The sequence below is a fragment of the Hyla sarda genome, chromosome 2, assembly GCF_029499605.1.
Source record: "Hyla sarda isolate aHylSar1 chromosome 2, aHylSar1.hap1, whole genome shotgun sequence".
NCBI lineage: Eukaryota > Metazoa > Chordata > Amphibia > Anura > Hylidae > Hyla > Hyla sarda.
The window spans coordinates 83400150-83472238 of NC_079190.1; the positions used below are offsets into that span (position 1 = coordinate 83400150).

General features: G+C 45.4%; 1 protein-coding gene across 6 annotated transcripts; it reads right to left on the reverse strand.

Annotated features, from left to right (window-relative positions):
- Nucleotides 1-26259: 26259 nt before the first annotated feature.
- Nucleotides 26260-49172, reverse strand: SUOX (sulfite oxidase). Of its 6 annotated transcripts, none has more exons than XM_056562338.1 (5): nt 48966-49172; nt 45556-45708; nt 38545-38611; nt 36337-36514; nt 26260-29736 (listed from the first exon to the last, which is right to left on the reverse strand). In XM_056562338.1, exons 3-5 carry the CDS (start codon nt 38601-38603, stop codon nt 28273-28275), a joined length of 1701 nt encoding a protein of 566 aa, XP_056418313.1. In that variant the 5' UTR covers nt 38604-38611; nt 45556-45708; nt 48966-49172; the 3' UTR covers nt 26260-28272. The 6 variants fall into 6 exon arrangements, with proteins under 6 accessions (XP_056418313.1, XP_056418314.1, XP_056418311.1 ...); XM_056562339.1 differs by lacking the exon at nt 48966-49172 and adding an exon at nt 48749-48949; XM_056562336.1 differs by lacking the exon at nt 45556-45708 and having other exon boundaries at nt 48966-49171.
- Nucleotides 49173-72089: the final 22917 nt, after the last annotated feature.

The window sequence follows — 72089 nt, forward strand, 5'->3', positions numbered from 1 at the left end:
GCCACAGAGGACGAGGAAGACCCCAGCTTCCTTATTTCTTCCGCGTCCTCCTTATCTTCTGATGATGAGCCACCAAGGTGGTGGAGATGCCATCATGCGAGGCCGCAAACCTCTTCTGCTCCTGACCCTCTGTCCCATGCTGGTATGAGTCCCCCTGGTGCTCATACTAGTCAAGTTTACTGGTGCCTGGTATCAGTGAACTTGTCTGGATTGAGCCAGCGGACCACGAGCCCATGATTCTTGAGTTCGTTGGCGACTCAGGAATCAAGATTTACATCGTCTGGTTCACTGAAATGGACTATTTTTTTTTCAGTGAGAACTTGGTCAATCTGATGGATGACCAGACAAACCTGTACGCCCAACAGTTAGTCACCGCAAACCCGGGCTCTTTTTTAGCTAGGCCCGGTGGCTGGTTCCCAGTCAGTGCAGCCAAAATGGGGACCTTTTGGGGCCTCATGCTGCATATGGGCCTAGTTAAAAAAACAAACGTCAGGCAGTACTGGAGTGGGATGTCCTCTACCAGACCCCGCTCTACAGTATGGCCTGTCCCGGTTCAAGGCCATTCGGAAATGTTTGCATTATGCTGATAATGCGGCATGTCCCCCCCCGAACTGATCCTGCATATGACTGCCTATATAAAATCAGGCTGGTCATCAATCACTTCAGGGCCAAATTTTGGGAGGCCTATGTCCCTGGAAGGGAGGTCGCTATTGATGACTCTCTCATCAGTTTTAAGGGGAGACTCAGCTTCCAGAAATACAGCCCAACCAAGCGAGCACGATATGGAGTGAAGATGTATAAACTTTGCGAGAGTACCTTAGGATGCACTCGCAAGTTTATAGTGTATGAGGGACAAGATTCCTGTTTTGAACCCCCAGAATGTCCCCCCACTCTGGATGTTAGCGGGAAAATTGTTTGGGGCCTTTTGCACCCATTTCTAGATAAAGGTTACCACATTTACATGGATAACTTTTACACTAGTATCCCTCTCTTCACATCCCTCGCCACCAGATCCACGGTCTCTTTTGGGACAGTCCGGAAGAATCTAAAGAGGCCTTCCTTCCTGTCCTCTGCAGACTCCTATCCCCCGGGGTGAGTCCCATGCTTTTTCCCATGAAAACCGGTTGCTGGTCCGGTATAAGGACAAGAGGGATGTCCTTATGCTGTCCACAATTCATGGGAACGGCAGCACCCCTGTCTCTGTGCTAGGTACCGTGGGACCGGTCCTCAAGCCCGCTTGTATTCTGGACTACAATCAGTAACATAGTAACATAGTTCATAAGGTGGAAAAAAGACCACAGTCCATCAAGTTCAACCTATAACCCTAATGAGTCCCTACTGAGTTGATATAGATCTAGAATCCATAACCTGTAATGTTATTGTTCTCCAAAAATGCATCCAGACCCCTTTTAAATTCTTTTACAGAGTTCACCAGAGTTCTGGCAGAGAATTCCACAGTCTCACTGCTCTTACAGTAAAGAACCCCCGTCTGTGCTGGTGTAGAAACCTTCTTTCCTCTAGACCTAGAGGATGCCCCTTGTTATAGATACAGTCCTGGGTATAAATAGATCATGGGAGAGATCTCTGTACGGTCCCCTGATATATTTAAACATAGTTATTAGGCCCCTAAGCCTTCTTTTTTCTTAACTAAATAAATCTAATTGTGATAATCTTTCTGGGTACTGTAGTCCTCTCATTCCCTGTATTACTCTGGTTGCCCGTCTTTGAACCCTCTCCAGCTCCACTATATCTTTCTTGTACACTTGTGCCCAGTACTGTACACAGTATTCTATGTGTGTTCTGACTAGTGATTTGTACAGTGGTAGAATTATTTCCTTGTCGTGGGCATCTATGCCCCTATTGATGCACCTCATGATTTTATTTGCCTTGGCAGCAGCTGGCCGACACTGGTCACTACAGCTAAATTTACTGTTAACTAAGACCCCCAAGTCCTTTTCATGTCAGCTGTCCCAAGTGGACTTTTAATACATAATCCCAGCCTGGATTTTTCTTCCCCATGTGCATTATCTTACATTTACCAGTGTTGAACCTCATCTGCCACTTCCCAGCCCAAACCTCCAACCTATCCAGATCAATTTGTAACAGTGCACTGTCCTCTATAGTGTTTACCGCTTTACAGAGTTTAGTATTGTCTGCAAAGATTGCTTCTTTACTATTCAACCCCTCTACAAGGTCATTAATGAGTAGGAAGCCTTTAGGCTAAATTTGTGCGAGGGGGCGTGAATTCCCCCGCCCCCCCCGCACCTACAGGCGGGGTCATGCAGGAGGCACCGCTATAAAATGCCCCCGCAAAATACAGACGGGGCGTACGTGGTTTTCAGGTCGGAAGGAGTGCAACAGCGCGAGATCCCATGTCTACAGGAACTTTTATTAGGATCTGGTAACCCGGGTTCCTTGCCCACCCCCCTTACATAGCACTTTTATCACTGTCACCTCATTCCCAGGGTCACCTCATTCCCACCGACCCCGGGACCCGCTTCGGCTCCCCTCCGCCGGCTGCCCGTGGCTCCGGCGGTGTGCCCGGCGTGCTGGGTTGCCGGGGCAACACTGCCGAGCTACGCAGTGGGCGGAGAGCTGGAATCTCTGCCGCAGCTGGCTCCCTGGCAACCACCACGCAGCCAAGCCATGGCAGCGGCACCCTGGGACCCCGGGGCTCACGCCGAGGCGGGTGTCACCCCACGCGGCCAATGCTGGGTGAGGCACATGCAAGTCAATATAAGTAACCTGCTAAGGAAACAGTGCTGTCACCAGGCACCAAGGCTATAAAAACACAGTAGTTTGAATCCCTATCCTCCACATCATCCATGACAGCCCATGCAGTCACTATAACTTTGTACCGCAGTCACCAGCACTCATAGCTTCCATACTGTGCAGTCACTCATAGCTTTCACACCGTACAGTCACTCATAGCTGTCATGCCGTGCAGTCACTCATAGCTTTCACTCAGTACAGTCACTCATAGCGATCACTCCGTGCAGTCACTCATAGCTTCCATACTGTGCAGTCACTCATAGCTTTCACACTGTACAGTCACTCATAGCTTTCATATCGTGCAGTCACTCATAGCTTTCATACCGTGCAGTCACTCATAGCTTTCACTCCGTGCAGTCACTCATAGCTTTCACACCGTGCAGTCGCTCATAGCATCCATACCGTGCAGTCACTCATAGCTTTCATACCGTGCAGTCACTCATAGCGTTCATACTGCGCAGTCACTCACAGCGTTTCATTCTTACAGTCACTAGTAGCGTTCGTGCCGTACAGTCACTCATCAATGTTTCATACTGTGCAGCCACTCTTAGCTTCATACCGCACAGTCACTCTTGACATTTATACCGTCACAGTCACCCACAGCATTCATACCGTGCAGTCACTCATAGCATTCATACCATGCAGCCGCTCATAGCATCATACCGGGCAGTTGCTCATAGTATCATACAGTCAACTCACTCATAGCGTCATACTGCGCAGTCACTCATATCATTTATATTGTGCAGTCGCTCGGCACCCATACCGTGCAGTCACCCATACCACTATACTGTGCAGTCACCCATACCATTTATACTGTGCAGTCTCCTAGCGTTTATACCATGCAGCTACTTTCAGCACTCATACCATGCAGTCCCTCATAGAATGTTTTCCACACGTAGCTTCACACAATACATAAGCTCATGGCTTTCATACCGCACGCAACACGTATACGGTACATACACTCACAACTTTTACTGTTCTTACGTTATATCAGTACTATACCGCTCACCGCTTTATACTGCACATACGCTTAAGCAGTTACACCGCGTATAAACATTCATAATATTTATCCTGCATAACAGGCGCTCTTAGTGGCACATGCAGGGCATACAGTTACAGTGTTGTATAGAGCACACACGTCATAGTGTTTCATGCGGTGGGTACAGCACGTTGTTTACAGCACACACGTTCAGGGTCACATGCAGCAAGTACAGTCATGTCATTGTATAGATACACGCTCACAGTGTCGCGTACAGTGGGTACAGCTGTGGTATCGTGTACGGTACGTGCGCTCTTGGTGTCACTTACAGTGGGTACAGTTTGCTGTTGCATTCAATACACACGCTCAGTTGCACACAGTGGGTACAGTTATAGTATCGCACACAGCACACATGCTCATACTGTTACATACAGGGAGTACAGTCACATTGTAGTATACAGCACACACGCTCACAATGTTATATGCAGTGAGTACAGCTATAGTATTGTTACAGTTCATATGGTAATAGTTTCCATGCAGTGGGTACAGGTCCATTATTGCACACAGTACATACGCGTATCACGCCACATACTGTGAGTACAGTCATAGTGCCGAACGCTCATACCACCTAGCACCGCATTGTGCCCGTCATGGTCATACCGCACTCACGTGTGCCGCTTCATCCATACGTGTGCGCATACGGGTTGCACTGAACGTACTCTCACAATGTCGTCGTATCTAGCTCCTCACTGTGTTACCGCACACTTGCTCACAGCTAGTACTGTTCATACGCATAACCTTACTCGGCATACTATACACACGCTCATAGCTTCTTACTGTACAGATATTCTCAGGTTGTACGGTACAATCACAAAAAGTTACCCTGCACACACGTTGGTACCGGCCATTTATCCCTGTAGATGACATACCACACTCACATTACCATAGTTACTGCTCAGTCACAGATTAAGCATCCGTATCTTGTCATACGCTCACCAGTTATCTAACTTGTTCTACAGCATGTACTAAATTGTTGTCGCTGACACGTCATTCTTCACATTCATACCACGACACAAGTGGTGTACACCCACTTCACCTGCCACTTTCTTCAGGGAGACACGCTACTTATTTGTTGTTGCTGACATGTCTTCTGAATAAGCGTCACGACACATGGGTGGTTGTTTTCCCATCATACCTGCCACGTCTGCAGGGGGCAGCACTGCGTAACTGCTGTTACCGACGCTTCTTCAGAGCTACGACATCACAAAACACAGATGGTTGGCGTAACCCTCATGCCATGCCCACAGGGGGTTACACCGAGTAACTGTGGTTATAGATTCCTTCAGATCTTACACATAAAAAAAGAAAGAAAAAAAAAAATATATATATATATATATATATATATATATGAAGGAAAACACGTACACTCTTAAGTATGTACTCCACAACACATACCCACTGATCCATGTTACTTTCACCACTCTTGTTTGCCCACCACAGTTACTCGCTTCACACACCGATGCTGCTACTGACACGTCTTCAGAGCCTCGTGCGTCCTCTCACCCACCAAGCTCCTCAGGTCTGACTCGCTTCAGTCGGGGTCCTGGTGAAGTCTGTTGTTCCTGACTCTGCTTCAGTGGAATATGACTCAAAAACTAACGAAAATACCCCCTGGGGGATCTCTGGGCTACTAGAGCAATATTAACAACCTTGGGGATGTGAGTCCCCTCAGGGAAACCCTGAATAAACAGGGATTGAGCTAAAATCTATTATCCTCTGACTCAACATTTCGCCAGTAGGAACTGGCTTTTTTAAGCGTGAGAGGATAATAGATTTTAGCTCAATCCCTGTTTTTGAATATGAATGGACCACGGAGATGTGTGATGCTAAGTCTGTAGACGGCATCAGAGCAGAGGACTGCAAACACATCTCCGCGGTCATTTACACCCATGCATAGGATGCCATAGAACTGAAATATAACGAATAAGGGATTGTAATTTTAATCACACACTGCCGCCTGGTGGCAATTGAGCACCCTTAATTATTAGTTGTAAAAAGAATAAAAGTTAAGTTTTATATCGGAGGGTCTTTATTCAGGGTTTCCCTGAGGGGACTCACATCCCCAAGGTTGTCAATATGACTCGATACACATAGGCAGTGCATCAACAGTCTGGCTGACACGTCTTCAGTGGGGGCCCCTGCGTATGCTGTTCTGACTCTTCTCAGCGCTACAGCATACACTTAGTCTCATCTCACTACACCATGCATACATCATGTCAGGCACTCAGCTGCCATTCACTCCCGCATTACCGGAAAGAGAAAAATAAATAAATAAATAAAAAGACAAACCCAGGGGTTGCATACCATCTCCACCTGCCACGCCTGCAGGGAGATTCACGGCTTAGTCAATGCTTCCCTAACACAGGTCATAGAGTTACAATTTCACGACTCATAGGTGGTTATTTCACGCATTAATCTGTCTTGTCCACTCATGTCAGCGTCACGCTAACAGCATCACTTCCACAGACACAAGGGTTACTCAAAGACCTGTCACGCCTACAGGTACGAGGTTCGAGTCAGACTGCCATTCCAGGCACAGCGGTTACGCAAAGACCTGTCACATCTACAGGCACTTGGGTATGTGAGACCTGTCAGTCTACAGGTACGATAGTCACACAGAGGCCTTCCACATCCACAGGCACGAGGGCACGCAAGGCCTGTCAAAATCTACAGGTACGATAGTCACAGAGAGGTCGGCGGACACAGTGGTTCTGTTGATGCCTGTCTGCAGGCATGATTGTCCTTAGGCTTAATTGTTACTGAGCTCTGTCGAGTCTGCAGGCATGGTCAGGTGGAGGAGGCCTGTCGTTCGCGGCAGGTCATTAATCCTTAGACCATATTCATGACTGTATGCTGGCAGGTTAGGTTATGACTCACGGCACAGTCCAGTCAACTCTTCATAGCACTTAACTAACAATGGAGATTTTGCCACTTATCAGCAGGGACAGGAGGACATGTTATGCCCGACAAGCTTTATCGGTTTCCCCTTTCTGCAATTACCACAGTGAGTATGTCAATATAAACGAATCAGCTAGCGCGTAGTCAGGTCCTGTTCCAGTGCCGGGCCGGACGCAGTAGGCGTCACCACCGTATCTTCTCAGTGTCAGGTACTGCCTCATGTGGGCGCTAGCCGGCACGCACAACTCCCTTGGTTTCTTGTGTCTAGCACGAACAGTTTAGGGGAAGATAGATATGACTAGCTGTGGTGTTGGTTATTATGGTCAGGAATGTTATTAATTCTACTTCTTGAATTTTTGTCCTCTTATAGGCGTGCCCTCATACACTGTTATGGGCACAACTCAACCGCTTCGTCAGTCATTCTTTTATATAGGTGCATAGGTTTGTATGTAAGGTGCAATCTCAAGTACGGAACAACTCAAACCGCTTGGTACGTCAATGTATGGTTTTGCATAGTTGTGTATTCAGAGCTTGCCACCACGAGCCCGAATGTAAGCCCTGAGCACAAATATATTAAATAGAACAGGACCCAAGACTGGCCCCTGTGGTACCCCAATAGTAACAGTCACCCAATCAGAATAAGTACCATTAATTACCACCCTCTGTTTCCTATCACTGAGCCAGTTACCCACTTGCACACATTCTCCCCCAGCCCAATCCTTCTCATTTTATGCACCAAGCTTTTATGTGGCACCGTATCAAATGCTTTGAAAGAATCCATATATACGACATCCAGCGATTGGCCCTGGTCCAGTCTGGAGCTCACCTCCTTATAAAAGCTGATCAGTATATGGTGGGAGTTGATCTTTCTGATCAAGTCCTCAAGCCATATAATGCCATGGGCAAAACACGGGCATGGTACAAAAAAGGTTGCCATGTATAACTCTTTTGTACTGTCCCAGCATGCTCGCAATAAAGGAGACATTCCTGGAGTTCCAAGAGGAAGTTCTAAAGGCCCTCATCTTTGGTGACCACCAAGGAGTGGGTCAGAGCACCTCTGGAACTTCGGTTCCCCTGATCGTCCCCAGCCAACACTTTCCAGGTGAGGTCCCCCACACTGGAAAGAAGGGACGATCCCAGAAAAAATGCAGTGTGTGTAGCATGAGGGCAATTCGGAAGGACACCACCACTCAATGTGACACTTGCCTCTGCATTAAGGATTGCTTCAGGGGAGTATCATACTTCTATGGAACACTAAATTTTAATCCTTTTACCCGATTTTAATTCCCCAGAATTCGACTCCAATATACCAGTCCAGAGTGCAATGTCTTCCAAATTTTAAAACCAACCCCCCCCCCCCCAAAAAAAAATTACAAAAAAACACCAAAAACCTATTTCCCAATACCCCTGATATCTCCCCCCCCACCCCCAAGAAAAATTTTAAAAAATGGGGGGAAATATGGGTCATGGGACACAGAATCAACAGCAATAGGGGTTTGTAGTTGCCTAAAATGCGCTGCGCCCTCAAATTTCCATTTCAGCCCTATACACCTTTCCCAGGGGGTGTACTGTTTGTAATAGGCTCACATGTGGGTGTTCCTTTCTTGTATTTTTCTCTGAATGTATGTAACTGTTAGGTCTGTAAGAAACATCGGCCTCAAATGAGAAGAGTTCTCCCTCATGAGCTCTTTCGTATTTCCAGGCGACAATTCGGAGTCACAGGTTAGTTGTTCACAGAATGATGAAGCAGAGCATAGGTTGAAAATTAAAAACTACCCTTCATCCATTCCTGGAAAATAAATTTAGGAAACACTCGTGTGTTAAAAATATCTTCTTTACCCCTATACCCATTCCTCAGGGTGGGTACTTTCTGTAATGGTGTCACATGATGGTGTTTCATTTTTGTATTTTCCTCTGAATGTATGTAATAGTCTGCATTTGAGGCCTATGGCATATCAGTAGCTAACAGACCTCTATGACTTCTGAGCCTTGTTGGGTGCCCGCCCAGCACCCCAATTTCTCCCATTACCCCTTGTGAAAATGTTAAATTGGGTAACCCCATCATTATAATGTAAAAAAAAATCTAATTTTTCAATTTACAGCCCACTGTTCAAAAAACCTGTGAGGTGTAAGTACTCACTGTACCCCTTGTTACCTACCTTGAAGGGTGTAGTTTCCAAATTGTGGTCACTTGCAGTTTTTTTTATTTTTTTATTTTATGTAAGAACCTCACCTCAACCATTGCAGTGCAAAGCACCACTTTAGGCCTCAAATCTCACTGGTGCTGTCTCACTCCTAAGCCCTGTTTTGCACCCCCATTGTGCTTTTCCACCTTGTATTGGGTATTTCCTTATTCTGTAGAAATTGGGCTACAAATTTTGTAGAGCACTTTTTCTCTTACTACTTGTGAAACGAAAAAATTTTTTGGTTAATACCAGCAATTCAGTGTTAAAAATCAGTTCTTTCACAGCCCACTGTTCAAAAAACATGTGAGGTGTAAGTACTCACTATAACCCTTGTTATGTTCCTTTAGGGGTGTAGTTTCTAAAATTGTATCATGTGTGGGGTTACTACTGTTATTGCCCAATGGGTGCTTTGTAAACGCACATGGCCCCCGACTTCAATTCCAACAAACTTTTCACTCCAAAAGCACAATGGCGCACCTTCTATTCTGAGCATTGCAGTGCGCCCGCAGAGCACTTTACATCCACCTATGGGGTATTTTCTTTCTCAGGCTAAATTGCACTACAAATTATGGGGGCCTTTTGTCCTATTAGCCCATGTGTAAATTAAACATTTGGGGTAACACTATTAAAGAGGTTATCCAGGAAAAAACTTTTTTTTTTGTATATATATATATATATATATATATCAACTTGCTCCAGAAAGTTAAACAGATTTGTAAATAACTTCTATTAAAAAATCTTAATCCTTTCAGTACTTATGAGCTTCTGAAGTTAAGGTTGTTCTTTTCTGTCTAAGTGCTCTCTGATGACACTTGTCTCGGGAACCTCCCAGTGTAGAAGAGGTTTGCTATGGTGATTTGCTTCTAAACTGGGCGTTTCCTGAGACACGTCATCAGAGAGGTCTTAGACAGAAAAGAACAACCTTAAAAGGAAATCTGTCATCAGAATCACCCGCACTAAACCTGTTACACAGGCTTGTAGTGCGGGTGATCCGGATTAAAACGCTCCTTACCTGGTTAAAAATGGTTCAGCGCTTCTTAAGATATCTTTATTTTTAGTTTTGTGTTATTCCCTGGCTTGGGACTCAGTGGGAGGTCTTATCATCTGGGACTCGGCCACACGTCATTCTAGCTGGGCGGAGCTGCCGCCCGGCTCATGAATATTCATGAACTTATCCTCGTAGTCTAACTCCTTTTTCTAGGTCTGGTGGGGAGGGCCGCGAGGATAAGTTCATGAATATTCATGAGCCGGGCGGCAGCTCCGCCCAGCTATAATGACGTGTGGCCGAGTCCCAGATGATAACACCTCCCACTGAGTCCCAAGCCAGGGAATAACAGAAAACTAAAAATATAGATATCTGAAGAAGCGCTGAACCATTTTTAACCAGGTAAGGAGCGTTTTAATCAGGATCACCCGCACTACAAGCCTGTGTAACAGGTTTAGTGCGGGTGATTCTGATGACAGATTTCCTTTAAGGTTGTTCTTTTCTGTCTAAGACCTCTCTGATGACACATGTCTCAGGAAACGCCCAGTTTAGAAGCAAATCACCATAGCAAACCTCTTCTACACTGGGAGGTTCCCGAGACACGTGTCATCAGAGAGCACTTAGACAGAAAAGAACAACCTTAACTTCAGAAACTCATAAGTACTGAAAGGATTAAGATTTTTTAATAGAAGTAATTTACATATCTGTTTAACTTTCTGGAGCCAGTTGATATATAAAAAAAAAAGTTTTTTCCTGGATAACCCCTTTAATATAGTACGAAAAATCTAATTTTTCACTTTTATGGCCCACTGTTCAAAAAACCTGTGAGGAGTAAGTACTCACTATAACCCTTGTTACGTTTCTGAAGGGGTGTAGTTTCCAAAATGGTGTCACATGTGGGGGGTTTCTGCTGTTTTGGCTCAACTTCAATTTCAGCAAAATACTCTCTCCAAAAGTCCAATGGCGCTCCTTCTGTCCTGAGACCTGTAGTGCGCCAGCAGAGCACTTAACGTACACATATGGAGCATTTTCTTAATCGGGAGAAATTGGGCTTTAAATTTTGGGGTCCATTTTCTCCTCTTACCCTTTGAGAAAAAGAAATTTGGGGTAACACCATTTTAGTGTTAAAAATCTAATTTTTCATTTTCACATCCAACTTCAACGCAAAGTCGGCAAAACACCTGTGAGGTGTTAAGGCTCACTATACCCCTTGTTACGTTCCTTGAGCGGTGCAGTTTCCAAAATAGTATGCCATGTGTTTTATTTATTTTTTTTTTTTGCTGTTCTAGCACCATGGGGGCTTCCTAAATGCAATATGGCCTCCAAAAACCATGACAACAAAATTAGTTTTAAAAAATCCCACAGTTTCTCTTTCCCTCTTGAGCCATGTTGTGAGCCCACAGAGCACTTTATGTCAACATATGAGGTATTTCCATACTCGAGAGAAATCAGGCTACAAATTTTGGGGGATTTTTTCTCCTTATACCACTTTTAAAAATGAAAAAAAAAAATAATAAAAAAAATGGGGCTAGAAGACCAGGTTAGTGTAAACAAAAATGCAGATTTAGATTTTTCTCCTCCACTTTGCTGCTATTCTTGTGAAACACCTAAAGGAATAACAAACTTACTGAATGTCATTTTGAATACTTTGAAGTGTTTATTTTCTATAATGGGGTCATTTATGGGGTATTTCTCACAGAAAGGCCCCTCAAATCCAATTCAAACTTAACTGGTCCCGGAAAAATTCAGATTTTGAAATGTTCGTGAAAATTTGGAAAATTGCTGCTATACTATGAAGCCCTCTAATGTTTTCATAAAGTAAAAAACATGTCAACTTTATGATGCCAACATAAAGTAGACATACTGTATTTGTGAATCAATATATCATTTATTTTGAATATCAATTACAATTATAGTATTTGATTACAAAAAATAAAGCAAAAAAAAAAAAAACAATTACTGCATTTTTATACAATGTGCACACTGACTGATGCATTTCTATAGACCTCAATGGAACACATTAGGTTTAAAAAAAAGATTTTTATTTCCATTCTACTGCAAGATTTTTGTTTTTAGTTTACGCTATGTGAACCCAGCATACTGCATCACTTTTTATTTTCTGCAACATGTGGCTGAGATTTCTTTGAATGTCCTTTTAAACTAGGGATGAAAGAATCGAATCTGAGGAATCCTAATTAGTTACGAATTTCAGGAAAAATTCTATTCGCAAGGAATGCTAATATCGCTTAAATAAACTCCATTTAGTGTGGTCCAGGCTCCAGGGCATCTAAAATGGCGGATTCACATGTGAGGACATGGGGCAAGGAAGGTGGTGTTGCGAGCGTTCAGGCTCCTGAAGCAGACACTGTTGAGGAACCTGAGGAGGACCTCAGCGACGTGCAGACACAACTCGATGATGATGAAGCCGATCGCACTTGGGAGCCGGGTGCAGAAGGGGCTTTATCATCATCAGGAGAAGAGGGTTGCAGTTTGCCCATGAGGCAGCAGCTGAGCCAGCAAGGCGTAGCACGGTTGGCACTCAGCATGGTGGCAGAAGTGGAAAGTCTGGAGCCAAACGTGCCCGGGGTAGACCACCTGCTTCGCCGCAGGTGGTCTCCCCCGGGCACGTTTGGCTCCAAACTTTTCACTTCTGCCACCATAGTGGGACAGGGGTTCCTGGAGTCGGCGGCAGTAGCAGTCAATTAGTGTGGACTGTTGGTGGGAAAATCAGCTACTCGGCGGTGTGGCAGTTTTTCCATCAAGCATCCGGAGGATGATAACCTGGCCACATGCAAGATGTGTCGGCAGAAGGTGAAGCGTGGCCAGGGTCCCAATGTTGGCACCACGGGCCTGCGTCAACATATGCAGCGTCACCATAAAGTGGCCTGGGATAACCATGGCTCTGGTGTAGTGCTCCAGCCTGTTGAATCACCTAGTGGCATGCCGCTCCCTGTTTCAGCCAGCCAAGGCTCCACCACCTCAGCCGAAGGGAGCGGTGTGTCATACCCATCTTCTGTTGCTTCAGATGCTCCTGCTCCTCCTACGTCAAGTCAGTCATTACGCCCCATCGGCAAAGCCACGTCCAAGAGACAACAGTATACGCCCACACCATCCAACGGCGCAGAGGCTGAATGTGATCCTGTCCAAGTTGCTGGTGCTGCAGTCCCTCCCTTTTCAAGTGGGGGACTCTGCACCTTTCAGAGAACTGATGGCTTGTGCCGAACCAAGTCCCAAGCCATCATTTCTTTGTGAAGAAGGAAGTACCAGCCCTGCATAAAGAAGGTGGGCCAGTCCTTGAGCCTGTCATGTGTAGCAAAGTGCACAGCAGCGCCGACGTGTGGAGCTGTAACTACGGTCTGGGACAGTACATGTCCTTTACAGCCCACTGGGTAAATGTGGTTCCTGCACAGCCACAACAGCAACTTGCCAGGTCACGCCGTTTCAGCCTCCACGCTCTCAGGCTGTTGGTACTGCAACATTGTGCGACTCCGCCTCCTCATCCTCCATTGTGTCCTCAGCCTCCACTGCACAGACAAGTCTCAGTGCCCCTCCAGCATGCCATGTGTGCAGGGCACAGCAGTGTCACGCTGTTCTTCACATGGCTTCCTTGTCTGCGCTGCGACAAGGAAGCCTGAGATATGCGCCCTGCATGGCACACATGTTCAATCTGGTTGTCAAGCGGTTCTTGAAGTGTTACCCCCATGTGCAAGACATCCTAACAATGGGAAAGAAACTTTGCATGCACTTCAGCCACTCGTACACCGCAAAGCACACCCTCCTTCAGCTGCAGCGTCAGAATGGTATCCCCCAACATAGTCTGATTTGTGACATTTCCACATGTTGGAATTCCACCCTCTATATGTTGGACCGACTATATGAACAGAGAAAAGCCATAACAGATTTCTTCATGATCGAAGCGGATGAGGGACTCCCCTGTGTAACTTCACTGTAAACAGTGGCAGCTTATACGTGACACCTGCCGTTTGCTCAGGCACTTTGAGGAAGCCACATTAGTCGGTCGCCAGGATTACGGGAGTCATTCCACTGCTTCATCTACAACACGTGTTGGAAACAATGGCTGGTCAGGGCACTGGAGACGTGGCGCTTACATCTCACGGCCACATGAGCCCTATGGGGGCTGAACTGGAGGGGGAGGGGCACAGTGGAGTACAGTTTAGGTTTCCCGAGTTTCTAGTCATCTGAAATGAGAGGAGGAGCAGGAGCAGCTAGAGGGTTATGAGGAAGGCGAGACAAAGAACCCAGGCACACCGTGGCAGTATGCAGTGGATATGGAGGCAAGGAATCCCTCCAAATCACTTGCACAATTGGCACTATGCATGCTCGCTTGCGTAGTGACCACCCAATTGTCACCATTCGGCAGCGGGAAGACTTCTGTCTCTCCACCTTACTCGACCCTCGCTACCAGCACAAAATGGGGGGCCTTTTTTTACACCAACTGAGAGGGAGGACAAACTGACCTACTACAGAGACATCCTATATAGTCAGTTGGCCAATGCCTATCTGCACCATTGTCCATCCTCTCGCAGGTCTTACTCGGGAGGCCCTCTGCACTCACCTTCCACTGCCATGGCTGCTGGGGTGGCAGGAGCAGTACCAGCTCCATCAGCAGCAGCCTGAGTCTACAGTAGCTGATGAGTACCTTTCTTCACCTGCATAGTGAAGCAACTCATCAACAGCAGGTAGACCTGGAGCAAGACCTGAACAAGCAGGTGGTGGCATACCTTGACATGCCCATGCCAACAAACATTGACGATCCGCTGGACTTCTGAGCAGCCAAACTTGATTTGTGGCCGCAACTAGCAGAGATTGTCCTGGAAAGCTGTCCTTCCCAGCCAGTAGTGTGCCATCAGAGTGGGTGTTTAGTGCGGCGGGGACCATAGTAACCCCAAAGAGAACTCGTCTGTCCACGAAAAATGTGCAGAGACTGACCTTTGTGAAGATGAATCACAAGTTACAGACATTCCTCCACATCAGACCACAAGTAAGCATTGAGGATATGCATTACACAAAACGTAACTTTTAATAATATTCTTGGGATGAAAATAAAATATGTACACAATTTTTTTTTTTAAATCAAGCAAAAGGAAGGGTGTGCAAAAAACACCATGTGCCACCTACACCACCAAGTATTGATGTGATGCCAAGACCTCTAAAAGGTGGAAGGGAACAACGTATGGTCCATTGTAACCGGTGGGGGTAAAAACTTCCCGTGTAAGGCCCTACTCTCGCATTATTAATTCCCTTCTTGGAAAGTGTTACTCGCCCTAAAAAGGGCAGCCCCATACAGGAACCTCTTCCTATTTCACCCTACAAACACTGCCATTTTCAAGGGTTTGTAGGTGGAAATAGAGAGAGTTTCCTGTGTGGGGCTGCCCTTTTTAGGGTGAGTAGCACTTGCCAAGACGGAAATTAATAGGGCGAGAGTCGGGCCTTACAGGGGAAGTTTTTACCCACACCTGCTACAATGGACAGTACGTTGTTCCCTTCCACCGTTTTCAGGTAAGTGTTACTCGTCTTAAAAAGGGCGGCCCCACACAGGACCCAATCCCTATTTTCACCTAAAAACCCTGGGAAATGGCAGTGTTTGTAGGTCGAAATAGGGAGAGGTTCCTGTGTGGGGCCGCCCTTTTTAGGGCGAGTAACACTTGCAAAGAAGTGAATTAATAATGCGAGAATAGGGCCCTACAGGTGAAGTTTTTACCCCAACCGGTTACAATGGACCATACGTTGTTCCCTTCCACCTTTTAGAGGTCTTTGCATCACATCAATACTTGGTGGTGTAGGTGGCACATGGTGTATTTTTGCACACCTTTCCTTTTGTTTGGGGTCCATATATTTTATCCGAAGCATATTATTAAAAGTTATGTTTTATGTAATGCATATCCTCAATACTTACTTGTGCACACTAACTTTTACAAGAGAGACTGTTTTCTTCTGCCTACCTGCCTCAGCTAGTCTTCTGATCCTGCCACCCGCCTGATGCCAAGTTCTCCTTTTTTCACTCAACTTTGTCACCGGGTACTGGTATTGCCACCCACCGCACCACTCTGTCACCGGGTCACTTTCAGGACTCCTGATGCTGTTTCTGCCACCTCCAGGCTGTCTCATTCTGCTACCATATGTTCTCATGCTGATGCCAGCTCCAGGCTGTCTCACTGTGCCACCATATGTTCTCCTTATGCTGCTGCCACCTCCAGACTGTGTCATTCAGCCACTATATAGTTTCTTTATGCTTCCGCCACCTCCAGGCTGTCATTCATCCACTATATGTTCTCCTCATGCTGCTCCCAACTCCAGGCTGTGTCATTAAGCCATTATATGGTCTCCTCATGCTGCTGCCAACTCCAGGCCGTGTCATTCAGCCACTATATGGTCTCCTAGCTGCCACCAACTCCAGGCTGGGTCATTCAGCCACTATATGGTCTCCTCATGCTGCCTCCAACTCCAGGCTGTGTCAGCCACTATATGGTCTTCTCCTGCTGCCGCCAACTCCAGGCTGTGTCGTCATTCAGCCACTATATGGCCTCCTCATGCTGCCGCCACCTCCACGCTGTCATTCAGCCACTATATGGTCTCCTCCTGCTGCTGCTGCCACCACCTCCACGCTCTGTCATTCAGCCACTATATGGTCTCCTCATACGGATGCCACCTCCAGGCTCTGTCATTGTGCCACTCTGCGACAGTGATTATAATAGAGATGGCTCTGATCTGCATGTCATACACTGCCCAAAAAATAAAAGGGAACACAAACAACACAATGTAACTCCAAGTCAATCACACATCTGTGAAATCACACTGTCCACTCAGGAAGCAACACTGATTGACAATCAATTTCACATGCTGCTGTGCAAATGGAACAGACAACAGGTGGAAATTATAGGCAATTAGCAAGCCACCCCCAATAAGGGAATGGTTCTGCAGGTGGTGACCACAGGCCACTTCTCAGTTCCTATGCTTCCTGGCTGATGTTTTGGTCACGTTTGAATGCTGGCGGTGCTTTCACTCTAGTGGTAGCATGAGAGAGTCTACAACCCACACAAATCGCTCAGGTAGTGCAGCTTATCCAGGATGGTATTTGTGAGCTGTGTCAAGCTGTGATGTGAGCTGTATCAAGAAGGTTTGCTGTGTCTGTCAGCGTAGTGTTCAGAGCATGGAGGCGCTACCAGGAGAAAGGCCAGTACATCAGGAGAAATGGAGGAGGCCGTAGGAGGGCAACAACCCAGCAGCAAGGCAGCTACCTCCGCCTTTGTGCAAGGGGGAGCACTGCCAGAGCCCTGCAAAATGACCTCCAGGTCACATATGTGCATGCGTCCAAACGTCTACAGGTGGGGGTTGTGCTTACAGTCCAACACTGTGCAGGACATTTGACATTTGCCAGAGAACACCAAGATTGGCAAATTCACCACTGGCGCCCTGTGTTCTTCACAGATTAAAATAGGTTCACACTGAGCACGTGTGTCAGCAGTCCCTGCAAGAGGAAGGCATTGATGCTATGGACTGGCCCGCCCATTCTTCAGACCTGAATCCGATTAAGCACATATGGGACATCATGTCTCGCTTCATCCACCAACAGACTGTCCAGGAGTCGGCGGATGCTTTAGTCCAAGTCTGGGAGGACATCCCTCAGGAGACCTCATCTAGAGCCTGCCCAGGTGTTGTAGGGAGGTCATACGGGCACGTGGAGGCCACACACACTACTAGGCCTCATTTTGACTTGTTTTAAGGACATTACATCAAAGTTGGATCAGCCTGTAGTGTGGTTTTCCACTTTGATTTTTTTTTTTTAAACAAATTTTATTGAATTTTCATTGTTATAAACAAACATCACACATTGATGGTTAAGTGCGGAATATCATCGAATAAGAGCCATAAGAACATTCAATAAATTACAAACCAAAAACTGTAAACTCCACACAGCTAATGGAGAACCCAAGTGGAAATGTGCGGCAGTATCACAATATTCATTCGCCTCGCTCAATTTAGGCATGCCATGCTCGTAGTATGCTAGAAGTCAAGGTCAAGAGGTAAGTCGTAATGGACCCAGTGAATCACTCAAAACCCCAAGACAGTACCAGTCTGTCGAGCTAAAGGGCTTAACTATGTCCTCGATTTCAGCTGGTGTGTAGTGTGCAACAATAAAATCTTGCCATTTGGCGAAATATTTTGCTGTGTTTGTGTTCATGTGTCGTTCAGTATCAAGCCTATCTATCCCACATAACAGTTTAAGTTGCGATATGACCATGGAGATGGTGGGAACAGAAGGGGAGAGCCAGGCTGCGAAGATACACCTAAGTGCCACTAAGAGGACAATGTGAACTAGTTGGGGTGTTTTGGTGGGGCCTTGGTCGGTCAAGTCAGGTGGTCTAAACTGATGAAACAATAGGGCTCTTGGTGTATGTGGTAGTGACATTTCCCATTTCTCTCTGATATATGATATAATCATTTGCCAATATCTTTCTGTATGGGGGCACGTCCAAACTCCATGCCACATATTCGTCAAAGGGGTAGCACATTTAGGGCAGGCCGTGATACGATCGGGGAAATCCGGGGAAGGCAGTATGTTAAACCCATATAAGGCTTTGTGAGCCATTTTGTAGTAGGTTTCCCGCCATCTCTCATTGATAATACATTTACGGATGATATTCCACCCATTCAAGATACATTCCGAAATATCGTCTCCTGGTACCCATGAGGTCCACGCTGAAAAAATAGAAGAGGGTGTAAATTTCAGTAGTACTTTCCTAAGGGATGTGTATATCATGGAGATGGACAATTTACGGGGTTCCGAACCAATAAGATAGTCTAGTTCGTTCTTTGTGGCCTCTTTGGACAGGTTACGCAATCGACTAAAGAAAAAGGAGCATATCTGTTGTATAGGGAATGCATGAGACGGGGGAAGGTTGTGTAGGGAGAGCAGTGTGGTTGGTCGGAGCCATCGTTTCTGAGTAACGTCCATAAAGTGCCTGGCCTTCGTGAGGCCCCTGTCCGACCAAAGGCCAAGCACCCCAGGAGGAAGTCTTGGGGGAAACTCTGGATGTTTCGCCAGTGGTAGATGTTTGGATAAGAGGTAAGGCAGTCCATATAACTTCCTGACCTCCTTCCAAGATGCCACCGTATCCCTCAGCAGTACAGAGCGTTTCACTATGGAGGGGAGTTTAGAGTATGTAGTATGTAAGAGGACTGCTAGGTTCCATGGGGCCGCCAATTCACTCTCTAAACCGTAAAGAGCATGGTAAGAGGATCCATGTATCCAGTCATTAACAAATCGAAAAAGACATGATAGATTGTATCCTCTTACATTGGGAAAATTCAGTCCCCCATCAGACCTATTGAGCATCAGTTTGTTTAGTGCGATTCTGGGCCTCTTCCCCGCCCAGATAAATTTGGTGAATGCTGAGTTTAAGCCTTTCACGTCAGTATGTTTTAACAGAAGTGGTAGGGTTTGCAGGGGGTATAGGAGACGCGCAAAGCTAACCATTTTAATGAGTGCACATCTCCCCATAAAGTTCAGGGGGAGTTTTTCCCATTTACGTAATTCAGCTTTAATCTTGGAGAAGAGGGGAGTATAGTTTAAACTATATATGGTGTCGGGCGTTCTCCCTATTTTGATACCTAGGTAGGTGATGGAGGAGTCAGCAATGCGGACTCCCATACCTGATATTTCTGGAAGCCACTGGTGACGGAAAGGACCTAGGGGTAAAAGTTCCGATTTAGACACATTTATTTTGTAACCCGAGAACGCCCCAAATGTTCTCAGATGTTCAAGAATGCGTCCTAGGGAAGCAGTCGGGCCATCAAGGAACAATAAAATATCATCTGCGAACATTGTCAATTTTACTTCATTCTTCCCCACCTTAATGCCAGGATAAATATTTTCAGACAGTAGGGAGAGCGCCAGGGGTTCTAACGCTAAATTAAAGAATAGGGGAGAGAGTGGGCAACCCTGTCTGGTGCCCTTAAAGAGAGGGAAGGGTGTGGATAGGATACCAGGCGTGTGTATTCTAGCCATGGGGTTTGCATAAATCCCCGAAATGTAATTCCTAAATGACCCTTGAATACCAATCGCATCCAGCACCAGTCCCAGCCAATCCCATTTTACATTATCGAATGCTTTTTCAGCATCCAAAGTGAGCAAGGCAGGAGCTTCACCCCTCTGGGGCTGATGCTGTAGGCGATCTAAAACCGCCATAACCGTTCTCAAATTCATGGTAGCTGATCTGTTCCTAATAAAGCCCACTTGATGGGAACCGATTAAAGCTGGCATGAATCGAGAAAGACGGTCAGCTAAAATTTTTGATAGAATCTTGATGTCTTGGTTAATTAGAGATATCGGACGATAGGAACCTGGGTCAGTTAGGTCCTTACCCGGTTTAGGCAAAACTTTTATGTGTGCAAGAGAGGCTTCTGTGGGTAACGATCCCGTAGACATGAATACCTGAAACATATCCCTTAAGACTGGGGCAATCTGCTCTGATAGGGCTTTATAAAATTCGCCTGAATACCCGTCAGGGCCCGGGGCCTTCCCGTTATGGAGATGACCGATAACTCCCTGTATTTCCTCCACCGACACCGGTGCATTAAGAATCTCCCTCTGTTCTTCCGTCAGTGTGGGAAGTTGGACCCGTTTCAAGAAGGCCTCACCCACCGAAAGGTCAGAGGGAGAGTTTTCATAAAGCGAGCTATAATAGGAGGACAGCAATTTGTTAATGGAGTGAGGGTTTTTGTGCGTGACTCCCGAGGAGTCTTTAAGTGCTGTTATGTGAGGGGTGGGTATCTTTCCCCTAGCTATACGGGCCAGTAGACGTCCCGATTTGTTACCGTGTCTAAAGAGATCTACCTCAAAGTGGGACCTCCCTAGGCGTTCCCTTCTATCCCACCATAATTCAAAATTGTCTCTAGCCGATTTCCATTCCTCCCGGTTCTGAATAGTAGGGTGGGCTACGAAGGTGGCATAGACATCCCTTAGTCGAGCACTGGCTTCATTCAGATTTTTCAGAGAGGTGCGTTTTAGGTGGGCCACGTGTGCCATCAATTTTCCCCTTAATACTGCCTTCCCCGATTCCCAGAACAGAGTTGGGTCTGAGCGGTGTTCCCCATTATATACGGTATATTCTAACCACCAACCCCTAAGTAATTCGAGGAAGGTATCATCCTTGGCCAGCAGTGAGGGGTAACGCCAAAGAATATCTGTCCCTTTGGGGTAGGAGGGCAAGCGCCGTAGACAGAGAGGGGCATGGTCTGACAACGCCAGTTCTCCAATGTCTACTGAGCTAACTTTATGGTAAAGTTCCGGAGATGTCAGTAGATAGTCTATACGAGACCAGGAAGAGTGAGCATTGGAGAAATGGGTGAATTCCCTATCGTCCGGGTGGGACATTCTCCACACATCTAGCAGTCCCAATTGGTCCAAGAAAGGGGGCAATACACAGTCCCTGCTACGTATGGGGATTGCTTGAGATGTCGGGCCCTTTCTGTCCACTAGGGGGTCGAGGACTGTGTTAAAGTCGCCCCCCACTATTTTGTTCGTCGTGTTATCGTCATGAATTCTGTCCGCTAGAGCGCGAAAAAAGGACTTATTTTCCCCATTGGGACCGTATATGTTATAAATGCTAAAGATCTCTCCATTGTGGTCAAGTCGTAAATGTGAGACCCTGCCTTCATCATCAGTGTCGTGTGATATAAGACCAAATGCAAAAGATTTGTGGATCAAGGTGGCCACTCCTGCTTTCCCATCCTGGGCCTGAGAACCAAACACCTGCCCCACCCATTGCTGCTGTAACCTAAAGAAATCTGAGCCAGCTAGGTGGGTTTCTTGGAGGAGGACAATGTCCGGGTGGAATCTTTTCAAGTATCGTATAAAAAGTCTTCGTTTTTGGGGGGAGCGAAGACCCTTGACATTCCACGATATTATGTTAGGCATGGTAAATCAAGACAATCTAGACAATCCCTCATGAAGGGCTGTGCAGATATTATATGTGTAAGTAGATATGAAAGGGCACAGCAGCAATGGGGGCATACCAAACATGACCCTGAATAAGTAATACCGTGTAAAGTATCTGTAAGGCAGGATAGGTGCCCGATAATAAACTGGGCAGTAGTTTTCACTAGAGGTTCCGAGCTGTGGGAAAGAACAAACAAAACAAAAACAGTATACAAGCAAATAACAGTTAACCATCTTGTAGAATATCCTAGAAAGTGTTGCTAATTTAGCAACACCTTCCTTTTGGATGATGGACTTCCTTTTTTCGGCCGACATAGGCATCAAAGTAATATCACACATTTCTGGATGCCCATGCTCCCCCCCCCCTCCCCCCGACCCCTTCTAAGATGGTCGAGTCCCTCAGTCAGGCAGGGGAAAGGCCAACCCTGCCGTGCGGCCGTGAAACATTACAGCACCAGAGCCGGGTTGGAATATGGCAACACTGGAAACCTTCTGTATAACAGCGCCATACAGGCGAGGAAGATAAAAATAAAGAGAAAACCTGGACGTCCAGTTCATCATTCCCGTAGTCCCAGCAGAAGGCTCAAAGGCAAGAAGGTGAAGTCATCAGGAACAAGGAACAGCTGTGGTCAGTCAGGTGAAGATCGCCTGTCGCTGTCATAGCCACGACCTGGAGAGCGATGACGTCTACGTCGGTGTCTTTGGCTTGCGGAGAATTGCGATTCTCTAGGTGCTGAGCGGGAACGATGATTCCTCCTTGGTGACCTTGAACGACGAGTGGGCGTCCGAGCCGGTGGACGGGAAGATGACGTGGAGGAAGAGGACAGCAGCTGGTCTATTGATGAAGATGCTTCCTCTGGAGTCTTGAAAGTGGTAGTAGAGCCGTCAGGATGGAACACCCTCAGGGTGGCTGGATACTGCAGTTGGAATCTATATTTCGCCTGAAATAGCTTAGTGCAAACAGTGCTGAAGGCCCTCCTTCGTTTTGCCACTTCTACCGAGAAGTCCTCAAAAATCAACAGGCGCATTCCATGAATTTCCAGGGGTTGTGTCAGACGGCGGTACGCCCTCAGAATATCAACTTTGTCGTTGTAATCCAGTAGTCGCAGAATGACTTGACGGGGGCGGGCCTCCGGAGTGGAAGATGGTCGGTTAGGCTGGGGGTGTGAAGATGGGCCAATTCTGTGGGCTCGTTCCACCCTGCAGGGATGAGACAGGCCAAGCGACTTAGGAAGATCTCGCTCACAAAAGCGTTGCAGGTCAAGAGGTGCTACTGTCTCCTTAACTCCCACTATACGTAAATTATTGCGCCTAGAGCGATTTTCTAGGTCTTCCATTTTCTCGCCAATGCGGGTCATCTCTAATTCCATGTCCTGTAGGCGTTTAGCTGCAGCCGTGTCGGAATCCTCCAATTGGGAGGTTCTGTGCTCCAGTTCTGACAGGCGGCCAGTATGTTCCTGTACTTCTAGTTTTAGGTTTTGGAGAGTTGCTTTTAGGACCTCCTCCACTATATTTCGTACAGTTGGGGTAATACGCAACGCCATTTCATTCGCCAGGTGCTGGTAGTCTATGGAAAAGGCCGGCCCTGGGGAAAGTTGAGGGGTTGCAATAGTAATCCCGGGGAGTGAGGGGCCCACGGTGGCAGTGTGTGGTCCCAAGTGTGGGTCAGCTGGCAGGCTGACTTCCATTGCGGTTACCTCAGAGTTTAATTGCCCCTCCGTTCGTGGTGGCCGTGATGTCTCCCCCGATGCGGTCGCCGCCATTACTGCAGAGTCGGGCTGCGCCATTTCTGGGACTGCAGGTGGTGCCGGTTGTTGGGAGCCGCCATGCGGTGTCGCCCCGTCAGTCCCCGGCGTCCCCATGCGGGTATCATTCATTAGTGGCAGTGTGGGGACTCCCGAAGCGGGGCGCAGCTTCTGTCCCGCTGCCGCCGCCATGACAGGTGCGCTTTGCGGCGTGTGCTGGGGAGGCGCGGGCTGCGATGTACCGGAGGAGCCGCCACGTTGGAGGTACCTGTCCATCCCCTCGGTCTGGCTGAGGTGTCGGGTGGTGTTCGGGGACTTCTGAAGCCCGTTAGTGCAGCAGTACTTAGCTGGTAGGAGTCGGGGGTGGAGGAGCACAAGCGCTCGCCGTCTACATCAGGCCGCGCCGGAACCGGAAGTCCACTTTGATTTTGAGTGTGACTCCATATCCAGACCTCCATGGGTTGATAAATTTGATATACCTTGATCATTTTTGTGTGATTTTGTTGTCAGCACATTCAACTATTTAAAGACAAAAGTATTTCATACGATTAGTTCATTCATTCAGATCTAGGATGTGTTATCTTAGTGTTCCCTTTATTTTTTTTGAGCAGTGTATAAGACAACCCTCCCTACCTGCAATCACCCAAAAAGCCAAGTGCATGACTAGGTATAAATAAATAAAGTACATAACTAGGTATACATACAATCTTCTGTAGTAATGGACCTATGCAAGTAATTTCAATAAAAAACATGGACTGAACTTTTGCATTATATTTTATTACATTTTGCTTTTCATGTGAAAAGTTTAATGTTTTATTTTAACAAAATGCAACATGTTTAAGGCATCCATGAATATTATATCGCCATATATATTAAAAAATATATTATTGGATCTGTGTGGATCACAATCTACCAGTTATAAATATCAAATACTTTCATAGCAATACAGAACTACAAAACTGAGATTTCCAGTTACAATTTAGAGACTTTTTATTTATTATAAAATGCACATTGAAGGTGTGTCAGGAGATTGAGTACTACTACATAGGCTCTGTTCACATCTGCCAACTCTTTTGCGCCCAATATACTTTAGACAAGTATACTACTAGTGAACGTTACGCTAACACTTGTGCATTATACAATATACATATGTATATTATCTTTTAAGTGTAGAACAATGGAAAACTGTAGGCTTATCAACAGCCCTGGCCAACTGGGATCTGGGGTATTCCAGCTCTATCACAACTATGTTGGAAGTAACCGTGTTGGAAGCATATACAAGACAGCCCCAAAGCTTCATATATATTTAATAGCAGCTACTCTAATATGCCTTTGTGAGAGCCAAACCCACCCGCATGCCCAGTAGTGTTCCTCTTAAAGGAGAAGTATCATGTACAAAAACGTATCCCCTCTCCGCAGAATAAGGGAGAAATATTAGATCACGGGGGGACCCCCCCCCCCCCCCACACACACACAATCTCCTGTGTAGGGCCCCGGCTCACGCCGGGAACAAAGCGTGTCGCCCCCCGCACAAAGTGGTGTCAGACATATCCTCTCCATATATCTCTATGGGAGAGCCGAAGATAAGCAAATGGCTCTCCCATAAAGATATATGGAGGGTAGTGTCAGGTGCCGCTTCATGAGGGGGTCGGCACACTCTATTCTCAGAGAGAACCAAGGCCCCATACAAGTTTTTGTATGCAAGACTTTGGGGGGTATTGATGAAAAGTGGAGTAGGTGAACGTCACATCAGTACTCCACTTTGTATGGTGTTTTTGTGCAACTTTTTAATAACGCTGTCCAGTTAGTTTGTAAGTGCTTTTCTATTTGGTGGCGATTAGCGCCCGTTTTGGTGGGTTGCACCAAAGTATGCAACTTTTTAATTTTCGTATTTTCATAGATCCCTGATCACTGCAAAAAAATCTACCAAAAACATGTCTACCACAGCAACAAACCAAAACACAGGTAAATTAAAAGTCACAGGAGAAGTCGCAAAAAACACTGCACTAAAATATTGAGACAAATTTACCCAAGAAAACCAGGGTAAAATACTTCATAAATACCTCCCCCTTCTTCTTTAAGAGGAACACTACTGGGTATGGTGGTCTTGGCTCATACAAAGGGATATTCGAGTATTCTATAAGGGAATATGTTTTTGTACATGATATGTTTCCTTTAAGCCATTTTCATTAGACAAGTGTCAGACAAACCCACCATTTTTTTTTTTTTATTGGCTGACCATCTAAGGCAGGGTTCTTCAACCTGTGCCAGCTCAAATGTCCCCTGGGCATGATGGGAGTATTAGTTTTGCAACAGCTGGAGAGCCACAGGCTGAAAAACACAGATCTAATGTGCACGGTGGCTCCCAAACAATGGAGTTCACAGGAGCGAAGGATTAGTCATGTTTGGTTTCAACAAGATGGGCTACCACCAGGAGTGTTGGCCAGGTTTAGAAAGAAGAAGTTATGAGTAGAGATGAGGGAACTTACAGTAAATTCAATTCATCACGAACTTCTCGGCTCGGCAGTTGATGACTGCATAAATTAGTTCAGCCTTCAGGTGCTCCGGTGGGCTGGAAAAGGTGGATACATTCCTAGGAAAGAGTCTCCGAGGACTGTATCCACCTTTTCCAGCCCACTGGAGCACCTGAAAGCTGAACTAATTTATGCAGGAAAAGTCATCAACTGCCGAGCCAAGAAGTTCGTGACGAATCGAATTTACTGTAAGTTCGCTCATCTCTAGTTATGAGTACAGAAAAAAAAAAGACCAAGTATTCACTAGGAAAGTGTCAACAAATACCTGAAGTTCTGTTTACTACTCAATAACATTCTTCCTAAAAGAATTCTACGTCTTATGGATTTTACTTCCTGAGGGATGTAGGCACTTCATAACCTCTTAAAGTAGTTAATGTACACAATACAAAATAATAAATGCACATAATTTAACTATATTATATGCTCATTAGTTGCAGACAAGATTTCTTTATTTGCACCCAATAGAACCAACTCTAATGAGAAGGATTCTACCATTAATATATTACTGAAATGACATTCAGTTTAAGTAAAAATACTAGCCTAAGTTTAGATGCAGAATCAGGAAATCTGAAAAACAATCATTTAGAGCAATAATTAACACTTACACCATTCAGCCATAACATTAAACCTACTGACAGGTTAACAGAATAACATAGATCCCAAATTAATATGGTTTTTATGATTTTTTTTTTTTAGAAAATAAGTGCTTTGCATATCCATATTCTAATTTCTATCTTTTTTTATCTACAGGATGCCTGAGGACACATGCCATGATCTGTTTTTATCTGTACCATTTTGAGGTATATGTGAAAAAGCTATTCTGGCATTGCTTTTTTTATTTATTTAAGGTTTCACAGTACAGGATCTATAAGATTTAATGGTGTGACATTTCAGCATGCGTCAATGACAATTTTTTTTATTTTATTAATTTAAATGTGTATTTGGAAAATGAGAAAAGTAATTAAACTTTTTTTTATTGAGAGATTTTCTCTTTATTTTTACTCCCCCTCCCTAGAGAACCTTACTATGTGATTCCTATTACAGTTTAATGCAATAAATCTGTACTGCAGTGAACTATTAGATTGGTGATCTACTAGTACAGCCTACCTATGGTATTGTAACCAAGTTAATAGATTTGGCATGGAAGCTACAGAACTTCGGAAGGTCTTTGGCTGCGATGATAACTGGTCAGTACACGTTTCTTTCATACGATGACCGGATCGGGCTGGGAAATGGCAAAACTGGGCTTTCCCGTATCCCAGCCAGACCAAGCCCGCATCTCATTAATTTGAATGAGCCGACCGGAGTCAGATAGGGAGTCTGGTCAGCTCATTTTTGCCCCGTATCCGGTTTGTGGCCGGACCGATAATGGTGGTATGCTAAGGTTTTCAGCCCGGCCACAAAACCGGATACGGGACAAAAATGAGCCAACTGGACTCACTATCTGACTCCGGTCAGCTCATTCAAATGAATGCTCCCAGATTTTACATTTCCCAGCCGGATCCGGTCACCGTATGAAAGAAATGTAGTGTGAATGCACCCTAACAGAGCTTCTAACTGTCTAGAGGGTTAAATTAAAGCAGCATGTCTTATGTTGTGTTCCTGCATACAGTGGTTTATACCAACCATAAGTCCTCCAATGATGGACAACAGACAAATTGGTAACTAAAAAGTTAATGGGCAACTAAGGCTCATTAATGCTTGCTGGGTGCTAAGGCTGTCTGGTGCGATCCACAGAAAAACTTTTAGAGCCCACATTTCTGGAAAAGGTCACTGCTGGCTTTTATAGAAAGGTATTACATGAGGCTGCATAGTCGCCGACCAGTCAGGGTGCCCATGCTAACCTCCATTTTTCCTAGATTTCAGCCTGATTAAGCATCTGTGAAATATACTGGAAAAAACAGGTGTGATACAAAAAGGGGGCCACCTCACAACTTACACTTAAAATGACTTTCTGCTACCACCTTGGTCCTATATATTACAGGACACAAACTGAGGTCTTGTGGAGTCCATACCTTAACAGGTCAGAGCTGTTTTGATGGCATGCAGAGGACATAAATATTAGAGGTTTTAATAATATAGCTGATTGGTGTATCTACATTCTATACACATTACTGTAACAAGATTTGCCAATTCCTTGTCCATATGAGGTTAGTTTTCATCTCTGTCTACTGTGACTTTTACACGGTGCCATGCATTATTTAATACCCCACGCAAATTCCATATTGGCGCCACAGTATCAGGCTGCACATTATAGGTGCTATCTACAGCTTTACAGATGATTGTCAGTTCCTTCACTTCAACGGGAATAGCTGCTTCTAATTTCCACAGTTTCCATGCCCATGTCACTCCCTCCTTTTCCTCCCCAGTAAGCTCAGCTACTTTCCAGGTCTTTCCTCCGTCCAGAGACACATCCACTCGCACAATCTCTCTCCCACCTCCACTCCACGCGTATCCTTTCATGGTGACTTTTCCATCATGATCTGGGGTGATGGTTCCTCCAGGATTTGGTTCTGTAATTGCAGACTGCACAGGCAGGTCTTGTATGGCTGGAGAGGAAGAAAAGTCTACAGTATCCCAGTCTACACACGGATTGAAGCCCTTGTAATCATTCTGCTGCCAGTGACTAGAACTTTCCTCCTTAGACACAACAATGCGTCCTAACCACTTTACATTCCGGGCACCTACCACACCTGGCACTATAGCCCGCAGAGGAAAGCCATGATCTTTAGGCAAGTCCTCACCATTCATTTCAAAAGCTAGTAGGACTTCCTGGTCCTTACTCATTGCACGCTTAAAGGAGATGGACGCTCCATATTTTGTTCCAGTTATGTCTTGATCCAAGCCTTCAAAATGGACATGTTGCATATTGGGCATATCCTCTTTATATCCAGCATCTAATAAAACATCCCTCAGCCATACTCCTGTCCAACGTGCTGTGCTTATAGCTGATGCACCCCATTCTAGCCCTTTAACTTGCTTTATAGCATTCATCTCAGAGCGTCTATTTCCAGCACATTGCAAAGTGGCAATAACTTCATGATGCGGAAACTTTGTTTTAAGGTCTTTGAGGGACAATATTAATGGCTTAACCTGCTTTGCTCCAGGTGGTCTCTCTATAATAAGCTGGAATTCATTAGGGTTAATGTTTGGCACTGGTAAATGGTTTCTCTTGAAGAAGAACTCTTTTGGAGTGATAAAGTTCTCAGTCAGAATTTCAGGTGGAGGCTCAGCATTAAAAGGTTTTTGGCTATTGATCTTTAGAACAGGATGTCGAGAAGGATCACCAGAGTAGGGATCAGATAAATCACGTGGCTCCTCCTTGTCATCAGGGCTGAGAACTCCCACCTTGTACTCTTGCAAAATCTCCATGACATGCTCACTCTTGTGAACACCATAAAGGGCCCAAAAGGGTTCTAAAGCTCCCCCAGCAGCCAACAAGATTTTGTTTCCTCCAGGATGCAAATCCACGAAATCTGTGATGTCAAATACTTCTCCTGCATACGTAACCCATATTCTGTCAGAAGGATTTGTATGCTTTTTCACATCCTCTCTTGTATATTGAGGAAAAACATGTGAAGGGACTGGTTCTTTTTTAGACTCTGCTTGAGCAACCTTGGAGAAAGAGAGAAGCAAAAATACATAAATTCAGTGCATTCTAGTAAAACTCATATTAAAACATAAAGAAAAAAAGTGAGAGAGACAAGAGTCAAAGTACAAAAAAGAAACTCTAGGGACCTTCACATAATACTGGGAACTGTTCAAATAACTCCCTCCCGCCTGTGACTCATAACATACTTGTGAACATTACACTTTCAAAACATTACTTCTTATCCCATAAAAAAAAAGTAATTTTTCCAGCAAACAGCTTTAACAGGCAGTGAACAACTGACCTGACGGCTAAGGCTGCATTCACATCTCGTTTTTGCAATACGGTTCAGGTATCCAGTTTAAGTGTAAAAACCGCATGGAACCGTATTGCAAATGTAGACATGTCATTGGAAACCGTATGCCAAACGTATCATCCGGTTGTGTACGTTTTGCACCATTTACGGTATTATCTGTTTTTGTCCCCTGTGGCAGTTTTCAGGTACCACTCTGTAGGTCGGATGCTGAGCGCCCGGTCCACAGAGTGTAAGGAGGTGAGGAGGGGTGTATAGCATCACTACCCACCTCCGCCGGCCGTATAGTATACAGGGGTGCATAGTGTACCTGTGTATACTATACAGGAGCCGGGAATCCTGTCACCAGACTCACAGGACTCCCTGCTCCTATAGCCCCTTTGGGCAGTATACAGAATATACAGCTATCTATAGATAGCTGTATATAGTGTATACAGAAGCCGACGTCCACTTACCTCCGTTGCACCTGTCCCGGCCGGGTCCGTGTAGCTCCGCCCCTAGTGATGACATCATTAGGGGGCAGAGCTACAGACGGGAGCCAGGCTAGTAAGGGTATGAAGCTCTGTTCACATTGCCAGTTTTGCATAATGTGAAAAGACCCTTCTGGCAGAGTCTACCCAGACAGGGAGACTCCAGCTGTTGCTAAACTACAACTCCCAGCATGCCCATACAGCCAAAGGCTGTCTGGGCGTGCTGGGAGTTGTAGTTTTGCACCAATTGAGGCTCCCTGTTTGGGAAGAAATTGCATTATGGGCCCTCTCCCCAGCAGACAGCGCCAAAAATGTTCTAACTAATTTTTAGTGTTTCTTTTTTCTTCTCGTTTCAGATCAGTGTATGCAGAGGATTACGGCGGATTCGATGCATTACGGCAGATGAACTGGATTTTTAAATATGGTAAATATATAACAATAGTCAGTGTAATACATATCAACTGGCTAGTAAAGAGGACTAAAAATAAAGTGCAAAATACAGATTATGATGCCAGATATGCTGCTGCCTATATGAGTTCATACAAAATGAAATAAGGTGCAGTAAATACCAACCACGTAGAGCTTATAGAGTCAGGGAGTCCCAGGATGCCGCCACCCCAACACGTGTTTCGGTCCTAAGACCTTAGTCCTCCTGTATAATGTATAGATGCGGGCAGCCGCTCTTCTATGGTCCTCTGCACTGACGTGTGTGTATATATATATATATATATATATATATATATATATATATATATATATATATATACACACACACACACACACCTATTCATATTTCCCACAGAGAGTTGTGATTGGCTGGAACAATCTGGCCTATCACAGCTCTCTGTTGGAAATATGAATAGATGTATATATACGGCAGTGCAGGGGACCATAGAAGAGAAGCCGGCCGTATCTATACATTATACAGGAGGATCGCAATGTACCCCGGCGATCTTTCAATTAGTACAGGTACTACTACTCCCATCATGGAACAATGTGTAGTACTACCTAAAAAAAAATGTTTAAAAAACACACACACACTACATTTTTATTATTATTCTCGGCTACATTTTTTAGTGCCCTGCCCACCTACATAAATTAACTAGTTAATTAAAATTTTGCTATAAAAAAGATAAAATGTCGTTAAATACAATTTTTTCCATCACTACTGTATCTTTTATTTTTTTTTTTAATGGTACCCTACGAAATTTTTATAAATCACTAAAGTCCAAAAAAGAATAAAAACCTCCTGCAAAAACGCCAAAGTTAAAAACCACATGGCATTTTTCTTGGCGTTTTTTTTACTTCCATAGACTTCTATGGGGGGAAACTGCCAATATTTTCCCGAAAAAAAACACCAAAGTTTTTAAAAAACTGCCAAGGAGCCCAATAACGCCAAAAGGATAAAAAATATAAAAACGCCAAACTGAAAAACACTAAGTGGATATGGCATTTTGCAATTAAAGGAGATGTCCGGTGCTCACTTTTCTTATTGTATCCGTTCCATGCTGCAAAAAAAAAAAAGAAAATAAGCTTTCTCTTGCCTGCCTACGCTCCCCCGGTGCTTCAGTACAGGTGTTCGGTCCCCAGGCTGTATTCTTCTTACTTCCTGTTAGCCCGGCACGTCACACGGAGCTTCAACCTATCACCGGCCGCAGCGATGTCCCGCCTCGGCCAATGATAGGCTGAAGCTCCGTGTGACGTGCCGGGCTAACAGGAAGTAAGAAGAATACAGCCCGTGGACCGAACGCCTGTACCGGAGCACCGGGGGAGCGTAGGCAGGCAAGAGAAAGCTTATTTTCTTTTTTTTTTGCAGCCCGGAACAGATACAATAAGAAAAGTGAGCACCGGACATCTCCTTTAACTATTGACTTGCAGCTAACATCTGGCCGCGGCGTTTTTGCCCCCCCAAAAAAACCAAGTGGAAATCTAGCCTTAAGATGGCTTTTAATAGGGGAAGTGGCTTTTTATGAGATGTACCCTCTCGGCCTTTGGTTTCCCAGCTCTGTTTGTCAAAGATATTTTTCTTTATACTCGTACCCCATGCTAAACTTAAAGGGAATTTGTTACCATTTATTTTTTTTTTTTATAAATAAAATTATTCTATCAAGATAAAGCATTTCATTTATGTATTTAGTTTTAGTACAATGTACTTTTAATTTATTTATTAATAAAGTGTGTACTGGGGGCTGCCATTACTGTAGCCTCTGTGTGATGTGTCACTTCACAACACCTTGGGTGTAAATGGGGCAAAACTGACAATTTAAATTTTTATTGGGGGGAGGGGATTTTTCCAATTTTTTTTACTTTTATTTTCACACTTTAATAGTCCCCATAGGGACTACATTCGATTACATTTGTCATAGCGCTGATCAGTGTTATCTGTCATCTGCTCTGGTCTGCTCAATCTCAAACCAGAGCAGAAGACCTGTGGAAGGCAGCAGAGGCAGGTGAGGGGACATGGCTTGACATCATGGGACACCTGCCATGCTGGGAATGGCCCCCTGGGCACTTAAGCCTAATTTGCATATATGTCACCGATAAAGTAATATTAACATAATAAAAAATAAAACCTGTCCAAAATCAAGATGACTAGCCATATCTAACAATTAGCATATATACACCTGTTTTTCTGCTGACAGGTCTGTTTTAAGAGAAATCAATCTCTAGCAGCAGAAAGACCAAGACTGTACGCAGGTGTTGGGCAGGTACATGCAAATTGAGCCTGTCAGCCTTCTCCAGAGGGTCCACTCTGCGCCTTATCATGGCTACACTTAAAGGGGTATACCAAAGTCCAAAACTGTGCCTTTTTGGTCACTTCATATACCATAAAAAAATTTAATAAAAAACGATAAAAACTACAGATGACGGTGCCAAAAATAAGCCCTCATATAGCCCCCCGTATGTGGAAAAACAAAAAAGTTATAGGGGTCAGAAGATGGCAATTTAAACATACTAATTTTGGTGCGTGTAATTTATTAAAAAAAAAAATTAAGTATTAGAATAAAACCCATATAAATTGGGTATCCTTGTAACCGTATGGATCTACAGAATAAAGATAATGGCTGACATTTATCATTGTCTTTAGACTGTTTTTTGTGTCTACAAAAGGAGCAAAAAAGGCACAAGCAGGGTTTCTTTGCGCCTTTTGGTTTTCTGCTGATTTTGAGTTGCAATCCTATGATTTTGGCAATACACATCATATGGAAGGGTTTTATGAACTGCGCCTTTTTGTGAAAAGGTGCAAAAAAAAAAAAAATAAAAAAAAAATAAAGGTGCAAAGCCACTGAAAAGTCTCTAAAACTACACCAGCCCAGACTTGGCTTAGCTTTTTAGTGTTTGTGAAGAGAGAAATTTTAGAAAATGTGACCTGCACAAATTTATCAAATGCTCTGTGACCATTTAATAAATCTGGTGCTCCTACACATTACCAGCACACAAAAAAGGTGTAGAAAAATGCTTCACTTACACTACAATGATAAATGCCGGCCATAGTGTCTTTTTTACCGAAAAGTGCACTGCATAGAAACGGGCAGTGGTGTGGAAACAGCGCAAAATGTACTTGTCCCTCATGACGAACCACTTGTCCGGGCCAATTTTGACTTTTAGACTCTCCTTTTATCCCCCTCGCCCCATAATAGCCATAACTACCTACTATAATGATACCTTTTAATTTTTCCATAACATATTCTCCGAACCAAAAAAATAAAATAAAAATATTGGTGAAGTGAAATTGAAATAGTAAAAGAATTTAGCTAATTTTCTTTTCTACGCCATTTACCTTATGGTTGAGATAACATGTTATTTTGATACTTTAGATCGCCTGATTACAGCAATACCAGATTTGTATAGTTTCCGTCATGTTTTACTAATTTAAAAAAATTCTGAACTTTTTCGAATTTTTTTTTTTTTATTAAAATTTTTTGACACCTGTAGCTTTTTTTTTTGTATACGAGGCTGTATGAGGGCTCATTTTTTGCGCCATAATCTGTTTTTGTATCGGTACCATTTTGGTATTGATCTGACTTTTTCATTGCTTTTAACTTTTTTCCGGAATATTATAAAAATTTTAATTGTGTGGTTTGGTATTTTCTTACGTTTATGTAATTTACCGTACGGGATACATAATGTTATATTTTAATAGTTCATACAATTATGCAGGCAGCGATACCAAATATGTTTATTTTTATTATGTCTACATGTTTTTATATAGGAAAAGGGGGTGATTTGAACTTTTAATATGGAAGAGTGTGTCTGTGTGTCTTTTAAACTTTTATAAAAAAAAAAAAAAAAAAATTATATATATAATATTTTTTTTTATTTTTTATACACATTATTAGTCCCTTGGGGGAATCAGAGTTCTATTGCATCCCTTTAGACGCCGCTGTTCCAAAGGGTTAATTGCCAGCCGCGACAATCGCCGCATGTGGCTATTAGCGGCGGCCCCAGCTACTGAAAACAGCTGGGGGCCTGGAGAGTATGAAGCAGGCAAGAGTTTGGAGCCCGCTCCATACCCTTCTGAGCGCCGCCGTGCTTGTCGGGGGCATTCAGGTCCCTCCCTGCTCGCACGAAACCGGGCTAAGGGCCTGAAAAATTCACCAGCCCGGCGCCCGGAACTGCATGTCCTGAGCGTTGGGCGATATTAATTCCACATCCCTGAACGGGAGCCCCCAAAAGTTACAAAATGGCGTTTTTCACCCCACAAATTATTTTTATTTTTTTTGTTTCGCCGCAGATTATTTTATAAAATAAGTGATGTCATTACAAAGTACAATTGGTGATGCAAAAAACAAAGACCTTATATGGGTCTGTAGGTGCAAAATTGAAAGAGTTAAGATTTTTAGAAGGGAAGGAAGGGAATGCAAAAACTAAAATTTGCTGAGTCCTTTAAGGGGTACTCCGGCCCTAAGACATCTTATCCCCCAAAGGATAGGGGATAAGATGTCTGACTGCGGGGGTCCAGTCGCTGTGGACCCCTGCAATCTTGCATTTGGCACCCACCTCTGTCTTGCATAGCGGGGGGTGATGTCACACGGGGGCAGAGTCGTGACGTCACGACACTCCAGCCCGTGGTCGGCACTTGACAGTTTGTGAACTGGCAGCACGGCGTGCAGGTCAAAGAGGTGGGTGCCGAATGCAAGACTGCGGTCAGACATCTTATCCCCTATCCTTTGGATAGGGGATATGATATCTTAGGGCCGGAATACCCCTTTAAGGTGAAAACGGGCTGAGTCCTTAAGGGGTTAAGTTGCATTAATGAAATACAATTACCTTTTGCACGATATTCAAATTTTTCAAGTTTCACCTGTTTAGTACTGTACTGTATACCGCTTGAGCGCAGTGGCAGCCTGTTCAGTCAAGTGCATTTTCTTCAATGCTATATCATGGCATAGTAGAGAGGAGTAGTGGTTGTGCAATACTGTGTCAGGAAAGGAAGGAAAATGAAGTCCAGGTGTGTGCAATGCTAGCAAACAGCCCAGCTTTATTTCCAGGGAATTATATATAGCTGTGCACAATTTTTTTCCAATATCTTTTTTTATTAAAATTTTTAATAAAAAAACAACAAAACAAAAAAATGGATGGGTCTTGGGGACCTAATAACTGCATTGAGAACACCATAACCTTCTTTCCATGAATCTAAAGAGTTAATCTAATAAAACCATGAAATTTGTCTAAAATTAAAACAAATAAATAATCAGACCACCAAACATACATATACAATACATAAGAAAATAGTACTAGTAAGGACAGAGGGCTGAAATATCCCTAATATTCTTTACCCACATTAGTCCCTGCATTGCAATTAAAATAAATAAACTGAACAATGATCAATTGGTCCTTACTTTTTGCCTCTGATGCATATCAAAAATCAGGAAGGAGCCCAATCCCAACAATGCACCAGCTGTGACCGACCCCCATTTCCAGCTTTTTTCTTTAGATCCAGTTTCTGTACTTTGATTCCGTCTGGATTCATTCTTGACTGTACACACTCGTGCCGACAGGAACATCTGTTTCTGCAACCTAGAAGACAATATACAGACATTTACAGACAAGGCAATTCTATGCAGACTGAGCCTTAGCAACGCTCAAACATCAAATTTATACAGAGACCATAATAAAAAATGGTACCATATTATTAATCTGCACCACACAGATTTATTGACTATGTATGAACCGTTAGGCCTGTGTAAACTTTTTTTTACATTTTTTTGTGGATTTCCACTCCGATATTGCGGACCTGAGTAAAATTCCACCACGTGAACCAGGGTTTATGAGGCAACCTATCAGGTCTAGACCCTAGACCTAGACCAAAATCTGTGTTATCTGATGACCTTCTCAGGGAAAGGGTCAGTAATGAGAAAGGCTTTTCAACACTCTGCTCAGCCGCACAGTAAAGGGTTATTGTTTGGTCATTTTCAAGAGGTATTCTGGATTAAGGCACAATGGGGGGCATTTATCAAAACCTGTCCAGAGGAAACATTGCCCAGTTGTCCACAGCAACCAATCAGCTTTCTTCTTTCATTTTTAACAAGGCCTCTGCAAAATGAAAGAAGCGATCTGATTGGTTGCTATGTGCAACTTTTCCTAAGCACTGGTTTTGATAAATCTCCCCCAATAGCCTTTAGTGCTCATTGCATTTTAATTTCCTGTATAATTACAGGTACAATGATTTGTCATAACACATCGCTGGGAGGGACAGTGACACCTGCCCACCACAAGTAATAGCCTTTATACAGAATACGAGATTTCATGTGCTGTACCTCTTATTTTTGGGGATTAAAGCTTCCTGCTAGTTGAAGGGAAAACCTATTCAACAAAGCTTATAGACCACTGTACTGCACTAAAAACTGCCTTTCACCAATGTAACATATTATCTCTGCTTGTGCAGAAATCACGCACCGAGATTACAGATTAGCTGCAGGTTGTAGGAGATAAGATAAATGCAATAAAATAGACTAGAAAAAAATAATACAAAAATAATATAATACATAGGATAAGTGGAGGATTCCACCAACATGTACAATAACTTAACCAACAGAAGAGTTGTGGGTAAATGAGGTTTTGAAATATTGAAGCAGTTTCACATTTTTTTCTCCCATGTAAGGTGTTCCTACTGTGTGCACATATTCTTTTTTAAGCTTTATAAATTTTGTAGGGATAAGAGAACTAAAAGTGGAAATTTTGTGTATTATGCATTTGTGTGTTGCGCAATGGAATATATTGGGCCGAGAGGGTCACTGCACTAAAGGGGCACAAGTCCAACAAACAGGTTGACAAAAGTCTACATTTCTAGTGTTACTTATTAAACAAAATAACAGTAATATATTATAAGGAGAAGGAAATCTACGTTCACAAACACCATAAAGCACCGAGTGCTGACATTCTAGAAAGTAGTAAATAATTGTGCAGTCATTACACTTTATGCATGTATTACTTATATTAGTTTAGCCTTTTATCACATTATGATTTTACACCATTATCAGCTGAAGGGTGGAGGGACTTGACAACCACATGTCAACCAGGTATCAGAAATTAGATACAGAGGCGCTCCATGTGGAGTATCACACGTGCAGGGTGAGAATGTCTTCGAGAAGGTAGCAGATGGTCTCTTATTGACTCATACATACACAACAATGGACAGCACATAGTGAAATATAGTGTGGACAACCTGTCTGCAGCTTTCCTGATGAATCTTAGGATACGAGAACCAGGCTTAAAAGGGTGACAAGAATTTTGTGGCGCTGACCGGGACATAAAACAGGTGCCGTAGCTTGAAGGTAACTACTTTGTTTACCAAGATGCAACGCGTTTCACTGCGCTTGCCTGGTCCCGGTCAGCGCCACGAAATTCCTGTCACCCTTGAAGCCTGGTTCTCATATCCTAAAAACCAGGTACCAGGGCAACTATCCTGCTGTTGGCACAGGAGTGTTGGGATGTGGGGAGGCAAGTTTACTATTGATATTTATATCTTTATTATACCTTTCTTAGGGAGGTGATTCAAAGTTAATATTTATTTGGTAGTTCTATTTCCCCTGTCAATGCTTACTTACCTCTGTTGTCTGATCAGGCTGCCTAGAGCCTTGGACGAAAACCTGCATAGTAGTGTCATGTTGTACCCTACATCAAAGACAGAAAAAAAGTGAAGATTAAACTCAACAAAAATGAATTAACACCAACCAGAGTTTATGGTAGTCATGGAAAGTTAATCCTAGAGCCAAACAATTTTTAAAACAATTCTGTGAACGAACAAGATATTATGCAGTAAAAAAAATCTGAACCTTTTCTGCCTTTTTTTGTAGGGATCGACCGATATTGATTTTTTACAGCCGATACCAATAACCTTTGAATTTTCAGGCCGATAGCCGATAACTTATACCAATATTCCGTGCATTTTAAATTCCCCCCCCCCCTAAAATATCCTTGGTAAAATGAAGGTGTGTGTGCGGGTATACCCTGATAAACTGTTTCTGGCCCCGCAGAAGCCGCTGCAGATCAATGATTTAATGCGGGCGCTTTAAATCAATGAACTGCAGCGGCTTTTGCGGGGCCAGAGACCGCCGCCGCTGCCACCCGCTTCTCTCCCCCTGCCTGTCCTGGGGTCCGTCCTGAGTCCAACCCCGCCACTTTGCACAATGGAGATGGAGAAACTGCTGAGTGAGTTCAACCCCAGCCACCCCTCCGCAGCCCTGCACTCTGCTGCCCTGTGGCCGGAGCATGCTGTACCCGGACACCAGAGGAGTGCTGTCCCCGGTCACCAGCCTGGCCTTCACCATGTACAGACTCACCGGCCTGGGGATATAATTATAATTACCTGTTCCCGGGGTCCACGCTACTTCTGGCTCTTGCAGCGTCCTGCGCTGTTGCTGTGCGCAATGACGAGTGACGTCCTCAACACTGCCAGTGACCTCCTCGACGTCACTGGCAGTGGCCCGGCGCACAGTGACCACTCAGGATGCCACCGGAGCAAGAAGTAGCGCGGACCCAGGGAACAGGTAATCATAAAACCAGGGATGGGGGAGGCAACGGGGCAGCGGCGGCCTCTGGCCAGACGGGAGGCAATCGGGCAGCGGCGGTGGTTGGACTCCGGACCCTAAGACAGGCAGGGGGAGAGAAGCGGGTGGCGGCGGCGGTCTCTGGCCCCGCAAAAGCTGCTGCAGTTCATTGATTTAAAGCGCCTGCATTATCATCAAGGTAACTGCCGATACCGATAACATAGAAAATCGTGAATATCAGCCGATAATATCGGCCAAACAGCTAATCCGTCAATCCCTATTTTTTTCCCCCCAATTAAAGTTTTATTCAGTTTTAAATAAAAACATATAAACAAACATAAAGTACAATCACCGTACAAGTATACTGGTGCAAGACAAGTCTACGTTCAGGTGTTACATATCACCAAACTCCCGATCAGGGAACAATAAAGCATAACAGTAAACCTCAAACTGAGAAAGAGAAGTGTGCCACACTGGAAAATTCAAATGACATTTACCAAACCGTGTCCAGCCAGACACGTACGCAACATGAGTAAGGAAACTGATAAATTCCAGGTAACAAGATGTTCACAAGAAGGGCACAAGGGTACAAACACAAGGGGACAAGACATGGGAAAGGGAAAGGAGAAAAGAATTAGGAGTCTACAGATGGGAGAGAACAAAAGAGATAAGAAGTCAGGTAGAGGTGGAGAGGCCAGGAACAGGAGCCACTGGGTTCTGAGGGGAAAGCAGAGTGCCATATTCAGGAGTAGACTGGAAAGACAGCCAATCAAACCAAGTTTTAGTATAGCGATCGTTCTCTGCAGGGGTCAAGGCAATTAGTTCCTCCATACGTTGGAAGTAGTTTACCTCCGCTATCCATTCACCAATCGTGGGGGAGACAGTAGATCTCCACTTACGAGGAATAACCGAATTCGCCGCCTGCAGTAAATATCGCAAGAGAGATTTCTTATATCTAGAGGAGTACATATCAAACATAAATAAGAGAGTGGCCTCAGGAGAGTCCGGGACAGCCACACCGGTGATCCTACCCATTACCTGGCGGACCGTAGTCCAAAAGGGACGCAGAGAAGGACAGTCCCACCAAATGTGCAACATGGTGCCAACTGAGAGGTCACATCGCCAGCAATTCTCAGAAACAGAGGGGAACCATCGGTGTAGCTGCTCTGGAGTACGGTACCACCGGGAGAAGATCTTGTAGTTAGTTTCTTGCATTCTATTAGCAATAACTGACTTGTGGGACAGGTAGAAGCATTTCCGCCATTGCTCAGGGGTGAATTGTGTATTAAGTTCCGACTCCCAGGCAGCACAAAAAGCAGGCAGTGAAGTGGAGTAGCTGGATAGTAGCATCCTGTAGAGAAAGCTTATGGTGTGTGGTGGTAGGGGAGGCTGAAGACAGAGCTGTTCAAACTGTGTCAGTGGTCTGTGTAAGCGTGTAGAGCCCCATATGGTAGTATAAAAGTGGCGCAGCTGTATATATTCAAAAGGCGCCGGTACACGAGAGACTAGATCAGGGCGTATGTCAGAGAGGGGGAGTAAGTCAGAGAAGGAAAGCACATGTGTGAAACGGAGAGGGTTTGATTTGTCCCCACCTAAGAACCCACGAGTCGAGGCGCCCGGGGGGAAATCTGGGTGATCTGTGATAGGTAACAGGGGGCCCGTAGGGACCACCATGGACCCACTAGTCAGGGAGCCCCAAAGGGCAGAAAAGGTATGCCTAGAAGTGAAGGATAGAAGAGCGGTCAATCCCTATTTTTTGTAAACATTTATGTGCTATAATACTTGACAAAACATGAATGTATTTTGACACTGCTGAAAAGCAGCCACTGGCACTTCGTTTTATATCTGTAATTGTGGACGTAAAATGAGCTGTGTGTGAAATAATGGGTGTTTTCCCATTCTCCTCCAAGTAAACAAAATTACATAATTACATGGTCTGCCACAGACATCAAACTAGCATATCCAATAAAGTTAATAATGAAGAAATTTGCACTTTTATGTAACTGCTACAGTAATAGCTTTCCGGTTTCTATCCAAGAAAAATATATGAAAGTAAACACAGATGAATTTATCAGTAGAAGTTAATGCTATCTGATAACTACTGACAATCCTACAATATGCCTGGAATGGCTCCAAAAAGAGGCAACATACCTTACTACATAGTTCACACAGGATCAATACAATGGCTTATCCTAAGTGAGGACTGATAACCTTAGATACTGAGTCCATGATCATAAACCCAGGGCTGTAATTCAAGCTCGTGCTGCCCTAGGTACCCAGTCTAAATACTCCATTCACGCGGGTAGATGAGCTCACTGGCTAGCTAGGCTAGGGATCGACCGATAGATTTTTTAGGGCCCATACCGATAATCTGTGGAGGTTTAGGCCAATAGCCGATAACTTATACCGATATTCCAGTATTATCGGCGGTCCTACCGCCACTACTGGCTGCCAGGCTGAATCTCCGCTCGCTGAATTCTGCGTAGTGTGAACATACCCTTAAGCGTCAAAATACACTGCTCAAAAAAGGGAACACTTAAACAACACAATGTAACTCCAAGTCAATCACACGTTTGTGAAATCCCACTGTCCACTCAGGAAGCAACACTGATTGACAATCACTTTCACATGCTGTTGTGCAAATGGAACAGACAACAGGTGGAAATTATAGGCAATTAGCAAGACACCCCCCAATAAAGGAGTGGTTCTGCAGGTGGTGACCACAGACCACTTCTCAGTTCCTATGCTTCCTGGCTGATATTTTGTCACTTTTGAAAACTGGCGGTGTTTTCACTCTAGTGGTAGTATGAGATGGAGTGGCTCAGGTAGTGCAGCTCATCCAGGATGGCACATCAATGTGAGCTGTGGCAAGCAGGTTTGCTGTGTCTGTCAGTGTAGTGTCCAGAGCATGGAGGCGCTATCAGGATACAGGCCAGTACATCAGGAGAAGTGGAGGAGGCCGTAGGAGGGCAACAACCCAGCAGCAGGACCCCGCTACCTCCGCCTTTGTGCAAGGAGCAGGAGTAGCCAGAGCCCTACAAAATGACCTCCAGCAGGCCACAAAAGTGCATGTGCATGAGGGTGGTATGAGGGCCCCACGTCCATTGGTGGGGGTTGTGCTTACAGCCCAACACTGTGTAATATGTTTGGCATTTGCCACAGAACACCAAGATTGGCAAATTCACCACTGGCACCCTGTGCTCTTCACAGATGAAAGCAGGTTCACACTGAGCACATGTGAAAGACGTGAGAGTCTGGAGACGCCGTGGAGAACATTCCGCTGCCTGCAACATCCTCCAGCATGACCGGTTTGGCAGTGGGTCAGTAATGGGGGGGGGGGTGGCATTTCTTTGGGGGGACCGCACAACCCTCCGTGTGCTTACCAGAGGCAGCCTGACTGCCATTAGGTACTGAGATGAGATCCTCAGACCCCTTGTGAGACCATATGCTGGTGCAGTTGGCCCTGGGTTCCTTCTAATGCAAGACAATGCTAGACCTCATGTGGCTGGAGTGTGGCAGCATTTCCTGCAAGAGGATGGCATTGATGCTATGGACTGGCCTGCCCGTTCCCCAGACCTGAATCAGATTGAGCACATCTGGGACATCATGTCTTGCTCCATCCACCAACGCCACGTTGTACCACAGACTGTCCAGGAGTTGGCAGATGCTTTAGTCTAGGTCTGGGAGGACATCCCTCAGGAGACCATCTGCCACCTCATCAGGAGCATGCCCAGGCATTGTAGGGAGGTCATACGGGCATGTGGAGGCCACACACACTACTGAGCCTCATTTTTTACTTGTTTTAAGGACATTACATCAAAGTTGGACCAGCCTATAGTGGGGTTTTCCACTTTGATTTTGAGTGTGACTCCATATCCAGACTTCCATGGGTTGATCATTTGATTTCCATTGATAATTTGTGTGATTTTGTTGTCTGCACATTCAACTATGTAAAGACGAAAGTATTTCATACGATTAGTTCATTCAGATCTAGGATGTGTTATCTTAGTGTTCCCTTTATTGCCGTGTGAATAAAACCATTGTAGAGGGTGAGGTTCCTTATCAGCACTGGCATATGCAGTAGGTTGTATGTCACACCCTCCAAAAAGTACTCCGATACAACTTCAAGAGCTAGCAAACAAGGTCTAAAGCTCCACTTCACCCAAACACATTATGAAATTTTAGTATAGATTAGATGTATTATAAGGGATAACTCAAGATTCCAGATCTGAGACCACATCTGGCCCAATGGTTGAGCTGGATCTGCCAGGCTATTGATCTACAGTGTTTCCTAACCAGAGTGCCTCCAGCTGTTGCAAAACTACAACCCCAAGCATGCCCAGACAGCCGAAGGCTGTCCGGGCATGCTGGGAGTTGTAGTTTTGCAACAGCTGGAGGCACCCCGGTTGCGAAACACTGCTCTACAATGACTCAAAAGGGAAATAATTTCTATAGCCAAGAATTCACATAGTTATCTACGCTTTTTATTGCTCTGTCAGATGAAGCAGTAAGAAGGATTTATGGTGCCATAAACAGAGCTCCTGCCACATCAAAATTTTATATTAAAAATAACATATCCATTCATAAAAAGGGCCATTGTATCAATAAGGTTTCATGTGCAAAAGTTATGACCTAATGCATGTGGTGTGCGCAAAATAGGATAGATGTAGAAAAATGCGCTGCAAAAGAACTGCCCTGTAGAAAACTTCTATGTTATACAACTGATGACCTCTATGGGACACTGCCTTCACGTGCTGGAATCCTTGTTAAAAAAAAAAAACAAATAAATTTAAAATGAATAAAACCTGTTGGTTTAAACTGGTTTTCTGGTAGTGGGAAAACAAAACCACATACAAAGGAACGCTTGTCTGCACAGCTCAGCATAAAGCAGTTCATCGGTTTTTAAAATCTGTAAATGTGAACAATGATTTACAAAACTGGCAAATAATGAACACTGAAATAATGAATAATGAAAAAAAAAAAATTAAAAATTAAAACAAAGCTACTTTATTCCAAAAATAGCATCACACCTGCAATACCACACACAAACTTAGGACAATAGTGGTGCTGTTTGTCAAAGAAAGCTGCTATTTTATCCTAGATAACGCTTTTCATCCTCTGTAAACTATGGCTGTCTTTACAAGTCCTGGGTCTGTTGGGTTCCTCTGTCGCTGGGCTATTTTGCCCAGTATTTTTGACAGAACCTGCATATGACACCATTTTGTCTAGTTTTACCTGCTAAAGGGGCACTCTCAGTATTCGGGTATGTCCAAACGAGCGGATCCGCCACTGAAGGACCAATGTATTGCCTTATCGGAGCGGCAATACGCTACTACGAGCAGACACACTGATGTGAAAGTCGCAGCGCTCATACGCAGTATACTATCACATTGCGGCAGCTCTCGGCCTAGCTCAGAGAGCAGCGGGAGCAACCGCGATGTGTGCAAGTACACCGAGCATGTGCAGCCACTCACACATCGCAGCAGTGTGTCTGCTCGTAGCGGCGTATTGCCGCTCCGAGCAGGCACATCTAAAGGCACCCTGTAGGGGTCCTTCAGTGGCAGATCTGCAGTGTAAAATATGCTGTGGATCTGTTCGACTGAACGTACCCTTAGGGTATGCTCACATGGCAGAATGTCCGTGCATGATTCTACAGGAATATTCCACATGGACATTCCACTGCAGCAGAGTCCCATTGATTTTAATGGGATTCTGCTGCACTGTGCCTAGGTGGAGTTTCTGCCACGGAAATCCAGATTTCGGTGTCTGCAGAAAGACTAGACTTTCTGTGGATTAAGCTTGAAAATGCATTGCAGTCTATGAGAACATTTCCGATCGGTCTTAGCACATGTCAGACTTTCAAATGTGTGAAATGTCCCCCAGTGTTTTCCAGGAAGACATTCCACACATTTTCATGTGAACATGGCCTTAGGTGTACAGAGTGTAAAGCAGTGGTCTCTTAAAGCCCATTCACACCATTTACATGCTGATTCCCCTTGCAGCAGAATCCAATTCATCTCATTGGGACTCTGCTGCTCAGCTCACGCTACAGAAGTTCCATAGCGGTACCTGCAACACAGAACTGGAATCCGCTGGGAGATTGAACACGTGCTCTTCTGTCAGAATCCGCCTCAAGTCTCAACACTACACTTTTGTAAATGGGACGGTGCTTACTGTCGGTGCGGAAATTCCGTAATGTGAAGAGAGACCCGTAAAGCGTACCTGTCAGATCCCACAAAAAAAAAAAAAAAAAAAAAAACTGTTATATGTTACTCATTCTGATCATGTACATGTAATTTTTATGTATCTATCACCCATATTTCACTAAAAAATTGCATATTACAGCTGCTCACTGTATTTTCCATCTTGTCAAAGGGAGGGGGTGTGTCCTTCTCTTTCCTGCACTGTGATAACTCCTCCCCCTCCCTCACTCTGCTGACTCGGGAGCCTGGCAGCCCAGCTCTGTAACCCTTTCCTCTCTGGATTTATGCTATACACACACACAATTATTGGAGATTGCCTGTACTCTACCACCAAAGACAATATGGAGAGTATATAACTTCCATCTTCCTATGTCATTCACGTGTGTCACCCTTAGGGTATGTTCACACTGCGGAATTCCATGAGTGGAATTCCACGCATTGAACATTACCATCAGTGTGAATAGGTCTTCCACTAGACGCGTTCACACTGAGGAATTGTCCGCCGCTGAAATTGTCCACGCAAAGAAGGAACATGTTGTCCGCAAGCACTGTATAGCCATCAATGGTGATGGCGCAGTGCTCGCGGTCCTACCGCCGAAGTATTTTCGTCAGTGGCCGCCAGACTAGGGATCGACCGATATCGTTTTTTTTAGGGCCGATACCCGATAACTTATACCGATATTCCGGTATAAGTTATCAGCTATTTAACCCCCTGCGACACCGCTGCAGATCATGGATTTAAAGCGGGCGCTTTAAATCAATGATCTGCAGTGGCTTTTGCGGGGCCATAGGCTGCCGCCACCCGCTTCTCTCCCCTACCTGTCAGGGTGGTCCGGGCCATCCATCCATCGTTCATGTAGTGTCCGGGGGCGTTCCGGGTGGAGGGTGGTCCGGTCCGGGCTGTCCTTCTCCGGCGGTCATCTTCTCCACTCCGGGCAGGCTCCGGCCTAGTACGCTGCATAGACGCCGCTGCGCAGTGACGCCCGTGCGCAGCGACGCACCTGACGTCACGGCGTCTATGCAGCGTACTAGGCCGGAGCCTGCCCGGAGTGGAGAAGAAGACCGTGGGAGAAGAAGGACATCCCGGACGGGACCACCCTCCACCCGGAACGCCCTCGGACACTACAGGAAGGAAGGATGGCCCGGACCACCCCCATTACGGGTAAGTTTAATTTTTTTATTGACTCGGAGGGTGGGGGAGGGGCCCGACCGGTATAGCGGTATGGACAAAAATCCATACCGGTATACCGCCTAGCATCACGGTGGGGGGTGCGACGCGGTGGGTCAGGGGTGCGGTGCGGCAGGTCGAGGGGGCGGCGGTCGCGGTGCGGGGGCGGGGCATTATCGGCAAGATAATTACCGATAATGCCCAAAATCATGATTATCGGCCGATAATATCGGCCATACCGATAAACGGTCGATCCCTACGCCAGACGGAATGTCCACTCGCGGAATTCTGCGAGTGGAGATTCCGCAATGTGAATATACCCTTAGGCAGTCCTGTAATGCAGGGACTTGTAGTTTTGGAATAGTTGGGGTGTTTGGATAACTCTTTTTACAGCAATGTTACCTTCAGCTGTGTGCCTACAACTTTTGCAAAACTACAACTCCCAGCATACCCAGACATCCTTTCACTGTCCAGTCATGCTTGGAGTTGTAGTTTTGTAACAGCTGGAGGCACATGATAAAAGTGTGTTACAGCAGTGTTGCTGCCGGCTGTGTTCTTCCTTCAGCCTTGTCCATCAGCCATCTCGTGTCCATGACCCTTGGACACGCTCATGCTGCTGTGGGACTCAGTGTCCCAGCAGGTATGGAGACGCCTAGTGGAGTGATTTTCAAAGGCAGTTTTCTTTAAAAATTAAAAATTTTTTTAAAAGTAGTACATTAGAAAAACTGTTTTGCCAAGATGTACTACATATAAAAGTTTTTATGTCTGACAGTGCCCATTTAAAGGAGTACTCCAAATGATAGGGGATAATATGTTGGATCGTGGGGGGTCCCTGCGGCCAGACCCCCTGCAATCTCCAGGCTGCCCGTTCATGAACACAGAAGCCTGAGTGCGAGCTCCCTGAGGCTGGCTCTGTGTTTCCGCTTGTAGTGGCAAATTTCCTGGCAGGGATCTCACTCTGCATTTGCTCTGTGACTTCCGGCATTGCATCCGCATCGTCAAATACACTGCGGATACGCTTTGTGTGACCCTACCCTTACCAACATAATTTTTAAGAATTTTCTCATTTTCACAATTTTACTATCTAGATCAGTGTTTTCCAACCAGGGTGCCTCCAGCTGTTACAAAATTACAACTCCTAGCATACCCAGACAGCAGTAGAGAGAAACACCAATAGATTGAGAAGACAATAGGAGCTCAGGCTCCCCACCCCAGGTTACAGAGGTCAGGCTTACAAGCCTCCTGCATACAAAGAAAAGGGCCTGGAGAGGTTTTGTCTTTGTCTATAAGGCTTGCTGTAAAGCATTTTACTAAATGCTTTAACAGGGGATGACCCGGGCTAGATTATTTTTTTTTTGGGGGGGGGTAGGGAGCGAGGAAGGGTGTGAAGTGTTTCACAACCAGGGTGCCTCCAGCTGTTGAAAACTACAACTCCCAGCATGCACGGACAGCCAAAGGCTGTCCGGGTATGCTGGGAGTTGTAGTTTTGCAACAGCTGGAGAGCTACAAGTTAAAGTGATTGTGTCAAATAAATTAATATTTTATTAGGAGACAGATATTTATTTATAGTTCTTTTATGGAGGCAGCCATGTTGCCCGGGCTGTTTTAAAGGGGTTCTCCGGGCAGCATGTTTATCATGCATTTGCTTCAGGTGCCACCTCGTTATGAAACAGCTGGAATGTCACATTTGGGAATCAAAGGAGATCCCCATTCACTGACAGCAGAGATCCTAAATAGTGAGGAACTACAACACAAGTTACATTAGAAATCTAAATAACTTTAATACAGTGCTCAAGCCATCCCTAGAAAACATATGGGGAAACGCAGTAGTGTATGGAGGCCAGTACACACTCAGGATGCGGTATATGACCGTACAGCCCCATACACACACAGCGCTAAGCTTTTACGTGTCCAAAAACTTCTGTAAACAGCTCAGCTCTACTGCCCGTCCCGCCTGCGACAGCGCCACACGTGTCCGCCACCCGCACTGCAGCAAGAGCTAATACTAAAGAGGGGCCCACACAGGACCGGACGACCCCCTCACAGCCAGCCGGGCTCGGTTCACACCCACAGCATGCAATGGCGTTACCGCTCGGCATCACGTTTACCTGGCTGAGGCGCGTCTTCCCACGTCCTCGGACAGATGGTGCCGCGCGAGCCGCAATCTGTCGCTTTATAAGGGACGTTGGTGACGTCAGATGGGGCGGGGCACACACCTCCTTCCGAACCTTATAAAGTTGCCGAGGAAACTCTCAAGTTCAGATACCCTGAGGAGATCGGTGACGTGGAGTCTGTTATATGTGAATTCTGGGGGGTAACTGATCTAGCTCGGATGTTTTTTTTAGGTTGTTCAAATTAGGATTTGATGCAGTTTTACCCTATGATTTAAAAAAAAAAAAAAAAAAAAGTTTTTCATGTAAGGCTGCATTCACACACCTGCGTTTACAGGTTGCATTAGGAGTATACTTTGTTAGTTTGTCTGTTCAAAATGACCCCCAAGCCACCTCCTCTATTCAGTGGGGTCCATCAAGTAGTGCAGTGTTTCTCAACCAGTGTGCCTCCAGCTGTTGCAAGACTACAACTCCCAGGATAGCATGTAGATGGTTTGGAGCTGCAGGCCTGGACCCTCCACCCTATGAACCAGTGTTTCCCAATACAATCACAGGGTGCTGTTAAGTTGTCATGACAACCAAAAAGCCGCCTCTTTAAATACGTACATGAAGGAGAGTAGTGACAGATCCACTAGTATAGGGTTAAACAGGGTTAACTTTTAGTCGGAATGGGTTAGGAGCATAGCAGACTTAGACACACCAAGTCATTGGGTGGGGCTGGGATGCAAGACAAAGAATAGCCTAAGATATATTTAGTATACAAGATGATAAAAGACATCCGCACTCCCTGCTGGAAACGGGACTAGATGCTCCTATCTGGAGAAAGCCGGCGGACCGGGGCTGCAGAGATGCATCTCTGCACCCCTGGTCCGCCGGCTTTCTCCAGATAGGAGCACCTAGTCCCGTTTCCAGCGGTGAGTGCGGATGTCTTTTATTGTCTTGTATACTACATATAAAAAGCCGCCCCTGTTGACAATTTTTGTGCTCCTATTAACCCCTTAAAGAGTACCCGTCACCAAACAAAACTTTTAATATATTGTTACTTATGTAATTATAAAAGACACTTTTCTGTTTACTTGCTGTTAAAATTCTCAACCTTTATATGTATTTAATGTGAGTGAAAAAAACTTCCACTAGGTGACTCTGTTCTGTTCCCTGATGCAAGCCAAACAGTTAGTTTGACCGTGCGGGTTAATCAAATATATTATATATATATATATATATATATATATATTTTAACTGTAAATTTTTATTAAAGTTTTCAAATACAGAAACAAGAGAACACAAAGAAAGTGCAAATAACAGCATAAGTCTAAACCAGGTCCAGGAGATCGGCAAATAATGAGTTTAGCAAAACAAAGAATAATGGCACCTGGATAACTCCACAAAGGCCCATCGACGGACATACAACAGGCCACCACACGACAAAACATAATAAGGCAAGGACATACACATTACTGAAGAACAATGCACAAGAGAGAAGGGAGGAGGGGGGAATGAGATAGAAAGAAAGAGAAAGCTAAAGAGGCTGTCAATCCACAAACCTATCCCAGGGCTCCCAGACTGACAGAAAGAGGGGCAGGGCATTGTTAAGGGAGGCGGTAAGGAGTCGAGAGAACATATCTCCCGAATTTTTGCTATGAGATCCATCTCAGATGGAGGAAGGAGGGACTTCCAGTGCTTAGCAATAAGAGTTTTGGCCGCCAAGACCATTTGCATAAAGAGCTTCTTAGGTAAAGAAGGGAAGGAGAGAAACAGTAAATATACCAGAGGGTCTAAAGGGACCTGAACCCCCAAGCAAATCCCCCACCAGTTGCTTCACCATTTCCCAATAGGGAACAATTACAGGGCAGGACCAGAAAACGTGATAAACTGTTCCCAACCCCACACCACAGCACCAACATTGAGGCGGGATACTGGGGTTCAATGTGTTTAGTAGAGCATTCGTATGATACTAGCCCATTAACATATTATATTGCGTTTCCTTATAAGCTGTACAAATGGAAGCCTGGAAAGACCTCTGCCAAATAATCCGCCACTGGGGAAGGGTGATAGTGGTGTTCAAGGCCTCCTCCCAACGACTCATGTAGCGGTGAGACGGGGCACCTCCGTCCGGAGGGGCTATGATAACAGAGTAAATATCCGAAAGAAGACCTTTCATCTGTGGCTCTGCGCGGCACAACCGCTTGAAAGCCGTAGGCAGAGAGACCACATAGGTCTCCAGAGTCGACATCATAAAGAGCTGGAGATAATGGAGTCGTTCGGAGGAGGGGAGACCAGATCCTCAAAAAGGAGGTTGTGCACGGGTGAGGGGGTTAACCAAATCCGCCCAACAGAATAGCCTTCTATCCCCCCCATCCCCCCCATTCCCTGACCATAGGTCGGATGATAAAGAAAAGATTGCAGAGGAGAAACACGGGAGAAGAGCTGAAATTTCCTAGAGCAGTACCCCCAGACATATTGAGAGAAGGTCACAGGGCCTAGTAAGGGGCCCGACGGAGGGGGGGGCGACTCCAGAGAAATGTATTAGAGTGGATCAGAGCTAACCACAGCTTCTCCAGTTCCATCCAGCGACTATAAGCACAATACATTGTCCAGGCAGCAAGATGGCATAGATGGGCGGCCCAATAGTACTTAATGACATCTAACATTAGCGACATCGGGAAGCGGATTGAAAAGCCTTCAGAGCAGCCAATAGTACCCGTACCGGAAGAGTCTCGAAAAAGTAGAGCAACTTAGGGAGTATAGTCATCTTGACCGTCGCTCTACGCCCGAAAAAAGAAATATACTGAGAATGCCAATTGTCCATGAGCGCACGCAACTGTTGGAACAGGGGGTTATAGTTAGTAAAGAGAAGAGTAGCTGAAAGAAAGACGGACACCAAGATAAATAATAGTAGAAGGGACCATCGAAAGGAGTAGACAGCCTTGAGTTGAGCAGACAGGAGAGGTGGGAGATTCAAAGGCAGAACTTCAGTTTTAGAGAGGTTAACCTTGTAGCCAGAAACAGTACCATAAGAGCGCAAGACTCAATAAAGGTTAAGTAGAGAAAGTATAAGGTAGGACTCAGCTCATCAGCAAAAGACTGGGATATATAAGACGCGTGCATATCAGGGTCTGAAGAAGCATGAAACGCACGCGCAACAGTCTTTTGCTGATGAGCTGAGTTCTACCTGAAACGCCCGTGCTCCATGTTACTGCACCGTTGAATAAAAGAAATTGCACAGTATCCTGGTGAGTGACGTCCCTGCTTTTTCTTATCTTCGTTGATTAAGACTACTGTTTGTCAAGGGATCTGGAACCACCTAGTGTACAGTGCCTGCCAGCACTAACACGGAAAGGTCTTACCCATGCTAGGGTTTTTGCTTCCACCGCCATTTTGTTCCATACAAGTTATAGGAGTGCATCATAGGGGTAGCGGTGCCAACCATTTGTTCTTGTTCAAGTCACAGAGAAAGTATAAGATTGGCGAGAGTGAGAAGAACATCATCAGCAAAAAGGCAAATTTTAAATTCCCTATCATGAGTAACGCCTGAGATGTCCGTACACCCACGGATCATAGCAGCAAGGGGTTCGATGCATAGAGCAAAGATCAGAGGGGACAGCGGACAGCCCTGTCTAGCACCATTATATATAGGGAAAGGTACAGAAGAGGCATGAGGAAGCTTAAGAGAGGCCGTGGGGGAAGAATAGAGGCCCCGCAGTTCTGTAAGGAAGGCACCCGTAATCCCAAATTTTCGGAGAGTGGCAAAAAGAAAAGGCCAGCCTAGCCTATTAAAGTCCTGTTCAGCATTCAAACTAAGGACAACAGCCTGTTCGGACTGTCGATTAACCAAGTCTATTAAATCAATCACCCGTCTCGTATTATCACCCCCCTGTCTGCAAGGTATGAAGCCCACCTGGTCCTTATGTATGAGGGATGGGAGGAGACAACCAAGACGGGCTGCCAAGACTTTAGAGAACAGCTTGAGGTCAGCGTTCAGAAAGGCAATAGGCCTATAGCTAGAACAGTAATGCGGGTCCTTTCCTGGCTTGGGAATAAAGGGTAAGCAGGGAGTGTAGAAAAGACTGCGGGGTCCCCTCCCCCCAAAAGAAAGAATTAAAGAGAGAAACGAGATGGGGAAGAAGCAAAGCAGAAAAGGTTTTATAATACAGGTAAGTAAAGCCATCAGGTCCCGTGGAACGTCCCGAAGGTAACGATTTAAGAACTTCCGTCACCTCATCCAGCATGATCGGAGCGTTAAGAGTAGCCCGATCAGTGGAAGTAAGGGTAGGGAGATGGCATTCCGAAAGAAAGGAATCCAGTAGGGCGTCCCGTTCCCCGGGATCAGAGGGGAGCTGGGAAGGAAGAGAGTAAAGTTTAGAATAGTAGTCCGTGAAAAGGCGAGAAATAGCATCAGGGTGATAGTGAAGATTACCCTAAGGATCCTTCAGAGCCGAGGGCATCTGGGCAATGGCACGGTCCCTCAAACGTCTAGCCAAAAGCGAGTGGGCTTTATTACCCTTCTCATAAAACCGTTGTTTGGTGTAAAGAAGCTGCCGCTCCACTTTATGGTGAGCAAGTTCACTCAGTTGGGCACGAGCCACGACCAGACGCCTCAGGTCCGAAAGGGAGGGAGTAGCAAGCAAGTCCGCCTCTAGTGTGCAAATTTGTGTCCGCAACTCCCGGGACCGGGCCAAGGCATTGCGTTTCATGTGGGAGCCCAGGGCAATACAGTGCCCTCGGATGACCAATTTATGAGCCTCCCAGAGGACCGCTTGAGAGGAGACGGACCCCTGGTTGAGAGAAAAGTATTCAGCTTTAGAGGCCTGGATCGAGTCCCGGGAGGGCAGAGACTTAAGCAAAGAGTCACTGAGACGACAGTGGCAGCTCCGAGGAAAGGAAGAGAAAGGTGAAAACGACAGGAGCACCGTACTATGATCAGACCAAGAAATAGGGTCTAGGGAAGCAGAAGAAAGCATGCGCACCCTGGGCAAATTACCGAAAAAATAATCTATGCGAGTGTGTAGTTTAGAATAAAACGAGAACGACTTTATCAGTAGGGTGGTTAATCCGCCATAAATGATACAGGGAAGAGGAACGAATCAGCCATCAGAACAAGGAAGCAAGACCCAAATGAGTGGGGGGGGGTAGGGCTACCCCGGGGCAGAGTGACGGTCCATGGAAGGGGAGAAAATAAGGTTAAAGTTGCCGCCAAAAAGCCAAGCCAACGGCGAGTATTTATGTAACCGCGCAAGGACCCGACGTAAAAAGGGAATCTGAGACGTATTAGGGGCATATACATCACACAGAAGCAGAGGTTTACCACCCAAGGAGCCCTCCACCACCACATACCGCCCAAGGGGGATCAAGATAGGAGGAGGAGACCTGGACAGGGCAAGACCTGGATATGAGGATTGCCACTCCAGCCTTCTTCTTACCCGAAGAGGCCGAAAAGGCAAGCAGATAGAGATGATGTAGGAATTGAAAATAGCCAGAACGGTCAAAATGTGTCTCCTGAAGAAAAACTATGTCCGCCCTCTGCGTAAGTAACTCTGGGGGAGTTGAGGCCCTTAACATTCAGAGACACATTTAGCCATGGTCAAGAATACAGGGGGACAAGGAAGCCAATGTGGAGAATGCACTCACCCAAATGTGGCAGAGGGAGTCCCAAGACCGTGAGCCCCATGCAAGAGAACGGGAGTCAGGAGGAAGCACAGATGTCTCCAGGAGCCTAAAAGAGGGAAAGGGAGGGAGGGGGGGGGGACACAGAGGGAAACGGGGAAACAAGACATAGAACAAGCAGCAAGACAGATAAAGCAAAAGTACAAAGAAACAACAAATTAAGGAATAAACCATTGACCGCAGGGTCAAAGAGGAGGCGCGGACCGGAAAAAGCACCGGAGTGCTTACGCACTCTAAGAGCACCACAACATTTGGGAAGGCCTCAGTGGGGAGATAAGAGAACACCATCTGGGAAGATAAAACCAGCTCAGAAAAAGACCTCCCCACGAGGTCATGCCAAAGGCAGCAAGGACAAGAGACCGCCATAACCAGCAAAAGCCAGGATATAGGAAAACCACAACTGGCCAGTAACTTGGAAACTACAATAACAAAGAGGGCAGTCTAGGAGTAATGCCAAAAAACATCATAGTCCCCAAGCAGTAGGTAGACATCAGCAGGCATCCAGCACTCAGGTCACGGAGGTGCAGGAGGAGCGCCAAGTCTGCCAGGAGGGGTTGCCTTCTTATTCCCCCCAGACAGTCGGCGGCAGACCGGCTGCCACACAGGGGGGAGGGGAGAGGCCCCAGTCCATTACTTGAGGAGCAGGAATGTCAAGTGCAGAGCAAAAGGCGTGGATGTCTGAGTAGGAACGCAAAACAGCAGAGTATCCATCCTTGCGAACCTGTAGGGCAAAAGGCAAGTTCCAGCGATAAGGGATGTGATGGTGTCAGAGGACAGCCAAAAGCGGTTGGAGCATGCGCCTCTTCCAGAGGGTGATCCATGAAAGATCTTGATACAATTGGATAGGGGCCCCATCAAAGTCGAAATTCCGCTGGGTGCGGGCCTTAGCCACGATAGCCTTAATCAATCCTTAAGTCGAAAGTCATTAACGTAGCAGATGACATCCCTAGGAGGGCCGTTAGTTGGCCTGGGGTGAAGGGTACGGTGCGCCCTATCCAGCTTGATCCGGAGGGGCGGGGATTCGCCAAGGCGAAGGTTAAAAATAGCCTTCAGCTCATCAGGGAGATCCTCATCCCGAGTGGGCTCAGAGGAACCTCCGAATACCGCTGGAGGCCGGGGACAGGTGTGTAGCAGCAGGGGGTCTCTTACACGACCTCCGAGAGGATTTTCCCATAAAGCTGGTGGCGGTCAGGGCTTATTCAGCAGGGCAGAGGACCTCGTGGTGCCAGAGCTCTAGTACCGCGCGGCCATCTTCTTCGGCGTCTCGCCGCACCTCCCTAATCAACCTTATATTTTTAGAACACAAATGGAGAGAAAAGCTGGCACTACTAGTAATAATGCGCAATGTTTATTGACAGTGGTCCCTTTTACCGGTGGCAGTGTGCGTACAGTATACAGCACAATGGTGGTGGTGTAAAGCTTACAGCAATACAAATGCAATCAATCTAAGGAAGAAATGAAAAGGCTTCATTCACCGCTCCGTACTTCAGTGCTTTATTGTAGATCAAGCATGTCAAACTCAAAGGCTAACATGAACCAAAAAAAAACAAGGTTTAAGTTTATGTGGGCCGCATCCAAAAAAGGACGTAGTAACGCCAGCCCTTGAATTCTGGGAGCGTGACGTGAGCGAATGTCAATACGAGGCCCCCACATTAGGTGCCCAGTACAGTTCGCCCACATTAGGTGCAGTATAGTTCCCTCACATTAGGTGCAGTTCCCCCACATTAGGTGCAGTTCCCCCACATTAGGTGCCCAGTACAGTTCCCCCACATTAGGTGCAGTATGTTCCCCCACAGACATACAGCCTCCAGCCATATACACTGTATGGCTGGAGGCTGTATGCCTGTGTACAGCCCCACTTCAGTGCTCTGACCACCACTCCTCCGGTCCGGCCATAGCTGTAGGTCCCGAGACCGGAGGAGCGGTGGTCTGACCACCGAAGCTGACCTGCCGCTGGTCACTTACCATGCTGGCCAGCGCGCGTCTTTCACCTCCATGTTCCGCGCCTCTGTTGCTATAGGCGCCCGCACGGGATGTCAGTGACATCCCGGCGTGCGCTCCCAGTGGCCCCTGCGTTTTTAAATTAAAGCTGGGCCGCTGAGAGTTGACGGGGCATCCCTGTGTCCCGAAAACATCTTTCGGGACACAGGGATGTCCAGGCTGCAAATATATTCATTGTGGGCCGCATGTTTGACACCCATGTTGTAGATGCATAGTGGGGTACACATAGCCGGTGCTACATGTACCCCACTATGCATCTACAATAAAGCACTGAAGATACGGAGCGGTGAGTGCAGCCTTTTCATTTCTTCCTTGGATTGCTTCTAATTGTATAGTTCTCACAATTACGCACTCAGCGATACCACTATTGTTTGTTTACATTTTTTTTTTGCACCTTAACGACTTTGGTCCTAAATGTACGTCCTGATGCGGTGGTACTTAACCCCTTAAGGACCACAGGTTTTTCCGTTTTTGCAATCTCATTTTTTTTCTCAAGACCTTCTAAAAATCTTTCAATCTTTCAATTTTGCACCTACAGACTCATATGATGGCTTTTTTTTGCGTCACCAATTGTACTTTGTAATGACAATCATTTCAGCACAAAATTTATGGTGAAACAAGGAAAAAAAAATATTTTTGTGGGGCAAAATTGGAAAAAACGCCATTTTGTAAATTTTGGGGGGCTTAAGATTCTATACAGTGTGTACTTTTCAGTAAAAATGACACCATATCTTTATTCTGTAGGTCCATACAGTTTCAATGCTACCCAAGGTTTTCTTTATTTTACTACTTAAAAAAAATATATAACTAACATGCACCAAAATTAGTCCTTTTATGACCCCTATAACTTTTTTTTATTTTTCTGTATACGGGGTGGTATAAGGGCTCATATTTTGCACCGTGATCTGAAGTTTTTATCGGTACCATGATTGTTTTGATTGAACTTTTTGATCACTTTTTATACTTTTTTTTTTTTAAGGTATACAAAGTGACCAAAAATACGCAATTTTGGACTTTGGAATTTAACGTGTACGTCATTGCCTGTGCGGTTTAATTAACCTTATTTTTATAGTTCGGGCATTTACGCACGTGGCGATACCACATGTTAATTTTTATAATGTTAATATATTTTTTATGTTATTTGGGAAAAGGGGGGTGATTTAAACTTTTAATAAGGAAGAGGTTAATGTGTGTTTTTAAACTTTTTTTTTTTTTTTTTTTTTACACTATCATTTGATTCCTCTTACAGATCAATGTGGTTCCATAGAACCACATTAATCTGTGTGCTCTGCACTTGATTGATAAAGCCTGGCCCTGCCAAGCTTTATCATTCACAGCGCAGCAGCCGACACAGGAGCAGAGGTAAGCCCTCCGGCTACCTCAGAAGTGGACATTGTGTTTTCTATCCCCTCTTTATTTTTATTTTATTTTTTTGAACATGTTGTCTGCACTCTTCCCCACCCCCTCAGCCCAACCCTATATAAGTAGTAGTTAGCTACACATGGGCCTTCTCTTTCCTGGCAGCCTCCCAGTTTGACTGGGAGAGCATGGTAAGTGTGCTATAACATCCTGTTCACACTACTGGTGTGGTGCTGTGCGGCGTCCGTTGCTGCCGTGGCGCCGTGTCTGCGGGGATGTGCGACCCATGGACTGGTTTGAGTGGCGTTGGGGCCACTCTGCCAGTGGGTCGTTCCCCCTGTGGGCACTGGTGTCGCGGTGGTGGTGATCGCCGCCCAGTGCTACGCCATTTTATGCTAGGGACGTTAGGGACCCACTCTAAATAGGTGGCCTTGACGTGGCGAGTGGGCTTTGTACTTTTTGATCAAAACGTATACTAACAACCTGTTAGTTTTTGTAATTATGCTGAGAAGCAATTGTATCATTGTGCAAGATTGTAGATGTGCACCATGTCTGTTTTCTACTTGAGTACACATTAATTTTTATTATGATTATATTTTTTTTATGTTATTTGGGAAAAGGGGGTGATTCAAACTTTTATCAGGGAAGGGGTTAACTCAGTTATAATTTTTTTTAAACACAATCCTTGGATTGCATACACTACTGAATGCTGTTCAATAGCATAGCATTAATCAGTGTTACCATTGCTCCAGGCTGCTGAGGCTTCATGGAGCATCAGAGCACCGATCGGACGGCGAGGAGGCAGGTAAGGGCCCTTCTGCCGTCCTCTCAGCTGATCGGGACACTGCAGTTTTACCACGGTAGTCCCGATCAGCTCCGTTGAGCTTCCAGAATTGATTTTTGGAAAAAATTTTTAGGCGCCTCATCAACTTTGATTGTGGTATCTTAAGGGATTATTGCCATGCATCACCGCGATTGGTGATGTCAGGAATTGGACACAACAGCGGGACCACCCCGCTATTACACACGCTAAGCCCACATGTTCTTAACAGGTCAAAGGTTGACCACCGCCATGTGGTGTCCGACATGCCCCCTCAATGCCTCTCTATGGAAGAGCCGGAGCACTGCACTACGGAAACTCCATGTTCACATGAAGGAATTTGTGAGCAAAATCTGGCAGAAAGATTCAGCTTTGAAATTCTATTGCAGCAGAGTCCAATTGTATTTAATTACCGTGCACATTGCAGAATTTCGGTGGCAGGTGTTTCTGCCATGAAAATTCCGACTCAGTTGTCCACCGAAAGAATGAACATGTCGGAATAGCATTGCAGTCTATGGAGACGGCATGGTCTTGCCGGCACCCGGCTATTTGCAGAAGGACTGCCCATGTTTTCTGTCATGTGAATATAGTCAGAGAGTGAGTCCAGTAACGTTTGTTAGGTTTCAGTGACAGGTTGAGAGGTTAATGTGTATTACCTGAACAAGCAGGGTGTTACCAGGTGCCATATTCTACAGGAGTGTGCAAACATTATGTCATGGGCAGAGGACCATCTGCTCGCTATTCCAGCAGTCCACATCAAAGGCAAGGAGAACTCGGCAGGGAAGAACTCAAATTTTGTAAATGGTAGCTCAATCCAGTAAAATTCCTGATATTAGTAGAGAAAGGGGCCAACCTAATAGGTGACCACCAAGAACCTCCCACAGTTTTGCACGTTAATCAAGGCTGGAGGTCTTGCTGTTCTAGATGTTTTGTCTGTATTTGACAGGTCAGTTCCTTCACTTCTTTCCCCCACCGTCTTTGATCCACAGATGTTCAGGAAATCTTCATTTCAGGCCTTATTAGAACTTTTGGGCCAGGTTGACACGGAAGAAAAATGTGCAGAAAGTTCGCACGAAAAACAAGTGCAGACATTTTGCACATTTGACTATCCGAAGGGCACTCGTAAATGTGCCGTCACATAGATGGCAATGCATTTCCTTGTGGTATCCGCAGAAAAAAGGAGTCTTATTATTGCTGATGCCGGAATCTAAATTTCTGGTGCAGAAATTCTGCCGTGTGAACTGTGCAGCAGAATCCAATTTAAATCAATAGGACTCTGCTGCTACAGAATGTCTGTGTGGAATATTCATGCAAATTCTGCTGTGTGAATATAGCCTTAAAGGTTTTTCTTCTGGTACCTACCCTTTGAAGATGTTCTTCTAGTTGATTTTCTTTATCTATACCTGAAAAAACTATAACAGCAAGGACTGAGAAGTCTAATTCAGAAGGCTACGTCTTTTCCCAAGCTGTTAATATATTATTATCAGTCTACAGAGATTCTACCTAGAAGGTGTATACCAGCATTGAATATTTCTTCTTGGTTTGCTAACAGAGATGTATCCTCTGAACTTTCTGTAGAAAGGTTTCCAGTCTGGTAAAAAGGCCCAGTATACGCTATGAAAATTCTGAGCAGATTCTGCTTGCACCAGTCTTCCATTGAACTCAGTTCTCACTTTGGAAATTCCATAGTGGAATTTGGTAATTCCAAAACTTTTTTTTTTTTTTTTACATTTTTCTTCCTTAGCATCCCTCAGCAGCACAATATGGGATGTCTTCCACCCCTGTACGCCCCACGGGACAAAGGCATTTTTTATAAAAACATTGCCAATAATTATGCAAGCGAGTTCCCCCTGCCCATATAATGGCCATACCCCCTCCAACAGACAGAGTTTTCCTTTGTCAGTGTTGTCCCACTGCTGTCTCGCTGCTCCTTTAGGGGGAAGCTATATAGTACAGCATCGGCCCCTTTTCTTTCCTGTGCGGCCGGTGGTGGGGTTCTGGCAGCGCTTGCTAGCTGGGAGCCACGGACCGGAATAATTTCATCCATTCTGTTCCAAGGTTTCTTTAACCCCACAAGGATACAAATGGAGGGAGGAGGCCCGCTCACTTGATTCCCAACACGGCTAAACTCCAACTTCACATAGAAAAAACGCAGGTAAGTCAGTGGTGAAGATGAATTCTTTATTTGGATCCCATACACAACACATTAAAAAAAAAAAAAAAAAAGCATGTTAAAGGGGTTCTCCGGGGCTTAGACATCTTATCCCCTATCCAAAGGATAGGGGATAAGATGCCTGATCGCAGGAGTCCCGCCGCTGGGGACCCCCGTGATCTTGCACGCGGCACCCCGTTTGTAATCAGTCCCCGGAGCGTGTTCGCAAGCCTATGGGAGGGGGCGTGATAGCTGTCACTTCCCTTCCCATAGGCTTGCATTGAGGGGCGGAGCATGACGTCACACGGGGGTGGAGGCATGACATCACACGCCGCCGGCCCTGTGGTCGCCAGTAATCACACCCGGAGCCAACACGCTCCGGGGACTGAATACAAACGGGGTGCCGCGTGCAAGATCACGGGGGTCCCCAGCGGCGGGACTCCTGCGATCAGGCATCTTATCCCCTATCCTTTGGATAGGGGATAAGATGTCTAAGCACCAGAGAACCCCTTTAATAGTGAAGGATGAGATCAGTCCTTAGCGGTTGTGTGGTGTGTAAGTTATAAATCCAATACACCTCTCTATTACGTAAAAGTCTCATACGATCGCCTCCTTGTGCTGGTCTATGTAATATTTATATACCAAGAAAGGTTAACAATGTTGTGTCTCCATTGTGAACATCACTGAAATGCAGCGAGGCACCAGATATGTTAACATAAAGCGGATTGTTAATCGCACTAAAAGGACATATAGTGCTGCCTACATAAGAGGACTGACAACTATCACAACAGATACTGTAGACCACATACATGGATTGACAATTTATGAATGAACGAATAGGAAAACTTCTTTTAGTGCTTTGATCTGTGACAACTTGTGTTTGACAAGCAGATTTACAGACCACACATCTAGAGGAACCACATTTGTGGAAACCTCTGAAGCGAAGCCAAGTGGTGCTGCTGGTAACATCCGAGACATAACCACTAGGAGATAAAATATTACCTAGACTGGGAGCGCGGCGAGAAGAAAACCTATAGCCGCTACGTGTGAATTTGGCCAAAATGGGTAAGTACTTTTTTACAATCTTAACTATTTCCTCATATTCAGCACTGAAGGTAGTGACAAACTTAAATTTGCTATCTTCACGATGTTGGTTTGTAACAATATTTTTTTTTGGATGTAATCAAAAGATCATCTTTATTTTTACAATCTACTCTCGATAATGCTCTACTTATCAAGCGTGGGAAATATCCCTTATGTACTGGGCGCTCAGTCACCACAGTCGACTCACTACGGAAAAGCTCTTCAGAAGAGCAATTCCATTTAGTATGGGTAAATTCCCCTACAGGGACTGCAGAGATAGGGTGTCTAGGATTACACGATTCTCCCCTTAAGAGGGAATTACCTGCAATCGGCTTGCGGTAAGTGGACGTCCGAATACCAGGGGCCTCAGCCACCAATGGAATATCAAGAAAATGATTCTGATTCCATGAAAATGTGAACCAAAAATTAAATGGATTATTATTAATATAATCCACGAATTGTGTGGCTCTGTCTTCATTAGATGACCAAATTATTATTACGTCGTCCATATACCTGCCAAAATAAACAAATATCTTCTCTAAACGTATTGTCATCACAAAAAATGTAATACAGCTCCCACCAAAAAACTAAAATATTAGCAATTGAAAGTGAGGCTTTGGCGCCTGTTTTTTGGATGAAAAAATCCCCATCAACTACCAAGTACTTGTTCTCTTTAATTTCATAAAGTGCTAATTTCTCCTGTTTGAACAAGTTCTCATAGCGTCTGCAGGAATGGGAATTTTTTAACTGAATTAACTACTGCATGATAAGATCCTGGAAGTTGTCCATAACAGGAGATCTAGACTGAACATTGTAATATTCAGAATTACTCACTTTAAAGTGATAAGAAGAGTCAACAACACTTTGCGATTTAAGTGACTATTTCAAGAAGTCTAAGATTACATAAAGAAACCTGTTCATGAAATGACATGCAATTTAAACCCATTTTATAATCAGGCAAAACATCTATAGGAATCTGTGAAGTAACAGTTGAATTTTCTGTGGTGTCTGAGGCCATTAATACAAAATGTCTCTTAAGGATTCGTCCATACAAATCTGTTAATGTCCAAGATAGTGTTAAACACATCAAAATGATATGTGGGGGAAAAGCCTAAGCCTTTAGACAAGACCTGAATCTGGGGCACAGATAATATAGAAGAAGAAAGATTGAGTACTTCAGCAGAGTTCACTATTTGATCCTCAGCTTGCTTTCTCAAGTTGAGCGCCTGGCTCCGGAGTTCTCTCTCCGCTCTCCTACCCAGTTTTTTTTAATGCTTATTATGGGGATTGATCTGCGAAGACGTTGTGGGGGGGGGGGGGTGCACTCCCATGTGGATGTCTGAGGTATCCGAAAAGTCAGACATGGAATCGGATGTCTCCAACTCTGGAGAAGAATAGGTAACGCTTTGTGGGGTTTTAGCACGCTTTTTCTTATGGAGAATAGACTTTGCAGGGACAACTTTGTCCCATTCACCCCACGCATAGACCTTATTTGATTGTACAGGGTGGGCCATTTATATGGATACATCTTAATAAAAATGGGAATGGTTGGTGATATTAACTTCCTGTTTGTGACACATTTGTATATGTGAGGGGGGAAACTTTTCAAGATGGGTGGTGACCATGGCGGCCATTTTGAAGTCGGACATTTTGAATCCAACTTTAGTTTTTTTCAATAGGAAGAGGGTCATGTGACACATCAAACTTATTGGGAAATTCACAAGAAAAACACTGGTGTGCTTGGCTTTAATGTAACTTTATTCTTTCATTAGCTATTTACATGTTTCTGACCACTTATAAAATGTGTTCAATGTGCTTCCCATTGTGTTGGATTGTCATTGCAACCCTCTTCTCCCACTCTTCACGCTGCAGGAGAAATGCTAGCACAGGCTTCCGTTATCTGTAGTTTCAGGTGCTGCAGAATGGGCAAAACAAAAATGGGAACAGGACCCTCAGTTTACGCAGAAGATTTTGTTCAGTCATGAGGCAAACTTTTCTGTGAATGGTTAAGTTAACCAACAAAACCACCGCTATTGGTCTGACACTAACCCACATTGGATAGATCCCTCCAAGACTGTTGGAACACAAAAATTTATGGTATATGGGGTACAAAGATAGTGGGGCCATTCTTCATCAATGGAAACCTCAAGGCCACTGGATATGCGAAATTGCTACATGATGATGTATTTCCCTCTTTATGCACTGAAGCTGGCACGTTCCCCGAGTTTTTCCAGCAAGATGGTGCACCACCACATTATGGGTGATAGGTCCAAGCATTCCTAGATGAACAGTTTCCTGGAAAGTGGATTGGTCATCGTGGGCCTGTTGAATGGCCCCCAAAGGTCTCCCGATCTGACCCCCTTAGACTTTTATCTTTAGGGTCATCTGAAGGCAAGTGTCTATGCTGTGAAGATACGAGATGTGCAGCACCTGAAACTAGGGATACTGGAAGCCTATGCTAGCATTTCTCCTGCGGTGTTGCTATCAGTGTGTGAAGAGTGGGAGAAGAGGGTTGCATTGAGAATCCAACACAATGGGCAGCACATTGAACACATTTTATAAGTGGTCAGAAACTTGTAAATAACTCATGAAAGAATAAAGTTACGTTAAAACCAAGCACATCATTGTTTATCTTGTGAAATTCCTAATGAGTTTGATGTATCACGTGACCCTCTTCCTAATGAAAAAACTAAATTTGATTCAAAATGGCCAACTTCAAAATGGCTGCCATGGTCACCACCCATCTTGAAAAGTCCCCCCCCCTCACATATACTAATGTGCCACAAATAGGAAGTTAATATCACTAACCATTCCGATTTTATTGATGTGTATCCATATAAATGGCCCACCCTGTAGATCATGAAAGTCCCGTTGGAATTTATGCTTTTTAGTTTCGACCAGATTAGACTCCAGCTTGGCCAAAATTATTTTTAAGCTTGGCATCAAATTCACATACTGCGGTAATATCGGAATGCAGTATTAATTCTTCTTGAATGCTTTTAATCTCCGATTTGATGGTTGACAGGGTAGAACGTTCTGATATAAGAAGCACTTCCATAAGTTTAAGGGAACAAACTCTTAATTTCTTCGTCCCATATGTTTTGCAAATCCGTAGAGAGGGAGATGGTGGGGAGCTTCTTCCTACGTAAACCCCTGGGTAGGAGTCTCTATTTCACATATTTTTCCATGGTGGTGATATCCCACCAAACCTTGGTTTCACGCACCATAAGCTTTTCCAAAGTATACATATTAAGTTGCAGTTTAATGTCCTTAGAAGCCTGTTCTATGTCAAAGATGTTCGTTGCAGTGGACAAACGACTGGCATAGTCCTCAATGTCCTTGAGTACCAATAAATTTGACCTGGCATGTGCAGAGGCTTCTGTGGCTGTGGGTTCCTTTGAAGATATCCTGGATCCGGGGCAGGACCGGTGTGGAAAAACACCTGTAGTAAATGGAGGGAGGAGGTCCGCCCACTTGATCACCAACACGGCTGGAACTCCAACTTCACATAGAACAAACGCAGGTAAGCCAGTGGTGAAGATGAATTCTTTATTAGGATCCCATAAAAAAAATAAATAAAAAAAAAAATAAACACAATGCATGCGGAACAGCCATAAAACAGCAACAAGAAAGCATGGACGCGTTTCGGGTATACCCCTTCGTCTATGCACACAAGATTTAAGGACACAGACAATTTTTGTTTTTTCCTCCTCACCTTCTAAAAATCATAACTCTTATATTTTCATCCACAGACGAGTATGAGGGCTTGTATTTTGCACGACCAGTTGTCCTTTGTAATGACATCACTCATTTTACCATAAAATGTATGGCGCAACCAAAAAAATACTATTTGTCTGGGGAAATTCAAAAGAAAACTGCAATTTAGCAAATTTTGGAAGGTTTCTTTTTCACGCTGTACAATTTATGGTAAAATGACAAATATGTTTTCTTTATTCTGTGAGTCAATACGATTAAAATGATACCCGTGATTACATACTTTTCTATTATTGTACCACCTTTAAAATTCTCAAATTTTTTTACCAAATTAGTGCGTTTAAAATCCCTCTATTTTGATGACCTACAACTTTCATAAGGGGCGGTATGAGGGCTCATTTTTTGTGCCGTAATCTGTACATTTTATTGATACTACATTTGCATATATGAAACTTTTATTATTATTTTTGGAATATTATGTGCCAAAAAAGCAGCAATTTGGGATTTTTTACGTTTACAACGTTTATCATATTGGATCAATAACATTATATTTTGATAGTTCTGACATTCACGCACATGACGATACCAAATATGTAAATTGTCCCTTTTTCCCATTTTTTTACCTCCAGAAAGTGTAAAATTTACATCGATTAGGGGATGGGATTTATTTATTTCTTTTTTTACTTTTTCCTACACTTTATAGTCCCCAGAGGAGACTATTTAAAGCAATCATTTGATTGCTTATACTGTTAAGTGCTATGCATAGGGCATAGCACTGATCAGTGTTATCGGCAATCTTCTGCTCAGGTCTGTTCGATCTCAGACTAGAGCAGAATACCCTTGGAGACGGACGGAGGCAGGTGAGAGGACCTCCATCCGCCTTTATGGATGATCGGATTCCCGCGGCAGCGCTGTGGGTGATCCGATCATCCATTTTACCGACCGCATTGCCGCAGATGCCGTGATCTATATTGAACACTGCATCTGAGGGGTAAAATGGCGGACATCAGCGTCATCGCTGATGTCCGCCATTACCAGCAGGTCCCTGGCTTCTGATCGCAGCTCGGACCTGCCGCGCATGACGAGAGCACCACTCTGGTGCTCGCGGTCATGTACAGGACGTAAATCTACGTCCTGGTGCGTTAAGTACTTTTACGTCCTGTGTCGTTAAGGATACAGCCCATTTTAGCCTTAAGGACACTTATTTTTATTTTCTCCTCCTCTCCTTCTAAAAATCATAAGGATCGCGCCAGTCCCAGCAGCATTAACCCCATAGATGCAGTGATCACTTTTTATGTCCCCATAGAGGACTATTTTCAGCAATCCTTAGATTGCAGACACTGAACAGTGCTATGCATAGCACTGATCAGTGTTATCAGTGATCTTTTCTGCTCTGCTCCAGCCACCATGTTGGATGATCGGATCCCTGCGGTCCCCCACAGGCGTTCCGATCATCCATGCAAACACGCACTGCACAGATGCCTCTGAGGGTATAATCGCACTCAATTTTTATATCTAGTCTATATCTGTTACGCCGAGCGCTCCGGGTCCCCGCTCCTCCCCGGAGCGCTCGCTACACTCTCTCCGCTGCAGCGCTCCGGTCAGATCCACTGACCCGGGGCGCTGCGATTCTGCTGCCAGCCGGGATGCGATTCACGATGCGGGTAGCGCCCGCTCGCGATGCGCACCCCGGCTCCCGTACCTGACTCGCTCTCCCTCGGTCCTGTCCCGGCGCGCGCGGCCCCGCTCCCTAGGGCGCGCGCGCGCCGGGTCTTTGCGATTTAAAGGGCCACTGCACCGCTGATTGGCGCAGTGATTCCAATTAGTGTCTTCACCTGTGCACTTCCCTATATCACCTCACTTCCCCTGCACTTCCCTGCCGGATCTTGTTGCCATTGTGCCAGTGAAAGCGTTCCTTGTATGTTCCTAGCCTGTGTTCCTGACCTCCTGCCGTTGCCCCTGACTACGATCCTTGCTGCCTGCCCCGACCTTCTGCTACGTCCGACCTTGCTTCTGTCTACTCCCTTGTACCGCGCCTATCTTCAGCAGCCAGAGAGGTTGAGCCGTTGCTAGTGGATACGACCTGGTCACTACCGCCGCAGCAAGACCATCCCGCTTTGCGGCGGGCTCTGGTGAAAACCAGTAGTGACTTAGAACCGATCCACTAGCACGGTCCACGCCAATCCCTCTCTGGCACAGAGGATCCACTACCTGCCAGCCGGCATCGTGACAGTAGATCCGGCCATGGATCCCGCTGAAGTTCCTCTGCCAGTTGTCGCTGACCTCACCACGGTGGTCGCCCAGCAGTCACAACAGATAGCGCAACAAGGCCAACAGCTGTCTCAACTGACCGTTATGCTACAACAGTTACTACCACAGCTTCAGCAGTCATCTCCTCCGCCAGCTCCTGCACCTCCTCCGCAGCGAGTGGCCGCTCCTGGGCTACGCCTATCCTTGCCGGATAAATTTGATGGGGACTCTAAGTTTTGCCGTGGCTTTCTTTCCCAATGTTCCCTGCATCTGGAGATGATGTCGGACCTGTTTCCCACTGAAAGGTCTAAGGTGGCTTTCGTAGTCAGCCTTCTGTCCGGAAAAGCCCTGTCATGGGCCACACCGCTCTGGGACCGCAATGATCCTGTCACTGCCTCTGTACACTCCTTCTTCTCGGAAGTCCGAAGTGTCTTTGAGGAACCTGCCCGAGCCTCTTCTGCTGAGACTGCCCTGTTGAACCTGGTCCAGGGTAATTCTTCCGTTGGCGAGTATGCCGTACAATTCCGTACTCTTGCTTCAGAATTGTCCTGGAATAATGAGGCCCTCTGCGCGACCTTTAAAAAAGGCCTATCCAGCAACATTAAAGATGTTCTGGCCGCACGAGAAATTCCTGCTAATCTACATGAACTTATTCACCTAGCCACTCGCATTGACATGCGTTTTTCCGAAAGGCGTCAGGAGCTCCGCCAAGATATGGACTCTGTTCGCACGAGGCGTTTCTTCTCCTCGGCTCCTCTCTCCTCTGGTCCCCTGCAATCTGTTCCTGTGCCTCCCGCCGTGGAGGCTATGCAGGTCGACCGGTCTCGCCTGACACCTCAAGAGAGGACACGACGCCGCATGGAGAACCTCTGCCTGTACTGTGCTAGTACCGAACACTTCCTGAGGGATTGTCCTATCCGTCCTCCCCGCCTGGAAAGACGTCCGCTGACTCCGCACAAAGGAGAGACAGTCCTTGATGTCTACTCGGCTTCTCCACGTCTTACTGTGCCTGTGCGGATGTCTGCCTCTGCCTTCTCCTTCTCTACCGTGGCCTTCTTGGACTCTGGATCTGCAGGAAATTTTATTTTGGCCTCTCTCGTCAACAGGTTCAACATCCCAGTGACCAGTCTCGCCAGACCCCTTTACATCAATTGTGTAAACAATGAAAGATTGGACTGTACCATACGCTTCCGCACGGAGCCCCTTTTAATGAGCATCGGATCTCATCACGAGAGGATTGAACTTTTGGTCCTCCCCAATTGCACCTCGGAAATTCTCCTTGGACTTCCCTGGCTTCAACTTCATTCCCCAACCCTGGATTGGTCCACTGGGGAGATCAAGAGTTGGGGGCCCTCTTGTTCCAAGGACTGTCTAAGACCGGTTCCCAGTAACCCTTGCCGTGACTCTGTGGTTCCCTCAGTAACCGGTCTCCCTAAGGCCTATATGGACTTCGCGGATGTTTTCTGCAAAAAACAAGCTGAGACTCTACCTCCTCACAGGCCTTATGATTGCCCTATCGACCTCCTCCCGGGTACTACTCCACCCCGGGGCAGAATTTATCCTCTCTCTGCCCCAGAGACTCTTGCCATGTCTGAGTATGTCCAGGAAAATTTAAAAAAGGGCTTTATCCGTAAATCCTCCTCTCCTGCCGGAGCTGGATTTTTCTTTGTGTCCAAAAAAGATGGCTCCCTACGTCCTTGCATTGACTACCGCGGTCTTAATAAAATCACGGTTAAGAACCGCTACCCCCTACCCCTCATCTCTGAACTCTTTGATCGCCTCCAAGGTGCCCACATCTTTACTAAATTGGACTTAAGAGGCGCCTATAACCTCATCCGCATCAGAGAGGGGGATGAGTGGAAAACGGCGTTTAACACCAGAGATGGACACTTTGAGTATCTGGTCATGCCCTTTGGCCTGTGCAACGCCCCTGCTGTCTTCCAAGACTTTGTCAATGAAATTTTTCGTGATCTGTTATACTCCTGTGTTGTTGTATATCTGGACGATATCCTAATTTTTTCTGCCAATCTAGAAGAACACCGCCAGCATGTCCGTATGGTTCTTCAGAGACTTCGTGACAATCAACTCTATGCCAAAATTGAGAAATGTCTGTTTGAATGCCAATCTCTTCCTTTTCTAGGATATTTGGTCTCTGGCCAGGGACTACAAATGGATCCAGACAAACTCTCTGCCGTCTTAGATTGGCCACGCCCCTCCGGACTCCGTGCTATCCAACGCTTTTTGGGGTTCGCCAATTATTACAGGCAATTTATTCCACATTTTTCTACCGTTGTGGCTCCTATCGTGGCTTTAACCAAAAAAAATGCCGATCCCAAGTCGTGGCCTCCTCAAGCGGAAGACGCCTTTAAACGACTCAAGTCTGCCTTTTCTTCGGCTCCCGTGCTCTCCAGACCTGACCCTTCCAAACCCTTCCTATTGGAGGTTGATGCCTCCTCAGTGGGAGCTGGAGCTGTTCTTTTACAAAAAAATTCTTCCGGGCATGCTGTCACTTGTGGTTTTTTTTCTAGGACCTTCTCTCCGGCGGAGAGGAACTACTCCATCGGGGATCGAGAGCTTCTAGCCATTAAATTAGCACTTGAGGAATGGAGGCATCTGCTGGAGGGATCAAGATTTCCAGTTATTATTTACACCGACCACAAGAACCTCTCCTACCTCCAGTCTGCCCAACGGCTGAATCCTCGCCAGGCCCGGTGGTCTCTGTTCTTTGCCCGATTTAATTTTGAGATTCACTTTCGTCCTGCCGATAAGAACATTAGGGCCGATGCTCTCTCTCGTTCCTCGGATGCCTCAGAAGTTGAACTCTCTCCGCAACACATCATTCCACCTGACTGCCTGATCTCCACTTCTCCAGCCTCCATCAGGCAAACTCCTCCAGGAAAGACCTTTGTTTCTCCACGCCAACGCCTCGGAATCCTCAAATGGGGTCACTCCTCCCATCTCGCTGGTCATGGGGGCATCAAGAAATCTGTGCAACTCATCTCCCGCTTCTATTGGTGGCCGACTCTGGAGACGGATGTTGTGGACTTTGTGCGAGCCTGCACTATCTGTGCCCGGGATAAGACTCCTCGCCAGAAGCCCGCTGGTTTTCTTCATCCCCTGCCTGTCCCCGAACAGCCTTGGTCTCTGATTGGTATGGATTTTATTACTGATTTACCCCCTTCCCGTGGCAACACTGTTATTTGGGTGGTCGTTGATCGATTCTCCAAAATGGCACATTTCATCCCTCTTCCTGGTCTTCCTTCAGCGCCTCAGTTGGCTAAACAATTTTTTGTACACATTTTTCGTCTTCACGGGTTGCCTACGCAGATCGTCTCGGATAGAGGCGTCCAATTTGTGTCTAAATTCTGGAGGGCTCTCTGTAAACAACTCAAGATTAAATTAAATTTTTCTTCTGCATATCATCCCCAGTCCAATGGACAAGTAGAAAGAATTAACCAAGTCTTGGGTGATTATTTGCGACATTTTGTTTCCTCCCGCCAGGATGACTGGGCAGATCTCCTTCCATGGGCCGAATTCTCGTATAACTTCAGAGTCTCTGAATCTTCCTCCAAATCCCCATTTTTCGTGGTGTACGGCCGTCACCCTCTTCCCCCCCTCCCTACCCCCTTGCCCTCTGGTCTGCCCGCTGTGGATGAAATTTCTCGTGACCTTTCCATTATATGGAGAGAGACCCAAAATTCTCTCTTACAGGCTTCTTCACGCATGAAGAGGTTCGCGGATAAGAAAAGAAGAGCTCCTCCCGTTTTTTCCCCTGGAGACAAGGTATGGCTCTCCGCTAAATATGTCCGCTTCCGTGTCCCTAGCTACAAGTTGGGACCACACTATCTTGGTCCTTTCAAAATTTTGTGTCAAATTAATCCTGTCTCTTACAAACTTCTTCTTCCTCCTTCTCTTCGTATCCCTAATGCCTTTCACGTCTCTCTTCTTAAACCACTCATCCTCAACCGTTTTTCTCCCAAATCTGTTCCTCCCACTCCTGTTTCCGGCTCCTCGGACATCTTCTCTGTCAAAGAGATCTTAGCCTCTAAAAAGGTCAGAGGGAAAACTTTTTTTTTAG

Coding starts and splice junctions, on each gene's coding strand:
- SUOX (XM_056562335.1), bottom strand. Junction 36,515..38,544: donor AGCCTGATCAGACAACAGAG/GTAAGTAAGCAT, acceptor ATTGTCTTCTAG/GTTGCAGAAACAGATGTTCC. Junction 29,737..36,336: donor ATATGCATCAGAGGCAAAAA/GTAAGGACCAAT, acceptor TCTTTCTCCAAG/GTTGCTCAAGCAGAGTCTAA.